The sequence below is a fragment of the Strongylocentrotus purpuratus genome, unplaced genomic scaffold, assembly GCF_000002235.5.
Source record: "Strongylocentrotus purpuratus isolate Spur 01 unplaced genomic scaffold, Spur_5.0 spur5_scaffold_1, whole genome shotgun sequence".
NCBI classification, from domain to species: domain Eukaryota; kingdom Metazoa; phylum Echinodermata; class Echinoidea; order Camarodonta; family Strongylocentrotidae; genus Strongylocentrotus; species Strongylocentrotus purpuratus.
The window spans coordinates 28,522,912-28,595,000 of NW_022145594.1; the positions used below are offsets into that span (position 1 = coordinate 28,522,912).

A 72,089-nucleotide genomic window follows, 5' to 3' on the forward strand; every position below is an offset into this window, starting at 1 on the left:
ATATTACCGATAACTAAAGCCTTTCTCTATATCTCACACTCCTTATCCCCCTTTCACACCCCCCCCCCCCTCTCTCTCTCTCTCTCTCTCTCTCTCTCTTCTTCCTCTTTCACCTCGCCTCTGTCTCCACCACCCCACACACACACACTCTCTCTCTCTCTCTCTCTCTCTCTCTCTCTTTCGTCCCTTCTCTCTTCCCACCCCTTCCCCTCATCCCGCCTACTGTCCCTAATATTCTTCCATCGTTCATGAAATCTTCCCATTATCATTTATTTAATCGTTTGTGCGTCACCGCCCCCGTCCTTTTCTCTCTCTCTTTCTGCTCTCATCCAGCCTCACCCCACATAAATGTTGCCTCGCAATGAAATATTCTTCTTTTACCGATAACTGAAGCCTATCTCTATGTCTCACACTCCTCATCCCCCTTTCACCCCCCCCCCTCTCTCTCTCTCTCTCTCCCTTCTTCCTCTTTCACTTCGCCTCTGTCCCCACCACCCCACATACACTCTCTCTCTCTTTCGTTCCTTCTCTCTTCCCACCCCTTCGCCTCATCCCGCCTACTGTCCGTAATATTCTTCCATCGTTCATGAAATCTTCCCATTATCTCTAACTTTAGCCTTCTTATCCGTTCAATGATCGAATTTCCAATTTACACACCGCGAAGATTTTCCCTCTAAATCTGTTTTGACGTGTCAGACGATGCAGCCCAACAAGGTCTGGAATCAAATTAGATGTTGTTGAAAGAAAGAAAGTGATGGAAGAAAGATAACAAGAAAGGAAGGAAGGAAGACAGAAAAAGAATAAAGAAAGAAATGGATTAATAAAAACAAAATATTAAAGAAACAAAGAAAGAAACAAATAAGCTAATAATGAAACTAAAACAATAATGATAGTAATAATAGTGATAATAAATTTATAATAATAACATTGATGATTATAATAATATGAATTATAACAATAGTTGGTGAGAAAAAAGAGAGTAGGCCTACATGTACGTGATAAACATTTATTTAAGCTTTTATTGCCTTACGGAGAAGTTCCCTGTAATTAGATCGAAAATCGTTTTAATAGGCATAATACTAAAGGGGCAGTCCATGGTGACATTAGTGTTAGATAGGCCTATAAGAAGAAAAAGAATTATATATAAAACAAAAAAAATCATTCATAATTATGTAAACGCATTCCGTTCTCATTTAGATGTAGAGAAACAATCTTTCATTAATCCTGATTATCAATTTCTAGGTACAATTTAACAAAATTTATGCATTCGATTGGAATGTTTAATATTGACTACTTAGAGCAATTGGGGCGTGAATTCATACGCTTGAACACAGAGTTCAATCCATTCCTGGCTTTGAACATATAATATAAATATTTTGTTCTGATTTAACATGCCGCAGAAGATATTTGGCTTCTGGTTAGTTTTCTTGTTATTAGACAAGATTACTATCATAGTATTGTCACCATTTCTATTTTTTTTCTCTCTCTCTCTCCTGTTAATTTGATTCTCTCCATAGCTTTTCTCTGTTCATAATAGTCCACGCAAAATAAGAAGAAGTCTTTTGACTCATATTTTGTAGCGTGGCACGATTACCGTGACATGGCTTTGCCGCAATGACTGAAAGATATTTTGATGGAAGGTTTTAAAATGTCTGTATTTTGAATAACATTCATTTACGTTTGAAGGTAGAAGGTGAATTTTTTTGGAATTCAAAACTGTTCTTGTTAAATCCGCCACAAAAATAACGATGATTTTAGTATGCGATTACAATAATCCAGAATTCAAATTAAAACAAATTATATTAAAAAATCTCACATTCTGTTTGTATGGTTTAGTAAACACCCAAGCCTTACAAATTATTATAATTTGTATTGAAATAACTTTTTGACCCGGGGCCAACAAATCTGTCTTAAATGGCCCATTTCTATTTTCAAACTCACTTTTCGCCACTTTTCATTCACTGTTAAACAAAAAAGGAATTCAAACCTACTTTTTATGAATATCTGTTTGTATAAGAACGCGAATCAAGTCATTTACAGCAAAGTCGGAATTTCAATCCGGCTAAAGCACGGTCAATACTATATAAATTGTAGAGGAGATATAAGTTCTCTCCCTTTGAAGTCCATCAGTATTTCCCGCACCTATCTTAATCTTCATTAAAATATTGAAATATCGCTTATCGTCTTCGAAAGCCCGCTGGGCAGTTTGCATTCACCCAATTTTCTTTGATCTTTGAAAAGAGAGTCCGCTGTTTATAACAAAGCCCTCTAGAGTGCACTTACCTATAGTGTATTAGTCTTATTGATCAGACATTACGCTAACGTTTGAAGAAAGTTAGAAGCGTGATGGATCGAGAGAGGGGAAATTAGAGTACTATGAGGATGAGAGAGTCAGAGAGAGAGAGAGAGAGAGAGAGGGGGAGGGAGAGAGAGAGAGAGGGAGAGGGAGAGAGAGAGGGAGAGGGAGAGGGGGTTGGAAGAATGGATGGATATAATGAATATATGGATAGATGGACAGAATGACATAGGGGAGGGTGATACATGCAAATAATTTATTTTAGATACATATACAGAGAGAGAGAGAGAGAGAGAGAGAGAGAGTATGTGTGTGTGTGTGTGTGTGTGTGTGAGAGAGAGGAAGAGAGACTCAGAAGCTGTGTGCCCGGGGGGGGGGGGGGGTTACGGTACGATGTTACATGATTAGCAAAGAAAAATGACAAGGCCATCTTATTTTGTTGTTCGTTAATTCTTCCCTTTCCTTTCTTTCTATCGGTTCTCTCTTTTCCATTCATTATTGAGGGGGGGGGCCCAAGTCTACTCACCTTAGCCACGCAATTGTATGCAAATCACCCCCCCCCCCCCCGCGAATAAAGAAGAAAGTAGGTAGTGTATTCTTGTCTTTGCTGTCAAAATATTTGCTAAGTACTAGAAACATACTTCGTCTCCAAGTCCAACTGTATTTTGTGAACATTTTCGAGAACATTTTTGTGTCTGATTTTGCAGACTATCATTATACCACCTCCTCGTTTTGCGAGTGCAAACTTCAAACAGTGGCACTTGCTAATGGTTTTTGGATCACCTCGAAAGCCACATACAATCTGTGCTGTAAACGTCGATATACTAATTACTAAACGATCGGAAGTGGATTAATTAGTGTACCGGAGGTTTATGCTACTTACACCGTATGTTATTTTAAACATGTTTAAAGTAGTTCAGTTTATATATTAGGGAATTTAGTATGCCATTATTTGAAGGATAAATCACTTTTACTTGACAGCTGCAAAACACGTTTGTGACCGTTGTGGAGTTTCTGCAGACGTTTTGCTGTACAGTTTGGATTCGGGGAAATTGCCTCTTGTGACTCATTTCTAGCGGATATATTTACGAACTTTCACGAGGATTTTGATAAGTGGTAAGTATTACACCATTTTCCGTAATCTATTCATTGCTACAAGTACATAATTACGTGATTAGCGGAGACAAAACCATTTTACCCAGCTAGTACAGTAATTCAAGCTGGTCGGATTCAATTTCACACTAATCACAGCGGGCTGCGTGTATATTGTACGCCAGTAGCGCTGGCATAGTCGGGGCTGTGTGTGAGTGTGCAAGTGGTGGGACGGGGCAGGCGAGGAGGGGCTCCTTTGTCCGATGGACAACAATGACCCGTGCCATACCATACTATGGCCATACAAACCAGGCACGTGTCATATCCGTGTACAATTCTGTGTAATGTGTTGTGGTGTATTATTATGGACAGTAAATCTGCATTTTTTAGCAGTTGACTAATATTATGATTCTACACATCTAGGTCTAGGGAATGTTGTTGTTTCGATTTTAATGTTAGCTTGTGCACATGTGCGATATTAGTTTGGTTTTTAACTCCTATCAGTGTTACTCTAACATTTCCAATTTATCAGACGGTGTGCAGTTGAGTCTGTGATTGGGATATATTTCGACTGACAGGATTGAGTGTGAATATATAGAATTAGAAGGCATGGGTCAAGCGCTTGACTGAAAATAATCGGACTGTGAAATCCCCCTTTTTCTTATTAAAACGCGTGTAAACAATAGGCTTATGACGAACAATTGGTATAACATTACGTTCATATCATAGTTCCAAGCAATGTTTTGATATAAAACACGCGGTAATTTGGTAAAAACATGAATGAACATCCAAGCCCATTTTTGAATTTTGAAAGACTATACTCCCCCCCCCCCCCCCTCCCTCCCCGCGCACTCCAGCTAGTTATACCAGGGAGGGGCATGCCCTGGTCATACAATACAAACGTGCTAAACATTGATTTCTAAAGAGTGAATTAAATCAATTAGCAGGATGTATAGACATGCGGCTAATAATGAATAGATTATGTCAACATGGCTGCCTGTAGTAAAGAGGAACTCTGGTCTTCCATCTGCAAACAATGCAGGAACAAGATAAATTGCTGCCACGAATTTGAATTGACCATGCGCTTTGTAAGCCCCTCGAGATTAAAGTACCCTGGACTCTACCCCAAACATAAATGGCCGGTTTCCGTTTGTTATCTGTACACTGCCCACAAACACTGAGCTTTGACCCACAGCCTTGGTCAACGTCATTAAAGAAGCCATATGCAGACCATTAGAGAGCATATTTTGTCCATTTGTGCGGCCATGTTTTATTAATAAATATGTTTTCATATCTCCCTAGCCAACGAATGAAACGGCAGAAGCTCCCCTAGTATAATGAGGCCCGTTAGCATATGCTCAATCCATTTGGTACTTTTCAGTCAATACATTGCCGCTTCCCTTGTTGACACAGATGGAATTGTCAAATATTGTCAAATATTTATCAGAGAAATCTAACAGCAGCTATAATAGCATCCGATTTCTCGGCGTAATCGACTGTGGGGGGGGGGGGGGGGGTGATGAGAATGGAGAGAGAACAAATTAACCGGGGAGTGGTTGTAAAGAAGATATATATATATAGAGAGAGAGAGAGAGAGAGAAGGGGAGAGAGAGAGAGAGAGTGGGGGATAAGCTACTGAAATTGTGCCCATGTGCAAACATTAATTACACATAAACAACAATGGTTATCAATGTAAACTTTGGGTGGGCCTATAAGAGTGCACTAAAGATCAATCGAACGTTACGATGTTTCCATGGTTTCTTCATTTATGGCGCAAACATAAATGAGTATCTGTTAGTCGGGGGGGGGGGGGGGGGGTTATATTCCCCGGGCGGGTAGTTTTATGTCTGCATTCCCCTGAAAACAAATCTAGAACCGAGCTTGAATTCTGACCGAATGTTATGCCTTCTCACGAAATCGATTCTTAGGATTCATATCACGAATCACTTTTTTGGAGTCAAATCTACAACAAAACAATGTACTCCAATCAGAGTGAACTCAATCCAGTGCTGGTAGTGGGTTCCATCAGTTATGTATTTCACCCCAATCGAATTGATGATTGATCCTTTATAATAACCCTTTATAATGACTCTTGTAAGTTTTTGTTTACATCTAGATAATTTGAGCGAGGGGAGGGGGTGGGGCGATGGCGTGGAGTACACTTATTTCACCTTCTGCTGGATACGCCACTGGAGTTTTGGTGGGGGCAGGTCAGAGGTCAGAGGGCCATGATCATGTATTCCCACATGCATTGGCCTTGAACCTGTTTGTGTTGGAGCACTTCTGCAGTTGTTCTGTAACTGTTTCATCGTCTGGCCCTAACTGTCTCGTGTCAAACAGATACTTGTTATCCTTCGCGTATTCCCGTATTGGCCCTGAACCTGTTGGTGTAGGAGGCAGTGACAAAAATTAATATTTATTTTTTCGGGGGCTACTTTTCAAGCTTGCCTGCATAAACAAATTTGAACAAATTTACGGGGGCTCTTTTCTGATTTTCGGGGGCTCTTTTGGGCATTTCGTGGGCAAATTGGCCCTGAGCCCCCGTGTATTTTGTTCACTGGGAGGAGGAGCACTTTTGCAGTTGTTCTGCAACTGTTTCATCGTCTAGTCCTAGCTGTCTCCTGTCAAACGGAAAGATTTGAATATTTTGTTATCTTTTGACTTTTAATGGCTTTCCAATATGGCGGGAAAGTAGGGCACCAAAGATCAGACGGTGTGAGTCCTGGATAAATTATTGTACACACCCTCACTCAAATCAAAGCAGGAAGATGTTAGCTCAAATTCCTGTCGTATTACTATTTAAACTGTTGCCCATATCTCGACAAATCCACAAAAGTCGTTATTTAGCCAAAGTTTGAGGAATAAACTCAACCGTACTCATAATGTAATATGGTGTAGGTCCTAACGTGAATAAGAGGGCGATGGCTGAATTCTCAATTTTCATCCACTAGGCTCTAGTCATGCACACAGAAGGGAATTGCGCTTCAGAAGACATTGTACCTACTTCCTTGCATACACGTACATCAAATTCAAGGCATTTGTTGATGTTTGTTTGGTCGACGAGAAAAAGGGAAATCCATTGAAAACGAAGAAGATTGTAAAAGCAGAGTCGATTAAAATCACCCATGTATGGCCGGAAATGTATATACATGTACCTCGGTGTAAATGATAGGCAGGAGAATAACATGTTGCGCAGGAGTGTGAAGTTAGAGTACAAAGGGCCGTAAGCGAAAGGTATGCCGAGATAATAAATATTCGGGATATTGTATTCAGTTTATCGTTCAGAAGAAGAAACAAAATTGCAATACGCCTAATTGTGATGAAATAAACGCCTTAGCGATACGAAATAACAACAGTCAGTCACAGTTGTGATTTCTTATTTTGGCAGTAGCTCACGCCTCACGGTGGCTGGTGCACTGAAGTATGAACTTGCCTTTGCAAACTTGACACTGAACGCATTTCAGAGGCTTTCAAATATTTGTATACGTCACAATGGACTTTTCTCGCCTATTGTCCCTAATAATACACCAGGACCTGCCAAAGCCAAGGGCGACGTACGGTACAAATTTGAGGTCACGCCCAATACAATGATATTGACTGACATGCGATATCACCAAATTTGTGTTAGAACCTACCCAATGCCACACCAACGAGACCGATAACAGACCGACGAAAGACCGACCAAACAATAATTGTTCCAATATTGGCCCCACAACGCCATCGGTATGGGTTCGATGTAATGACATGACTTGGGTATAAAACCGAATAAGATTCACAAATCTTAAATAGCTTGTCGGGTTTCTTTAATATTTCTGTTCAAGACTGGTCGATATGGTGTCGTTCTTGTCGGTGTGACGGTAATGTATTCGATTGGTTATACACACATCTCAACCGAAGTTATATCCACCCAAACCGATCCCCAACCGACTTGCTGTCGGTCTCGTGTGACTGGACCCAGTCACTGGAGCAATACTGTACTTTCCGTTTAAATCTGTTAAAGAGAAGGTTCAGTTCTGGGAAGAGGTAAAAATAATTTGTGAGCGTTATCATTCTTGTTATGCAAGTGTGGAAGAACATCAGATAAGACATCTTCCCTGAAAAGCATGGCTCTTCAAATGCCTTCATATTCTAAATATGTCATCTAACATCGTAAAACTCGGAGGTAGGATTTTTACGCCACGTGTTCGTGTAGTCCCATATACATCTTTCTATGTACAGTGTTTGTAACTTTACCAAGACTTGGCCAAATTTCTTATCATTTTGATGATTCCAGAACCTTGCAATACGCACTAGATGATCAACCTTTTCTGTTCGATTCCACACCGTTTCTTTCACAATGCAATCGCATGACCTGAACCAAGAAGTTACTAGCCAGAACTCAACTTCATCTTTAACTCTGCAGTGTCCGGGTGTCGTTCTTATCGGGGTGATTGGCGTTATAACTAATCTAATTGGTGACTCAGCCAAACGCTTTCGGTGATATCATGACTTGTAATACGACTTTACACCGACTCCTAGGTCTAGTCACGTTTCTGTGTCGTTAGTGTGACTGGTCCCAGGAGCTTGAGAATGACTGTATTCTCCGTTCAAATCCCAAATGCACTACTTATAGCTGCTTGCGCCATCTATATCGCAAACAATGCCTAATCGGTGACCATTGGTCCCCCATGATTCCCTATTGTAAATATTAATTGAGAGCTTATTTGATGAGATAAACACCTGTCAGTGACTATACAGGGAGGTCTAATCCCTCCTGGTCAAACTAGTGCAGATGGGCTTTAAATATCTTGTTGCATGATGCGTCTGTGAAGTGTTGTTCTTCTTGAAGTGACTTGGGCATGGATAAACTTAAACTCGATTGGTGACTCATGTGCTTTCAATGAAAGAAGGATACTAGTTGCAATACATGTATTATACATCTAGGCGTCCAAAACACAAGGTATGTGTATGCAAGGTGGCTTATTCGGGTGAACTGACTCTGATTTGAATATACATGTAGTTTGTGTAGAGGCAATTCCCGTGATGTTGTTCAAGTGTTATTGGATGGAAGTATAGTTCGAAGAAGTGTAATACTTTCAACTCACTTTTGTATCCTGGTAGATGTACAAATTAAATGTTAAAAGGGGAATTAATCTTGATATCCAGGTGCTAATTTGGCTTTAAACCAAAAACAAGAAAAAATGACAGACCGATAGGGATCTTTAAAAATTTGAGTGACATCCGACATAGGATCATAGTTACACTTACAATGGATTAAAAAAAAAAACATTTTGAATCGACCAAAGTTTTTATTTTATCAACTCGGTGATCTCCCATTACCCATGTTATCACAACTTTATACTGTCTTTATTGTTCTCCTAAATGCTTCTAAAATAAATGTCAATATAATCTAATAATTTATAATTTGTATCCGCCTCCCTCCTTCCTTTGTCTTGATATAAACCATTTCGTTTCCTTGCATCCCCTGTACTTATTAAGAGGTGAAGACGCTACAGTATACATTTAGCCTATGCTCTATAGCGAATGGTTTTTATTCTGAAAACTTTAGTGTGCAGAACCTGCACACAAGCAGGAAGAAGGAAGGAAAAACAAAGCCACATTCACTGGGTTTTTTTTTTTAAATAAAAATAGCTCTACATATATATAGCCCCTCATCATACACATAACTAATGTTTTTTAAATAATTTTTCACGACCAGAAAAGGTATTTTGTTGTACTGTTTGGAATTAGAATTAAAAATGAAACGTATAGGCTATCATACAAATAATGATTCCGGACTACCATATAATCGAGTTTCGAGCACACGAATATCAAATGTCTGTTATCGAGTACAAAATATCAATGAACAAAACTGATATTAAATATGAAATGTCAAATATGAAGAAACAACTTTTCTACGAATGTTGAACATGAATATGAATTAGTACATGCATATATAATGCAATATGCTTACGATTACTATGTGAGGCCTATGTATATAGTCTGTTGTTTATGATGTTTAGGTCGGGGGCTGGACGTACATTTGTAACTTCATCAAACTTGTAAACAATATAGCGGCCATAATGCAAGAGCGTCGTGCACAACGGACGTTATTTCAAATCTATGGTTTATGTGGGTTCTTGTGAAGGGCAAAACTACATGTATGTACTTCCAAATTCCAGGATATGATTTTTATAGACTCGTATATTGTGGTTTTGAAGTTCTATAAATAACTCCGTGATTTTTAGGGAAAATCCCGGTTTATCATTATTTCCACATTGAGCATTGATAAAGGCAAAATTACCGGTTAGGAAAAATTTGATGAAATATTGTTGGTATACAATGTATATTCTGCGCTACATGAAAATGTTTTTTCGGTAAAGTTTAAACTTTGTGTTGAAGCATTTCAATATTAAAGTGACTCGCTAACATTGCCTCAGATTCTGAAACAAAATACTGGATTTCGCTCGTGCTGCAATCATAAGAATAAACCTTTAGGTCAGTCAGGAATCTCATGACTTTTACAAGCCGATTGCGTGTCTAACTATCAAGATATTTATGATTGGAAATTGGAAATCGAAATTTCATTTTTCGTTTTCCTAACGATTTTCATAACACTACAGTCTATTGGGAAAGTGAGTATGGTAAAACCAGTCACTCAAAGATTTTTACTTTTTTGAGGCACTTCATGATCATCTTGAAGCGCAATTTTTTAGGGCTTCAATATTACACCATATCACAGACATAGATATAGGGCTATGCATCTCACATTTAACTTTGAAGGTACTATGTCCAATTTGCAGCCACATCAATTTCTATAGAACTTTGCATGAATTATGAATACAGGTATGTCACGTACATAATATCTGTGAAATTTACATTTTAGCAGTGTCCTATTATTCAATTATACAACGAAATTAGGAAACCTGTTTATTTTGTAGACTTCACTGTCTACACTATATTTAGTGACTAAAACTGACTTCATTTTTTGTCTTTGGTAATAACGTAGGTCTACGTGCAATGAGGCTCAAATTAAAAAAATGTATAATCTCTGTGGATTTTTTTTTGTCGGTGGTACAGTAGTAAAGTAGTACATCAAGTGTGTTGTTTCTTATAGTTTTCGTTGTTATTTTATTTCCCCCTGAATTGCCCCCCCCCCCCACCCTTCCAGAATCCTGTGGTTTCACCACTGGGACAAGTATTTTCTGGCCGGATATTTCTCTACTTTTGCCGTTGAAAGAGTGAAAAGAACGTAGCCATGTGCAGGCAACCACTCATGCCTCTTCTTGTTTCTAAAATATTTGGGACTGAACTCAGACTGATGTGTACCAAACACTAATTGAAATCCATTCCATTCTTTGCCTGGAAGTCAATGCTGAAAAGCAAAAACTGCTGTACCGGTAAATAATGTACCTTAAGAATTTCCGTCTGCAAACAGGTCCAGTGGCGGATCCAGGGGGGGGGGGCCCGGGGGGCCCGGCCCCCCCCCTTGAGAAAAAAAATCATGTAAAATCACGTGATTTTTACCTTTTTGGGGGGTGCAAATTGAAATTTTTTTGAGGATCAAAAAAAAAAAAAAATGTGCTCACTACCCCCCCCCCCCCCCCCCCCCCCCCCCCCCCCCCCCCCCCCCCCCCACTGAGCGAAATTTTTGGCCGGCGCGTTTTTCAAATTTTCGGGAGCCAAAAAAAAAAAAAGTTGGGCCCCCTCCCCTAAGAAATCCTGGATCCGCGCCTGAACAGGTCCATACCATAGAAGACAAGTATATGCCAGTACTTTGTATCCCGATACAAACGGATTTTCGGGGATCAGACAGGCGAGAAATCGATAGTCATTGCCAAGGCGATGCAAATGCATATTTGCTCGTAAAAATTAATGTCCCGTTTGCATGCTGCCTATAGCGAAACAAAGGATGAACTCGACCCCTTTAAAGATACAATTGAGTTAGTTTGTTTTGATTTTTGTTTTACCATGGACCCGACTGCAGCAAAGAAAGCATGTGTATGCTTGCACGTACAGTAATCAAATAGGGGACCGACTGCTTCAAGTTCTCTCCGAGGGACTTGGTAATTGGGGATAAATGCCTCATTAATACCTAAGGGCACTAGCGCATCGAGTTGGTTTCTAACTTGGGACCTCCTGGTTACGAGTCCACTGCTCTACTAGTGAGCTATCGCTCCTTTGTTCATGCAATAAGATTTTGAAACCGAAACAAATTGTCTGTAAAGTGGAAGCAATTTTGAAAGGTTGATTATGTAATACAGGGGAAATGGTGTATAGTCTGACCCGTAAGTCTGAATCATTGGACCGATTTGTGAAATGCACATGCACTCCACATAGAAATCTGTATATGGGACTGCACATACAATGTAATATCACTGTTTGGTCCACAAACCTCAGCTATTTCGTGTTTTAGTTTGCATAAACGTGGGCATTTGACGAGGAATCCTTTGCAGGGGCCATAAGTGTACTTAAAGAAAGCTATTCTTTCAAACTGATATGTACTGTATACAGATGGCATTAAAGGCAAGAACGGGCACAGGTTTGTTTCCACCTTTACGAAAATCCGATCTCCTCTTTAACGCGCGTATTATCGAAAACCGGCTGCCGCATATTACGTAACCTTAATTGAATCAGATTTTCGTCACCAACTGTTCGAAGGCTTACGGCTAATTAATCTTGTGGTTATAATTAACGATCGCTGTCAACTAGGCGTTATGTTGAATGCAGCGTTATACATTATACACCTTGCAATTAGAGGGTCGATCAAGGTGCTTGTGGGTTGTCCAGGGTGCTAGACATTTGACACTAACTATTCGAAGGCTTACGGCTACTTACTAATTAATCATGTGGTTATACTTATAATTAACAATCGCTGTCATCGAGGCGTTATGTTAAATGCAGCGTACTGCACTTTGCAATTAAAGGGGCGATCAAGGTGCTTATGGATCATCAAGGGTGCTAGAAATTTAGATTTCCTCGAAAGTGCGTCACCTGCAACGTATTTCTGTGTCAACTTTGAATTGAATTAGATTGAGTTGAATGGTGATTGAAAATACTGGACATGGCAGTCTCAAGACTTAATTAATTAGCGATGCTAAAACTGTTATTATAAACGCTTACGAGAATACATTCAAAGCCTAGAGGTGTCGTAGTCGGGTCGTTTGATACCTTTTCAACATGCTACAAGATGATTAGGTGCCATGCTAAAAGATGAAATAACATTTGGTATTCAGTTTATTTATAATACATCGTCTGACTTGAAAAAACTATTTGAACAGCCATGCCCAACCGCAACAATTTTAGACACATACCCCCTTTTGGGGGAGGGGGCGGGGAGGGGCATTTTCTGAGGGCGGAAGGTGGTAGATCTTTTTGGCGCATCCCAAGCACAAACCAATACAGTAACTGAATAAATACTATGAGTTTGAGCAGTGAGCACGTTCATTATATAATGTAGATGATAATAACTGGCACTGGTATTGCTTTGGTGACATCACTTACATGTAGGATAAATAAATGTAATTCACACAGCACCTTTTTTTGCTCTCGAGGGGAAAGGACACGCACCGTTTAACTTTAAGACTTTATTGAAGTCTGTGGGCGGTTACATCATGGTAATCAACGGCCACGGATGATTGCCTCAATGATCACCATGATGAAGCTTATACCCCGGGGACGAAATCCTATACGAACACGACGCTGCCAATCATCGTGCTATTACGCAAAGCCGTGACAAGAATATTTCACATAAATTGGACCAGCGCGTGAAACAAATCGCACTTTATGAATTATTGATGATTGGGTGCGAGGTGCGTGGCGGGGGTTGCTTAAACGATTAAAGATACTGTAAAAATGTGTTACTATTTTGTTATTATTAGAATTGTCTGAACTGTTTTTATATTGGTCAGGCCAAGTATCATTACAAAAATGTATTATATTGGGAGAATCGCAGTTTAGTCTTTGGACTGCGAGAATTAATTGTATTTCTTAAAATCTTTTAATCATGGAGTAAATCAATGCATGTACCTAGTTACCTACATGTACATGTATGCAATTATTTTAAAGTGAATGTTTTAGCACATTTATATCTCCCTCGGCTCCAAAAAGAACAGCAAAGGGAAATTGAGAAGAAGAAGAAGAAGAAGAAGAAGAAGAAGAAGAAGAAGAAGAGGAAGAGAAGAAGAAGAAGAAGAAGAAGAAGAAGAAGAAGAAGAAGAAGAAATGAAGGAGAAGAAGAAGAAGAAGAAGAAGAAGAAGAAGAAATGTAGGAGAAGAAGAAGAAGAAAAAGAAGAAGAAGAAAAAATGAAGGAGAAGAAGATGAAGAGAAGGAGGAGGAGGAGAAAGAGGAATCAGAATCAGAATTAGATTTGCAATAATTACAATTTTAAAAGGTACCCAAATTATCGTTCTCCCGTCTATCGAGTATCGAGTATCGGATAATTATGGAGGGCTGAACTTACTGCTTCAATTCAAATAATGCTTAAGTTAAAGAGAACAATATGTATCACCCCCAAATAAAAAAAATACATGAACGGAACCACTGATGTGCATGATCTGCTGCATGGTTCACAAATCAGATCGTTTTGAGCCAGGTTCTGTCGAAATGAATTCCCACCAACAAAACTCATGATATAAAGCGCTAAGCAGTAAGCACAATAAAAAGGAATTAGAAGTCAAATACATGCAACTGTCAATATTGAAAGGTTCGGTACGTCACGAACTGCTCAAGAGTTTTGCGATCACGCTCTTCAATCTTCCTGACCCATTTTGGCTCTTTCTCTCACTTTCATGCCATCTTTGTTCGTGTATGAGATGTCAATTAGTGCGGCTCTTTGTGGTAATTATTCAGCCATGGTCGGACTTTTGAATAGCTTGTTTGATGTCAGCATATAAGAGAAGAAAGTAGTGTTTTTTTTCTTGACCTACATACACATACCAATATGAATATGTAATGTTGATTGTGCCTGCAGATGTATGGCATGACCTAGAACAATGATGAGTTTTTTTAGATCAAAGAAAGATCATAATTATTATTATTATAGGTTAATTCAGATCGACTTCATGCCTCATTACCTGTGTTTTGATAAAGACCTATCATGTATCCCTATGATTATACTCAGATCAGGACATTTCTGTTTGTATGCATTTTTGAAATTTAGATTGCAAGTTTAAAGGGGGGGGCATAGACGTCGCCAGATCATTATGCATATCCGAACGGGGAGGGGGGGGGGGGGGGGGGGGGGGGAGAGAAGAAAATGAAAGCCAAGAAAACATAGGATACACGTACTTTACAAAGAGATGAATAATTTAAAACAAAAACAACAAATATGTAGATATAAAACCTTCAGCTTACCATAATCACAGATGGGATTAGAGAGAAAAAAAATCTCAAATTCCCAACGTGTGGTGGTGCACTAAACCGCATATAGTTTTCCTTAAAGCATAATCATACATGGGGGGGGGGGGGGGCAGATTGTACATTTATAGAGTGCATTAAGCCGCGAAACCCGCGATGGAAATCTAGAGCTTCTCTTGTTAGTTCATTTATTATTGAAAGGCCAATGATGATGGCCGTGATTACCTTTCACTCATACTGCCTGATGTTAATAGTGTGCAATTAGTTGAACATACAACGAGGCACTGCATGCATGACATGTTTGTTCATTATTTCCTCCCTTAGTTAGAGCATCATGGTTTAAAGGCGGCATGGTGATTCTTTAATTTTCATAATGACAAACGTGGTTAAAACAAAAGGGTAATTCCGTCCAAAATTAACCCCTTAATTTTATGTAGAGTCTTCCAAATAAATTACATAAAGGTTAATATAGAGCATTTATCTTGTTTAGATCATCAGGATTATGAAAATATTTTGTTCAGAAGATAAATTTGCTTTGCCAGGAGTGCATGACTTGCATGCGAAAAAGTTGTGATCGTGTTTTAACTTTTGAATCTCCACATGCATCCTTAAAAACTTTATGTTTGAAGGTTAACTCTCCCCTCAACAATAATTTAAAAATATAGGGTAAAACTAAAAAGGACCGTTTTTCGGTACAACTTTCAACTCTAATTAGCTTATGAAAATAACAATTATTATGGTTGGTTAATGATGATTGTTGTACCTGCGTGCTAAGACCACTGTGTACCACTTAGCCATTGCGCCTTTTCTTAAAGATAAAGTTGAGTTCTGGTAATGCGATTGCATTGTGAAAGAAAAGGTGTGGAATGGATCAGAAAAGTTGATCATATAGCATGTAAGTAATGGTGGGTAATGCAAGGTTCTGGAGTCATCAAAATCATCATAAATTTGGCAGAGTCTTGGTAAAGTAACAATCACTTACACAGAAAGATGTATATGGGACAACACACATGGTGTCGGGGCTAGTACTACCCTGATTTCCTTATCTTTTTATGCTTATTACTCAGCATGTATGCATTTTCTTCCAAAATTGTTTGGCACATAACATTTATTTGTAATCTTGAACATTCAGTGTAAGTTTCGTTAGATTCTGTGAGAATTCATTATCTTTTTTACCAGAACTCAAGTTTATCTTTAATAACAGTGATAATTAAAAGAAAACCCATAGAACTAGTAGAATTTGTTGCAATCAAGGCTGTATGGTCTCAGTTCTAAAATAGAAATTACGTGCAACGATGCTTTAAAGTTTTCAAATAAATTTGGACAAGTCTAAATACACTGTTTACATGCAATGAGACATGTGTGGGCAGTATTATTTCCGCTACCGTGACACAAAACTCTGTTTTTAACCACGGCAAACGAGAAGCTTGACATAAATCGGCATTTTTGTTTGTAAACGAGTCATTTTGTGTTTATAATGATCATGAGGATTGCAAGGATTAAGCGTCCATTAGAGTGGAAGAAGTAGGCGGCATTTGGATGGTTTATAGGAATGATAAAGCTTGACCTTTCTTTCGTGATTGATTATTATAAGCTGGAGTGACAGAGGATTTGTATCCGCGGTATAAAATAGGTATATAAAACATCGCACTTTTGTAATAACAGATTAGAATTCGTCAGGTTAGGATTTTTCAAAATTTGTTTGTTGTTCTTTACCTTTTAATAAGGACCCACCTTCCATCTATTTCTCCAACATCTCCCCTCCCTCTCCCTCCTCCCCTCCCTCTCCCTCCTCTCCCCTCCCTCTCCCTCCTCTCCCCCTCTCCCCCTCTCCCCCTCTCCCCCTCTCCCCCTCTCCTCCTCTCTCCCTCGCCCCTCCCCTCTCCCCCTCCCCTCCCCTCCCCCTCAATATATAAAAACACGCAACCATACCTTGCTTTTCATGAGACAGTCATGACTCCCGTAATAATATTGATCAAAACATTGTGATCGAAACATTACGTAACGGTTGTCCTGGCTCGGCTATCCGTTACATGCATTACGCAATACTTTTTGTGCCCCATTATTCTCTAATCTGTACGCGTTGTATAGGCTTATCAGCCCCTTATCAATCTCGCTCATTGATTTTTACCGGATAAGAGACAGAGCGTGTCGTTTCCCTTCGAATTTGAGTAAGGATAAACAAAAATGGCATGTCAATCGTAAGTTTTGAACAAGATAACTCACACGAAGGTTGCCACAGTCCCAAACATAGTTGTATACCATAACTTCAGTTAGATTGATTTCGAAATCATTCATTTAGTCAGTTTTTAATTTAAACCTTGTAAAAGGGATTCTTGTTCGGTGGCAGTTCCTTTCGCTTTTCGTGGTAGCAATGAATATATTAAATACCTGTTTAACCCATTATGCATGTTCAGATATACAGTCAAACCTGCTTTAGTGACCACCTGTCTACAAAGACCACATTTTTTGTTTCCCTCGAAAATGGTTCTTCTTGAAACATGTATCATAGGAATCTGTACATCAAATTGACCTGTCTGTAAAGACCACTTTTCTTGTCTCCCTTGGGTGGTCTTTATAGACAGGGTTCACTGTACTACAATCTTAGATAGGATCGGTAACGTTGGCGTGCAAGTGAAATAGTAGCATAGTACCTGTACAATTTATCGTGTGAAGAAACATGTACTGCTTTTCTCTTCATAACAAAATATTCATTTCCGACCTCATAAGCATACGGATGGCTAAATGTAATTTTATACATTGTCCTGTCTGAAAGATAAATCCTTCTATAAATAACTCTCGATTTGAGTGATACGAAATTACAAAAAAAGAAATTCCAAATCTTTCGTCGTCTATTATTAGTAGTCTCCGTTCCGTTGCCGGGGAATATTTTTCATGGTATTTATAGATTATATCTGCATTTTGTTGTTTCTATTCATACCGTAAGTGATCTCAAATCATCATATACAAATTGAAAGGAAGAATAATCTAAAGGTATGAATACAAGAAATGCGCATTAAATACGATTTTCGCAAACTTTTATTGAGAAAATAAATATTGTGTATGGTATATGATGGCCCTAGTTTTGTTTGTCGTGGATAATGCCTGTGAGCCAGTGATCGGTACCGTGTTTGATGTGTCGTGTGGTAGCAACATGACTAATGACTCGGACATGAACTATCAATTCATTGCATTGACATTTGGAGACACTATTACCTAGAGGTAGATCAGACTGTGGTCTCCCAACCGGAAGGTTCCGGGTTCGAAACCAAGTCGATGTGGTATAGTGCCCTTTGGTTAGACATCGGGCCAGCGTTTCTCGAAACCGTCATAACTACAAGTTCACCGACATCCCATTGAAACGCGTGTATTAAGTTTAACACGCGTTTCAATGGGATGTCGGTGAACTTGTAGTTATGACGGTTTCGAGAAACGCTGCCCAGTATCCAATACAGAGTCCCACGGAGAAGACTTAAAATTGTCGATCCCCTGGTTGCTTACTTACATTAATAAGGATAATTTCTGAGCTTCCATGTAAAAAAAAGCAAAAACAAAAAAACAATTGGATGTGATTATAGTATACTAAATGCCTTCACAGTCTTCATTAGCAAAATTTAATGTATAACGTTGATATCGGATTGGCGCCCCGGGTACAACGCCACCACAGTGCATCGGCACATGTGGTTGTTAGGAGGCCTCTGATGCTCTGCATGCGGAGTCGTGTCTCCGAGTTTGCTTGTAGATTCATTCGTATTTAGGACCAGATACTCAAAGACCTCTACGACCTTTATGGCCGAGCCTAGTACATAAGCACATTTTAGTAACGTTTAATAAATTTGTGGTACAATTATCTATTGTACAAAGAACGGAAGATAGACCTATTATATGCGACGTACATGTACATGCATTAATGTGAAAGGCCTCTCCAGAAAAGTGGCTGAAGCATGACATCCCAAGCACTTCAACGTGTCTGCCCTCGGCACTTTTAAAATGGTTTATCAACACTTCAGTTATGTAGAGCGTTCTTATCTACCCTCTCGAAATTTATCATGTTTAATGACATAGGGTAATGTGTTTGTTCTATTTGTCTTATCTGTCTAGTATGTCAGAACTATCAGTACTGCCCCTTTCGTCACCCCGGCTTTATCTCTCATCTTTCAGCGTTCCCATTTATTTTGTGCGTACCACGGAGTCGTAGTGCGGAACAAAATGTCTGAACTCGGAGACTATGTAGAGGGCACGGTACTTAGTACTGAACATTTGACACAGCCAATCTGAGCCAGAGACTTGGAGCGTTAGGCTCAGTTCAAGACTTTATGGAATCATATTCAAGCGTCAAATTAGAGTTTTTTCCTGCAAACTATCGGATGATTGCGCAAGGTTAGATTTTGAAACTATCGGGTCTGAATTGCGAGACTGTAGAATGAACAACTTACATTCGCCTCGTATCATTTTGACACAGTTCGAGTGGTCTCAGGCACAGACTTTATATTGATACTTGAATAATAAAAGGCTTGAGCCCATGGCTTCGTTGGAAGTGTTTTAAAACGTCAAATTACAGTCTTTGCCCGATAGACTACTATAACCTAAAGATACAACCTGTACTAGTTTGACGGATGTCTTGATCAATCATTGCATATGCTTTGCCCATATATAATTTCCTGTATAAGGTAAACTGATCTGATCAAATGGTTCATTTCAAACGCACTTTTCTCTAAAGGGGAAGTTCACCCTGATATATAGTTTGTTTTAAGGGAAGAAGAAAAATGAGAGAAACAGTTCAGTGAGAGTTCGAGCAGAAACTAATGCAAACGAAAAGAAAGTTATGAATTTTGAAGGTGAAATCAATTAAACACAAATTGGCAACTCTGTGACGTATCTTCCGAGCGTCCCTCCCATTCGCCCTGTACTTAAAAACTTTGAAAATAAAAGAAAATCCATCATTTTATATATATATATATATATATATATATATATATATATATTTAAAACAGGCAGTATACGTGTTTGGTCATCGGGGGGGGGGGGGGGCGGGGGAGGGGGGCAGCGCCGTATGAAATATTTGGGTGGTAGATGCGCCACTGTGGAGGCGGCCGGGCCAACATACTCTTCCACGTGATTCTAAACATAAGGACCAGCTTAGCCAGACCCCCCCCCCCACGTGACCGCGGTGACAGTATTCCTTTAACTATTAGAAACAAGGTAGGTGTACCATACTAAGAACTAGATCCGGCCATTTTCTTTTTAGGATATTATTTTGTAAGAGCATGGCCAGAGGGACAGGATGTTTTCAAACTGGGGAAGTATGAAGGTAAACGTTTCCAAGCAGGTGTGTAAATACCAAGGGATGACGTCGAAAAGAGGTGCTATTAGCTACCACCTCTCTATCCTTGCTCCCTGATGCGGAGAGTCACGGAATTTCGAGAAATTTAACGAGAGCAAGACATCACATCATACTTTAGATTTAGGATGTAACCATAGTTACAATGCCAATGACAGTCCTTCTTCCGAAAATAATTGTATAATGTTTAATGTAGTATTTATAACAGTTAATCAGTTCGTTTTTGAAAATAACAATTCGTCGCTGTTTTCACGAAGTGACGGTAGTGAAAAAAAAATTGCTTTCACTTTGCGTGACGATTTTACTAACTACCGTCACTTCGTGAAAACTAGGACGAATTGTTGTATTATATTGTCAGAAAAATACCTACTGTACTTTATCGAACAACTGTGTACTTACATGAATGCAGAAGAAATACCAAAATCAAATACAATCAAAATCAAATAGTCTTCCCTCATCCTGGGACAAATCCTTCACATTTCTATCAAACAAATAAAGAAGAATATTTTTTTTTTTCATTTTTGCAGACGTAAAATCACTTTTCTATTGTTTGCTTAGCAAACCCTCAAATTTGTGTGAAAAAAGCTTTTTGCCTTTTTATTCGTTTATTTTTCTGAAGTGTTGAATTCATTTATTTGTTTTGGAAAACCACAAACTTGTATCAGAAGTTATTTTCCTTTTCCCATTACTGTAAGTGTTACACTCATCGACATGTTTGCTTTATAATCGCCAAACTTCACTTGTCCGAAATAAAACAAAATGCTTTCTCATTTCAGTGAGTGTTAAATAAACGTAACAATTCATTTTCTTGGTCAGCTAGTAACGCGAAAGCGATAATTAAAGAGAAATGGATTGTGGAGTGGTGACAAAGGAAATCGAGGACTGTTTTTGATGGAAAATATGAAGATGCGGAAATTGCATCTAAAGCATCCCTCTCATCATGTTACCATGGTTACAAGTATCTCTTTAATATATACAAAAAATCACTGAAGTGAATCCTTGTGCGTCAAAAGTGTTGATACTTCTCAAGACAGTAAACTCGTTATTGTAGATGGAAATTGATTTTCGATATACATGTAAACATAAAAAGCATACACTCCCTAGGCGTTTTGGAGATTTGTTGCTTATTTAACAATTTCGATACAAAAATACAGGTTATACTAATGAAATGTGGTCATGAATGATGGTTATAGCCGTAAACTGTAATATTTCTCAGCTTAAACGCTTTAAAGGCCTGAATATGCCTGTATTATTTAGATGCATCGTATTTTTGCAGTAAAATAGAAACAAAAACACCAAATATAATAAACAAAAAAAGAGAGCAAAACAACGCTGTTGTGAAATTCCGACATATACTTTCATTGTGTATTGAATTATGATAGAGAAAGAGAGGAAGAGAGAGAGAGAGAGAGAGAGTTTATGTTGCGGGGGGGGGGGGGGGGGGGGTGGGTGAAGGGAGAAATTGGAATTTTGTATTTCTTTGTGTATATATTGGTGAAAAGGCTATAGATAGCTGGACAAATTGTCGCTGCGTGCAGTGCACATGCTGCATGTGATTTTCAGCAATCAAAATTTGAGCCGAATCCTTTTCAATTTGGTAATTCCAAAATCCTATACAGTAAACTTGCATTCTTATGTAGTAGATGAAAATGTACATTTCCTAGTTGCTTCAAGAGAGTTTCTTTCATGATGTTATTGCATGCATGATCATTACTCAACCTTATCTTTAGTGAATGGTCAAGGTAGATTGATATCATTTTTATGCAATCGGATATTTCCCTGGAAGTATACTGACGTCACAGGTCCTTGCACGCGTTCCTCCAAGAAAGTAATCAGTTCTTGAACTTCTTGTCCACCAAGATTTCCCTACGTCAGAACCGAAATACCCGGCCGGGGATGCAGGCCGGAGAGATTAATGATAAATGCTTAATGCGGAGAAATGGTATATGTCTCGAATTACAGCTTCAGGCGATGCCCAGTTGTATTTCTAAAGATAATTGAATGCCGTATTGACATGATTTCCTTAATTGCCGAGGGAGCTTAGAATCCCACTTGGACTTGGGAATACATATAAAACAAAGGTTCTATCTTTTAGCCTTGGTCAGAGATTGAATGAGAATGACACAATTGAAATCCTTTGATAATTATAGCCATTACAAACAGATATTGTTCGATTATTTTTGTTATTATCGTTTTGATATGTTTTCAGATGAACAGAGAATCCGACCGGGTTTCATGAATTTACGTCATGAAACTGTTGTTATTCTCGTGAGCCTTGTTCAATAATTGAAGTAATGATGGCTTTACAATTTGTTGTACTGGTTGTTGATCGACAAGAGGGCGGTGACAAATGGGCGGGATTCGGGAGAGATAGAGGGAGAGCGAGAGAGAGAGAGAGGGGGAGAGAGAGGAGAGAGAGAGGGGAGAAAGAGAGAGAGGAAATGGGCAAAGTAAAGGGGAAAAGACGGATAGGTGGGGAAGGGGATGGAGTAGAGGGGGAGGCCTGGTTGAACTGGTTCAGGAAAGAACGAGAACAGAAGGAGAAGAGAGAGCAACTGAGAAGACCAAGTATCCATTTTTTCGGAATGTAAAATCATTGAAGTTGTAAATATGAATCAGAAAAAAGCAATCCCGACCGGTTGAACTCGCCAGATGAATAATCGTTACCCTACAATATCGGACCTCTATAGTTTGATTAGGCTAATATCCCACCAAGCAACGCGTTGCAAATTCAAAAAAAGATGTAGAGGCATCGACAAAGAAAATAGCTTGAGATAGTAAAGAGAGGGTCCAAGAATATTTTACGAACTAGCCTACATCATACAGAGCATCCAATCAAACTGAAGTGTATTGTATTAATACTTGCAATGATAATTACGATAATAGAATATTTCTTCAAGGGCTTCTCACAACTTGTGCTTCACGTTACGGTCAGGTCAGACTCGTCACAGCCAGTACAAGGAGACGTGCAATAAATCGCGAATTGAATCTGAAAATAATGATGGAGTGATATTTTATTCATCGTCCTAACTTGGTATACGAAAGCCATCGTATACGAGGTCAATGGCATTACCAGACACGCATATGGACACTAGCAACAACAATAAATGGCCTTGTTGAAATATTTCGTTGAAACCATGATAACGCTGTCATATTATGATGGTGTGGTGAATAGAGCGATGCGATTAATAGTCCATAAAAGTGCATGGCTTTGAAATATTCATAACGTGGCGAGGTTGGTGACGATATCAAAATGACAGGTTCCTAAACTAAAATATGGGGAAGTACACTCTGTATGGTGTAAGGAGAGTGGGATGTGATGTTATATATCATGACTCGTGAAGTTTTGGAGTATAGTCGTTTAAAGGGAGTGTAGCATGACGCGACGACGTGTCTTTCCCGCGGCCTGATTCGGGGCCAATCGGGTATGATACGATTACGGACGACGCGACCGAAGTATTCACGTGCGTGCAACATTCGCGAAACCGAAGCGTGAAGAGAAATTCGGTCTGTTTCGCGAACGCTGACCATGTAGAGATTAAGTCGCTGACTACCGTTAATCAAGTCCACTCGTGTACGTGCAGTTGTCCAAAATGAGACGTAGAGGGAGTTCCCCTGTATTCGTCAGTTTACACCCCCTTTAACCGCTCCAAATTCTCAAACAAAAGGCAGACATGTAGAGAGTAGAGAGAGAGAAAGAAAGAAAGAGATATTTCTTTCGGGGGGGGGGGGGAGGCGCGGAATCACGGAATGCCAAATAATGTAAAGAGGCCGTGACCATCGTTTTCCCATTGATCGGCCTACTCTACAACACACATTTTAAAATATTTTATATTTCATATTTGTTTAATATTTCTTTTTACGTTGCATGCTATATATGCCTATATCCCATAATAATGTTTTCACATTCCAAACAACTGCCTAATAAAAGCCTCTTTAACGCACCCTACGTTTATTGAATTAAGTCATTTGATTCGGTTACCTTTCATCTCCTCAGATGATAATTCTACCCTCCCCGAACGGGAGCCCCATTTACCCCATCTCTTTACCCCCTTTCCAATCTCAATCGAACCCGGTTTATTTTTCTAGAAATACGCCTTTGGTGAAACGTCCCATTTATAATGCAAATGTATTGATCTGCCACCACTCGAAGCATATTCAGATGGTTGTATTTTCGTTCGAAAAAATGAAAAGAACCCGAGCAAATAGCCGGGGGCTTCAGGGGAATATGACCGAAAAAATGACGCCTTGATAACTGAAAGGGAAATTGAATCGCGATGAATTGCGCTTGCTGAGGTGAACGTTTGATTAAACAGAAACTTTGCTTATTGATATTTGTGGGGTTGGCATGTGATTTTCTTGATGAAAATACAAGAATCGTTATATCGTGTGCTAAGGCGGAAAGACTTATCTTTGATTGCGAGACATTTTGTTTTATTCATGTTTAGATGAAAGTTGAGTGAAGTAAAAGGTCGGTACTTTGTATTGAGTATATTGGGCCTTTGGGGCATATTTTAGAAGCAATTGATTTAGTGCAATGACGGTAAATAGTGAGATATAATTTGATTATTTAAAGGTTGGAAGTTAATTGCTATGTAATTTTAAATGAAATGAATGTTCCCCCATTTGATTAGCCAAAGTGCAATAATAAATCCGACATTTGATTTTGATTTGAGGGTTCACCATTAATGTAAAGCTCCATTTTATTATTATGAAGGCTCTTCATTTTGTTTCACTGGGCTCATGTTTTGTATTCAATTATGATTTAAATGTATATTATAATGTTCCTGTACCTTTGCACTATATATGCACTTTTGCACAGACCAAGCTCTGCATGTCCTCCTTACGTTACAGCTCGTATGATTTACCGAACCGTCTGGCCGCCCCCAATTAATTATATTCACATAATCCCCCCCCCCCTCAAAAACAGAAAAAAGTTTAATTTTTTTTTTTTAAAGGGTTCACTCTTACGATTTCCATCTTGATTCATATTTTCATCCTTTGAATATGAATTTGCGGTTCTGATACCTGTTAAATTGGAGTGGAGCTCGCAAGATACGTCACATAGTTGCCAATTTGTCTTTGATTGATCGCAACTTAAACAGTTCATAACGTTTTTATTTTTGATAGGAATTCCCCCCAACTTCCTCTCATTGTTCTGGATCTATTAAGCCAACTTAATATCAGGACGGACTTCCCCTTTAAGCTCTGTACCGTCTGGCACTTAATACACGCAGCTATCTTTGCATATATTCGACTTGATATTCGATATGTCAGCTAATCCCTTTCTTGTCTGCATCATTTTCTTCTCTCTTTCAGGTTTTTAGAAAACTACCTTTCGGGATTGCCCAGACGGTGGAATTTGATACTAACAGATTGTTCCGGCTGCCCTCGTCTCCGTGAAGGAGCTGGTACTTTCCCGTCAATCTTAAGGACTGTCATTGTTGTAAGGTTGGTGAAAGTTAATAAATTGCTAAATAACAGACCTCAAAGACTTTTGAGATATTAACTTCTATAAAAAAAAAGACCATATGATTAATAAATGCCCCTTTTTTTGGTCGTGCGCAAGCAACATGAAAGATTTGCAAAAATAAAATAAATTGAACCTCAAGAGGATTCTAATATCAAGTAGGTGTAAAGTTCAAACGGACGGAATAGACAAATATCTCTACAGTAAAATTGAGCTAAGGAGAGAAAGTGAGAGAGAGAGAGAGAGAGAGAGAGAGAGAGATGGGGGGGGGGGAGCAAAGGGGAAGGGTGGGGAGATCGCCAATAGGTCTCAGGAAAAGCAATTACTTTTAGCTTTAGCTTTCATGGTATTTATTTTGTTTATTGCACAAGCGCGCATACTGTAGTATGCATGTATATGCCTAACATCATCGAGAAACACAGCACGTATGCCAGGCACTATTATGTTCTCAGCCCCCATCTATGCTATCGATCTTGTCTGGAAGCCCAGTAGTTCTTTCACCTTTTATGAAGGGGCCGTTACTAAAGGGGTGGGGGTTGGAGGATCTTTGACACGCTTACTATTATTATGCTTATCTAATTACTCTCGGCAAAGTGTTTTTTCTTCTTTTGCATGTGACGGTTTTCCCTACACGGTGTCCATTTTAGTCGTTATCTATATATTTGATTGAATTTGTTTCCTTTTTGTTTTTGTACAACATAATCAAGGTTGATTTTTTTTTAGTGGAAGGTTAATGGTAAGAGTTCATGAAAACTTGTCCCCCCATCCAAAATGGTTTAGCGATGACCTTGCATCCATACACATCCCTTGTCGGTCGTATGACACTCCTGCGGCATATGCTCCGTGTTGATATCCTAAACCTATATATACCGATTTCTTAAATTTAGCCCTGGACCGAACTCCATACCTAGCCCCAACTCTAGATCGAACCTAGAACATAATTGCAACCGTAACCCTAACTATAACTTTGATGGAATAAATCCCGGACTACTCCGGAGCGATTGTCTCACGAGCAAAATGTCGGGTCGCCGTTTTGTCTCGACGAAGTGTTCCCTGAATGGTTATCTCCTCAAAGACAATACTCGTGCAAGGTAATTGCCATTCGAAGAAAATTGTTCTCAACTTTTCCGCACATGACATGAATGCGAATCTTATTGCTCGGACAAATTATGTATCTCTATACCACTGACTACTCGCGGCTATCATCCCTGTCGGACAACTACACAGTTATAATATCAGCATCTTTCCAAGATAATTACCAATTTAAAGTTCCGAGGGTGGCGACGATCCATTTTATAAGACCCTTGATTTGATACCCAACTTAGTGGCTTATGAAATGAAATAAAATGAAATTAATTGAATCTTATGAAATAAAATAGGATTCAATTTGATCTTATAATACGAAATGAAATGGAATGGAATGAAATGGAATGGAATGAAATGAATTGAAATGAAATGAAATGAAATGAAATGAAATGAAATGAAATGGAATGGAATGAAATGGAATGGAATGGAATGAAATGAAATGAAATGAAATGAAATGAAATGAAATACGATGAAGTGAAATCAAATTGAAATGAAATCAAATTTGAGTTAATTTCATAATTGAAATTCCCCCTAAACAGCGAAGAAAATCAAAGAGAAAGAAAATGAGATGACTAAGAGGGAAAAAAGAACGGAAAAGGCTTCAAAAAGAAAGCGATAAGGCCTCCGCATGCCCCCCCCCCCCTCCGATCGCAGTTGGTACCCCCCCCCCTCCCTTAAGGAGATGCAAGTGCCCCCCCCCCCCCACCCCAATAACAATGGCTTGGTAGTCTATTTATGAACGGGACGATTTTGTGATGAAAAATTGCCACTGAGATGTAGGGGCGGTTGCTGTGATCATTTGATTAATTAAATTAATTTCCGCTGGGATCACGGCCAAGAATGAGTGATGAGGATAGAAATCGGAACAGTTGATCACATAATCACCTCTACTCGGGGAACAGACTATCGTATTGGGAGGAGGAGCAAGAGGCACCCACCTGACTGACTTCGGAATAAAGGAACAGTAGCCAGCCACTTTGTACTATGTGCTATATCAGTGACTGTATAGTGCGTCCCAGAAAAAACGAAACCGAGAAGTATCGATGTTCTATCATAACTTCAAGTTTATCATAAGATAAACTTGAGTTCTGGTAAAAAAAGAAAAAGAATTCTCACAGATCTAACGAAACTTACACTGAATGTTCAAGATTACAAATAAGTCATGTGCCAAACCATTTTGGAAGAAAATGTACATTGGATGAGTAATGAGCATAGAAAGATAAGGAAATCAGGGTAGTGCTAGCCCCGACACCATGTGTGTTGCCCCATATACACCTTTCTGTGTAAGTAATTGTTACTTTACCAAGACTCTGCCAAATTTATGATGATTTTGATGACTCCAGAACCTTGCATTACACACCATTACTTACATGCTATATGATCAACTTTTCTGATCCATTCCACACCTTTTCTTTCACAATGCAATCGCATTACCAGAACTCAAGTTTATCGTTAAGTTATGATAAAACATCGATACTTCTTGGTTTCGTTTTTTCTGGGACACATTGTATATTGTATATAGTGCGTAGTCGAGTTTGTCCTGTTGAATCGGATAGTCCTCGATAAATCGAGTGTTTATTCAATCTGTATGAAAAATAAAAGATGAAGAAATCCTTAGCATCATTGCCTTGCGATTGCTAATCACCAATACATCGTTCTGTTAAACCATTAAATATTGACTTTGTGAAACAGGTATATCCTTAGTTTGCCACTTTGCATCAAAATCCTCTTTTTGTATTTACCAATTGTAAACATACCTAGCCCTCATGTAAATGTACTTCTTATAATTCACTTTAAATGTTAAATGAATATTTGCAATAAAGATTGAATATCCATTCTAATCTCAACTTGAGTAATGCCTGTTTATTAATTTGTTCCAAAAAACCTGTCCTTATATATTTCGACTACAATCAAAGAAATACAATCATGACCTCTTCAGTCCAAATATTCTCACACTGTAACATCTATCAATGTAAAATTGATACAAAACCAACATCTGTTTCATTTACCCACTTTCTAAATTGAAGTGTTTCTTACAACAAAAACCAGAATAAAAACTTCTCAAATGTTACTGTTAATGCCACCAAATAAATCCATTATTTGATGTATTATTTATACAAGCACATCAACACACATATTTAGACAAATATGGTATTAACCTAACTGACCGAAAATACTCTCGCCAAACCTGGCCATACAAGTTGCGTACATTCCACGCTCGTTAGTTACATTTCATTTAACTCTACATTTCTACATTATATATTTGCTTAATTGCCTCTGAACCAATTGATAATTAATACGTACATCTTTGGCAGGATCTACTCGAAACCGTGGAACACAAATTACTCCTCTCGGAGACATTTGTGACAAAACTGTTACATCAAAAATGGTGGACAAACACGTCCGTTCTCTGACTTGATGATGTGGCTCTGAACTTAGCCGTGACTTACTTTTGCCACGTACCGGTCCCAGATATTCTAAGGTGTCCTTAAAGAAACACATGTGATCTTCTCAAAGGAAAATAAGAAAACTTCTTAATACATGAAAAATCGTCTAAATTCTTACTAGACAAATCACAAATGAAAAAATGACATTTTCACTGAAACAGTGGTTCTCCTTCTCGAGTCACTGCACAAGCCCGGTCCTAAGTGGATCGCAGAAAGAGGACAGTTTTTTGCCCCCTAATAGGCCATGGTCCGGATACGCCATTTGAAAAAAATAGATATATTTATCTCCCCGTTGGAAGATTTAATCACAGCGAGGAGGATTTAAAAATAGGTAGAACATAATTTCGGAGATCATTTGCTGATCCATCTTGGATGAAAACGAGCTTGTAAAGCTTTCCAATTTTGCATGAATTATTTGTTTATGAATTTATTTGGCGACACTCGGGTGGTAGGGTATTTACAATCACGCATACACTCTAAATATAATTATTGCAAATATGTTGTCATTCAACCCTTGGATGGAAAAAATCTATTCCATCATAAATAACGTAGAAAATGAAAGTTTATGAAATTTTCAGTACAGAGCGAATTGGAGAGGACCTCGCAAGATACGTCACTCCCAGTGTTGCCAATTTGTGTTTGATTGATCGCTACTTCAAAAAAGCATACATTTCTTATTTTAACTTTCACTGACTTGGTCATCTCATTTTTCTGCTTCCATTAAAATAAGCTTAATATCAGAGGAAACTTCCCCTTCAACTGAATTTAGGGGGAAGCATGATAGAGACGCAGTCGCATTTGTCTTTTTTCATTATATTTGTATTACATTATATGTTGGTGGTAAAAAATGAATTTTTACAAGAAACCTCACAAGTTTTAGGGAAGGATCTTTGATAAGTTTAACCGACAACATATTGTAAGCAATTGAGAAGCTTTTTATTTTTATTGACTGCAAGGTTTTACAGCCATTTATTACAAACATTTTTTATCATGATATTATTAATAGTCGAATTGACTAAAAACAAACATATTCATTTTATTCTTCTGTCGATGATGTTTAGAGATTATTATGTTGATTTGTTCAAGATTTTGATTTAAGATTTTTTTTTAATGTTGAAAGCTCTTTTTTCTTCTCTGAATAGCCAACTGAGTTCTCTTATTTCCCCTAACTTAGATGATATATTCTTGATGTATATCACCACTGTTTGTGTATAGCCGTTAACAAGTCTAAACAACAAGATACTATCCTTTTTTAAGTGTGTGAAAAAATTGATTCGTCCCGAGCTATGTTACTTGAGAATGTGACACATTAAATTTTACATCTAAAAGTATTCCAACAAAGACCCTAATTCAATTAGTCTACCTTTCATTCTTCAGTTACGAAACACACATACCAAAAGCCCCCATCAAATATCCCCCATCACATGTACAAGGGGCATACATTACTTTGTTAAATGTTAACTGTGCTCCACCTTAACTATTCATGTCAGTGATAGTTAGACATGATTTACGATCCACTGAAGATGCTTTCTTAGAAGATGACCTTTTGATCTCACACATTATTCTTCTAGAAATTAATGTTTCCCTCCTGGCCTCCTTTCATAATTTTTCTTCTGAGAAAGTGAACATCTTCTCTTTTGATCTAATGAAATATTCTTCTTTTGACCTATAATGTAATATCAATTTTGTTTTATAATCCTTTTGATCTAATGCTATTTTTCAAAAATATGTCCCTCCTCTAAGCATTTTTTTGTTGTTGAGAAAATGAGCATCTTCTCATTTGATCTTTTTGATCTAATAAAATGTTCTTCTTTTGACCTAATGTAATATCATTATTTGTATTTTGTTATCCTTCTGATCTAATGCAATATTCTATAAAATAATATGTCCCTCCTCTAAGCATTTTTCTTTTTCTGAGAAAGTGAGCATCTTCTCAATTGATCCTTTTGATCTAATGAAACATTCTTCTTTTGACCTATAATATAATATCATTTTTTTTTTGTAATCCTTTTGATCTAATGCTATATTTGATAAATATGTCCCTCCTCTAAGCATTTTTCTTTTTCTGAGAAAGTGAACATCTTCTCATTCGATCCTTTTGATCTAATGAAACATTCTTCTTTTGACCTATAATGTAATATCATTTTTTTGTTGTAATCCTTATGATATAATGCAATATGCTATGAATATGTCCCTTCGCTAAGCATTTTTCTTTTTCTGAGGAAGTGAACATCTTCTCATTTGATCTAATGAAATATTCTTCTTTTGACCTAATGTAGTATCAATTTTTTTTAAATCCTTTTGATCTAATGCAATATTCTATTGATAAGCCCCTCTTCTGAACATTTTTCTTTTTCTGAGAAAGTGAACATTTTCTCATTTGATCTAATGAGATATTCTTCTTTTGATCTATTGCAATATTCTATAAAATATCCCTCCTCGGAACATTGTCTTGTTCTTAGAAAGTGATAATCTTCTCATTTGATCTTTTCCCGTACTTCCTTTAATTATTAATGACTCGAAAGACATTCGAGGCATTCACCAAATCATGTTCTGTAATTAAATTTCACGGAAATCGATTCATGCGGGGAACACAGGTAATCAATACCCTAGACATCTTTTTACACTAGGCGTGAAAATGCTGCCGGAAAATAAAATGATAAAACGACGAACATTAAATAAAGTGGTCAAATCAAATGTTAGTCTTCATCACACTTCTGTTTCTCAAAACACTCAGCTAAAGGTGAGTACATACAATTAGTAATCAATTGATTAGTTCATTCGTTCATTTATTTATTGAAATAGTTTTGTGTGTCTTTTCAAACAGTTAACACATGAATTATTCATACCCTTCCCGAGAGTTTTTTTATTTTATTTTGTTTGTAAACAAAATTGATTTGTTGCGATTCATGTTTCTTGAGAATTTGACATTAAAGTTTACATTTACATGTATAAGTATTTTAAAAAAAGCCCGCATTCAACCAGTCCATCTTTCATTCTTTAGTTATGAAGAAAAAAACTTTGAATTTACAACGGGGTAGCCTTTATACTATATATATTTCCGTCGTTTGCTGTTTTTTTTTTTTGGAACTCTTGTCCATGTATTTATTTATGAATTTATTGAGCTAGTTAGTTATTTGTTTATTCATATTCATTTATTTATATGTTGACATATTTATCTTTATTATTGTGATTTTTTATTAAACACTCACCATTCATGTCAAGTTTACATGTGAAATAATGATTTTTTTTTAGCGTGTTTTCCGTTTCGTGTGTGAAGTGGACTTCACTTGATTCTCATTTTCATTCAGGCCATGTTCGTGTTCATGATCATGTGACTAACTGGGTAGGTGGCGCCTTAATGTAAGCCTAGTCTAGAAATACAAACCCACCAATACACGTTCTTGAGTTTTTCTAGCTCTAAGGGAACAGTCATAGGGTAATGTCAATTTGTACTCTTTAACTGTATTACTAACTTCTGCCTTGGACGTAACAGACCTAGTCTTTACCTTAACATAATAGTAAATATGTTAGCATTTATATTTGCTCTCTCCTTTTCGACATTCTCGACCCTGACAAAGTTTTTGAACTATGAGACTATGCATACTAAACGGTCTGCACCCGGTAGGCCATGCACGTACTGTCGCTACTCTTGCCGAGACTGACAGAGTTAGGCTCGGCTCAAATCTTTAGTTTGTGGAAGTTTGTTAAAGCCTGTGTCTGCAGTACATGTATACGAACGGAGATGGTGCATATTAAAGGTAATACAAAGTTTTGGGAAATTTTGAAAATTGGGTGGATGGTGATTCTTTACGATTTTGATATATTTGGATGCCGCTGTGGATGTATCATAAGCACTCGAAAAATTAGCCCCTAAAACACTTCTGCTTTCGAGAAAACTTGAATATAAAAATTTACCGGTGCTCCCGGTAAATGTTGATAAATTTCAAAAAGTGCCTATGGCCAAACGATGGTAGCTGCGACCATGAAAATTTCAGAATATGTAGTTGTGATATATAATTTCCAAACGGTATTAGCCAATCGGTCGATTTTAGTCAAGAAACATTAATTTATAGCTTAATTAATATATCCACCTTGAGAGGGAGTTATACAACATAAAGAGTTTATTATTTACAATTTCATAATTTTAGACACGAAATCAACCGCGACAACGATCACTAAATAATGTAGGATTGCATATGCTTCCAATATATTCATTTGAACCAAATTCATGACCCCACACCAAAACTTTGTAATACCTTTAAGAAACGCGGCATAGATATCGGACTGTATGAGCTAGACCACAGCAACAGCATCGTTCAAAATCATGTTAGAATCCAGCGTAGGTTTTTTAATGAAGCCCCAATTAAGCTTTAAAATGTTTATGCTTTATCTTTGGAGTCAAGTTCCTGATGAATGAATTGAGTGACGGGCACTCCAGGAGCATCTTCACAGGATACCAATTTGTCTCGATAATTCGAGTGCAATTTTAATTTCAGGTTATTCTTACGGAATTATGTGTTCTACATGTACATTCGTTGTAATTTTAGTCATGATTAGTCATGGAAGAAAAAAAATGCACCGTGTCACAAGTAATACCCGAAATGACAATGGATAAGCTCTATGACCCATGCTATGCCTGTGGAAATCATTTTTTTCTCGAGATAAGAAATCAAGCAACATTGCGTTTCACCATTCTCCTGTTTCTAGAAAATTGACATTTGCAACAGCTTAAGGTTGTGGATAATACTTTCATTTTACATGTTTGTCTAGTCCAATTTACACATAATGTGTGCCGTGCTGAAGACTTGAAGGCAGACTGTGCTAATGTCTTATTATTTTGAAGTTCCAAAACCTTACAATCTACACCAATACTTCTATGCTATGTATGAAATAAGGATCAACATTTGTATTCAATCGCTTCCACATAATTTCGTTCACAACGCAATTGCGTGACTAGGGCCCTGTTTCATAAACAAATCAATAAGTAACAAGTTACAATAATTGTTATAAGCTACTGAAATAGTGGCATTTGATTGGCTGAGAGCAAATTAATGTCATAGAAATTTAACATGACTTATTGAAAACAAGTTTTTTTTTATGAAACAGGGCCCCGAGTTCAACTTTATCTATAATACGGTCTGCGAGTCAGACTACTAGAGGCCACTTCCTCTTGCCGACGGGTCAATGAAACTGGTGTAAGGTTACCCCAACTCCGTAAGAAGTCCACATCGGGGTAAGATTACCCCCTCTTACGACCACCTCGACACCCTTGACACCTTACTAGTGCGAATCCCGGAAAATGTTTTATTACAGTCGCCTCAAATTGGGTCCGGGTAATTGGGAAACATGTCCTCCTGTGTAAGAAACACTCACATTTAATATGTACATAATGCAGTTATGTTGAGTATGTGATTCGGGGAAAGAGCCCCTTGGGTGTCGGCTTGCTTTAATGCTCTCTAGGAACTAACGTGCTCTCTAGGAATTAGCATGCGTCTATTGTGTACGGCTATAGCTATGGCGATGGCTTTGCTGCGTACAGGGTCGAGAGTTAGAATTGCGAACATTAGGCTTACGAGCGTCGTAGCAAGTAAATCGTCAGTAGTAGTGTTGGATAAAATGGGGTCTGGGTGATGAAAAAAACTGTCCTATCTGGACTGTCTCTGTAATTGAACACAAATTCACCCATGAGTTTACCAAAGAGCTTCATATGTCAACAATATCAACAATTAAAGAGTGAAGTAAAGTTGGAGGGAGGTGTAGACTCAGTAGTTTATAACCACAAACCTCTTTAACGCCATATCCTAGCGGAGTTGTGGTATAGAGTCATACTTATCAGTGTTTCACATTAAGTCAAGTGTCTCCTTTTAGCGATGTTTTTTGTTTTAAATATCTTTTTATCTAGAATGCTAGGGATTGTACACGAACAGAAAGAACAACAACAAAAACATCACTGACAATTTCGATTTCGAGTTCATTTTATACAATGCTGTAGATTGTGCCGTTTATGAATGTGAACGATTTAATTGTGCATAATCGTTTCAGTCAAGTTTTCCGTGTAAACATGTATTCGGACTTCTTTGTTAAATTTTAATTTTTAGAATTATATAGAAATGCAAAATGAGAAAAACTGTTGTCAATTTAAAGAAGAACAAGTGACTTTTTTTGATAAATTTAAACCTTGATAATACTGTGAAATGCTTTGTCTTAAGGCTACTTACATGCCTGTATATTATCACGAATAAGCCTTCTAAAGTCTAGCGTGTTTAGTCATCATGTTGCAGGAAACCATATGGTCTCATGATGATTTCCGCTTTCTTACTCTACTTGAACGCTGTATGAGCTCACATTTCGATTGGATTAAACTATATTAAGTAGAGTTCGTTGCTTCGAGCATTGTTTGTCTGGCTCCCCTGAAATGAAGTTACTTTTCTTCATTTTGAAGCTTCAAGGGCATTAACTGAAATGTTAACATAGAGTTAACGCTCATTCGGCTTTAAACAGACAATTTGCAGAGTTAGATTTAATCTCATTTTGCGCTTGCTATTCTAAGTTCGAACCTCCCTAGTGTTTAAAGATTGCAAACTCTTTTCAGATTATTTTGTGTGTGTATTGATTCTCCTTTTTCAATTGACTTTTTTATTATTTTGTTTTTGTTTTAACACGATCGCAACGAAATTCAATAAATCAACGTCAGGATAGATTTTTAGCACTCTTTGAAATATATTAGGCCTACTTTTATAAGTGATGTTCGGACTACGTACAGTAATACCTCATTAACATGTTCGCACATTTCAGTATGTGACGCTCATAATGGCTATTGGCATTGCAGCCCCTGGTGAAATGTTGATCGAAACTCCTTGTATCGTGCTTGTTGTCATTGTTGCTGATGCCGTCGTTATATTTATCATGGTTTTTCGCCAATGTGTTCGTTCACTTTTTTGTTAATGATTCCTTTCATTTTCAAGGCAACTTCGTCTACTTCTGTCCCTTTCTCATTATTCAGTTGCTTAAAACATACATGGTTTACTCTGTATGCGTTCAATGTTCTTTGAAGTAGATCCCCAAGTCCCTATCTCATTCTGGTATAGCGATCCCCGCGAAACCACCACCACCACCACCGCAACCACCGGCACCGTCATCGTGGCCGCGGAGTATTCTCCAATATGAAAATGGTTTTGCTAATCAGGAACTTGATCCTTTTTAGGTTCGAGATGTGACAGCGAATGACATTGGAAGCTGAGAGTTTTGTTTCAGGAGTATTTTGTTTGAATGTCTTTAACTGTCTCTCTGTCTATTTTAATCTCTGCCTCCCTCTTATCTCTCTCTCTCTCTCTCTTTCTCCCCCGCCACCTCTCTCTCTCTCTCCCTCGCTCCTTTTCTTTCTCTGTCAGTCTCTATCTCTCCCTCTCTTTTCTCCCTCCCTCTATCTCTCTTTCTTTTGCTCTCCCCCTTTCCCCGCCCCCTCCCCTCTCTCGCTCTTTCTCGTCCTCCCTTTTTCTCTCTGTCTTTCTCTCTGACTCTCCTCTCTGTCTCTCAATATCTCTGACTTTGTCTCCTCATTAACCCGCATTACCTTTTCAGCGCTCCACTAAACTACCCCAACCATAATACTCTCTCTCTCTCTCTCTCTCACACACCCTCTCTCTCTCTCTCTTTTAAATGTCCTCTTCTTTCTTCTTCAAATAGCGCTCCCCTTTTCTCTCTTATGCCCGATGGACACAAGGCGTTATTTCGACTGCGTCATTCCCTGCGCTAACCAAGTCTTTAAAGGTAATTGGCGCATATGCCATTAATTTATCAAATTATTAGTACTATCCATTTACCATTCACTCATTGCGAGTCTAACTCTTAGTTACCATTTTCAGAGGACGCGTCAAAGATTGCGCCATTCACTGACGTAGTTCTACGTCATTCGAAATTACGCCGCGCGTGCAATAGGGATTACAAACAAACATGGCACACGTCCCCCATCTCAAGCTTGTTTACTTCATGCATTTCAAGGTTTTCCCAGTATACCCGTACCTTTCTTTATGACTCTTTTTCCAGACGTGATGTTATTATCATTAATCGGCTATTCTATACTAATCATTTATTCAAACACCGGCCATCTGTTTTGGTCGAGCTATAACCGGTGCACTACAAAGACGCGCAGGCATCTTATTTATTCGAAATCATCTTGCAGAATTAATTTGTGGAGAGAAAACCGGACACGGGAATAAAATCCATATTGGTTTCAACGTCTTTGTATCGCTTTGTTTTTAGGGGCACTAGAAATACCCTAGACTCCAACTTCATGGCTTTGCTCGGGAAAAGTATTATAACCGTAATAATGCCACCGTCAAACGTGTAGTGCAATATCGTTTTAGATGGCCTGAATAAAAGTGGTTCTTGAAAGCCCTCTCCCCCTTTTTATCTTCGGGCGGAGGTGGACCTTTATGGCAGTACTAGCTGTTTGCGCCCGTTAAACGGGCGCTCTTTGCTGTGGCAGCCATTTTGCGTTCGTCAGCGGCATCAAACTTTTCAGCCTTTAGCTTCCGTAATCAATGAAATAAGCTAATAAATATCAAATTAAGACTTGACTGATTTAAATTTAAAATATTATATTTTAATTAAAAATAAGCTAATAAATATCAAATAAAGACTTGACTGATTTAAATTTAAAATATTTTATTTTAATTAAAAATATTGATTGATAGACTATTCATAAATTTCTGTGTTTGCGTGGCGAGCTTCTTTTCGGTCATTTTCTTCGCGTACGCAAGAAATACAGCTCCGTTATTCATGAATGAGGTATCAAGTTGACCGGGATCATTGTCCGAATACCTGTAAGAAACGTCAATGAAATATATCAACCGGTTCAATTTAAAAAAATAAAAATTCACTTCAGCTCAGAAAATACAGCATCTGCTGCAATTACGGCCGGTTTTAAGCCCCAGAGTTCTGGGGAAGAAAAGGGCTAGAGATAGCTATGATTACTGATTAATTTTTTTGCATTAAACATCACATCCTATTTCTACTACATCACATCCTATTTCTACTAATATTCTAAAGCCTTCAAACTTCATGCATACCTTAAATTTCTGTGACCGCGCAGCGCAGACTCTAGTAATAAATAAAAATGATTATCGAAATTTAGCATACAACTATACATGGACAGAATAATCACAATCTAAGCTCAGGTTTCATACCTCTATAGATCTAGTCACGAAACTATATTGAAATATAGGGGCAATAAGAGCAATTTCAAAATGTTGTCGAGAATAGCTCAGCTCAGCTCACCTCACCTCACACACAGTCACAGTTCCGACAGTGCTCGACAACAGTGGCGCACTGCACTGCCCGTGCCTCATGGCAGCTAGCTTGCAACTGAACTGTCAGTTACGATGAATTTCTTGTGAAAACTTTACTTTGAAGAATGATTTTCAAAATTCAGTAAACATGAACAGGATAATACCAAAGTAACCCTGCTTGCATACCTCTATTCACGTAAACTATATATAAATCACGGCAATCATCATAGAATCAAAGACGAAGCGACTGAGCTGTGCGTGTGACGGTGAGCGTAGAATCATCGCATACATTATACACGTACGTTCGTACACGCAGCAGATCCGGCTGGCCTAGTACAAAGCATATCATATAAAAAGACGCATAACACGGGTAAGCCCAACCCGTGAGAGCGTGCATTTCTTACATCCCCTCACCCGGGTGAGTCATCTGTTAATGTGTATTTCTCTTACATGCTACAAAGCGTATCCTATAGCAAGAGGCCTAAACTCGGGGTAAGCCACAACCGTTACTACGTGATGTGCTACATCCATTGACAGAGTAGATTCTCGTCCGCTGTGTGTCTCTTTGTTGATTGCACAGAGGGCGGATGCACGCCTTGCCGACTCGCTCTCGCGGGTTCGTCGCCTCCTTGCAATCCGCGACGCCCGCCGTGCCCTCGTCCGCCCATCCTCCCCGGGACCCCGAAACCGCCTTTATCGACGTCGACGGCGACCGCGACCGAAGATCGAACGGGGACGTGGCCAAATGGGTAGATTAAAACGTCGTCCGTCCGCGGGACCGCCCGGCGGCGACCCGGGGCGGGCGGGAGGGGAGATTTGGGCGCTGTAAAATGGACCCCAGATACCCCCCTCGACGCCTTAGAGTATTATTATATAGACTATATTAGTTGCGTGGTATTCGCCCTACCCCTACCAAATATTCTTTGCTCGAGGTCATTACCCATTTGAGCTATACAGTAATCAGTATGCATCCTATCTCGGATTAGACGATTTAAAATAAAATTAAGCTGACTCAAATCGTATTTTGGTTACACTTGCTTTCTTTTATGATTCGCACTGTTAACACGTAACATTTCCTTATGTCCCGATTTGAGAAATTATGCTTCTTCGCTGATAAACTGGACCTTTATACAAGCAACGTACTTTTAAGCGATCTCATCTTTCTTTTTATGCGGGTGCTTTTCCGTTTGCCCTATGTATTTTTTAAATATTTATGTTACCATACATTATTTATCTGTCTTCATCTTTCTTCTCTCCCCTCTCCTTCGCCCCGGTGGTACCTAGGTTGATTGTAGTTCGTGTGACTTCCCATCTATCTACATCTACCTTCCCTCTCCTTCAGTTCCTCGCTCTTTCCTTCACATACTTCCATCTTCTCGCCCTTCCTTCAATATTTCTTCCGCTCCATTTCCCTTCCTTCCCTATCACCTCCTATCATGTCAATTACTTCCACTGTTGTCCAGCGCACTTTGCAAAACAATTTGTTGTGGTGAAAAAACCTCGACTTTTGCGCTGACATTTTCTTGAAGACCTCCACTCGACTTAAAGAGAAGATTGAGTTCTGGGAAGAGGTGAAAAATAATTTGTGAGCGTTATCAGTGTTATTATGCCAGTGTGGAAGAACATCAGATTAAAAATGTTCCCTGAATAGCATTGCTCGTCAGATGCCTTAATATTCTTAATATGGCATGTAACAGCATCAAAATCAGGACGGATTTTTATGCCACATAATTTTAGTCCCATATACATTTTTCTGTGTACAGTGCTTGTAACTTACCGACACTGGGCCATATTTCTTATCATGTTGATGATTCCAGAACCTTGCAGTACATACCAATGCTTATATGCTACATGATCAACCTTTTGTGATTGATTCCACACTGTTTCTTTCACAATGCAATCGCATAACCAGAACTCGACTTTATCTTTAAAAGTATTAGTCGATGAAAAAAAAAAAACGTCATGATATTGCCTCGCTTAGCTTGATGAAGCAAGACTCAGATAAATGACTGTCAATTGGGGGCCCTCGTAAATCTCCCTGTTTTAGTCGTGATATAGCGTCGAAAGACTCGAAAATAGGGCGAGACACATCACAGTAAATGGGGCACGAAACCGCGTCTGATCAGGGTAATGGCGAAACGGAGACAAGCACATCACTTTCAGTCCCCCGGTACATAACCTGCGCCCTGAAAAGACACGGGCCCATTCACACTCAGAGGATACGAACGTCCTAAGCCAACTGATCAGTGCCCTTTGCGCATGCACGAAGCGTCATTTCGATAAACGTTGTTCCCTCTGCTAATCAAGTCTTTGAGGACATTCGTTAATGCGCCAATAAGTAAACGCAGTGTTCGCACTATTCATTTTCCATTCACTGCGCTTACGATGCCAATCTCACACGATGCGTCAAAGACCTCACAATTTGACGCAAACATACGTCAATAAAATGACGCATCGTATTCAACAGGAGTGAGAAGAGAGCCATGCTCTAAATTAGAGGGCAAACTCGTTCCAAGAATGCCACTAGAAAGCACTCCGCGGGGCCAACTGAAGGAGGTATTTCGGCGGCGCCACCGGGTTACCCTTTGAGGGCCGCTGATGAACAATCATTCCGTAAAAAAGAATCCTTATATAATGGAGGGAGGGCACATGCAGTCTTTACGCCCTCTAAGACAACGCTCTTATTTCAAATGTGAACGGAGCCATTAGGAGTTCAGTTGTCTCTTCATATTTTGTCCGCATGTTTGGAGCCCAGAACCATGTGATACTGATAGATGGGCGCTGCGATTTCCTCAACACTGTAGAAGAAGAAGAAGACGAAGTGATCTCTCAAGTTTCAACTTTTGAGTGGATTGATTCGCAAAAGAGTGTTCGCAGGAAATGTGATGAACCCGAACATGAGTAGTGAGCAAAGAGAGTAGCATTCGTGTGAAGAGCAAGGGATACCTCTCAACTCTTCAAGCTCGTGAAGGTGTGTTGTCCAATTTGCTTCGCCCTAAAGATGGTCGCTCTGATATGATTTGTATATTAGCTTAGTTCAGTTTGTCTGTTTTTGTGTGTCTTACATGACTGCTAAGAAAGCATGTGATGCTTGTCAGTAACCAACCAGGGAACCGACGGCATTTAAGTCCTCTCCAAGGTACTTGGTAATGAGGTTAATGCCTTACCAAAGGGCACTACTAGCACATCGACTCGGTTTGGAATACTGGACCTCCCAGTAACGAGACAACTGCTCTACCACTGAGCCATCGTGCATGTTTGTTCCCCTTTCCCCAGGCCCCTGAAATATTACAATATGGTTTGTACATTATTTATTATGTACTATTGAGTAATTGGTATGGATACAAACATGAACTGGAAATGAAGTGCATATATTGAAGTTGATCTATCATCATGCTTTCAAACAAATGCATCCATCATGTGCGCTATTTTTATTCTATTTTATTCCATTTCCTTTTTCTTTTCTCCTTCTTTTTCCAGTAAATTTTCAACATACCCAAAGAGCACTCAGCTGGTTTAGTGAATATCCCTTCCAGGCATCGTTAAGGAAAAGGACCGAGACAGGTTTCGCATTTCTAAGGTAAATTAATAGTAGTTCGTCGCTTTATATATAAATACGAGGTGAAATTTCATTAATGTTAAGAGACCCGGAGCGAAAATGTGTAAATAACGAAGTAAGGTTGGGTAGGAGATAAAAGAGATACGGATCAGAAGACTCGAGATTCGTATGTTGGTAATGACGTATTGGATGAATTTGAGTATGAAAATGTATTCCCGTTCTCTTCGAAGATTACCATCGATCCTATTTCTCTTATTTCGAAGATTTTAAACATCATTAAAGATTTATGACGTGGCTTAATTGATATTGGATCTGTTTGTTGATTTTAAAGTGATAATCACCTGCAGTTTTTCGCACTTCAGATTAGAATCATTCTTAAGAGAGAAACACATTTTCCGATTTCTCTCTCCCTATATATTTACCTGAAAGGAATTGGGTATCTTTGTCTCAGATTCTAAACAAAATCCTGGATTTAGCTCATGCTGCAACGATAATTATAAACCTTTAGGTCTGATTATCAAGATATTTATGATTGTAATTCGAAATTTTACAACACTACGGTCTACTGGAAAAGATGAGTATGGTAAAACCGGTCACCCAAGATATTTACTTTTTTGAAGCACTTCATGATGATTTTGAAGCGCAATATTTGTAGGGCTTCAATATTACATCATATCACAGACGCTGATAACATGGAGGGCCATGCATACCAGATTTGGCATTGTTAAACAATGTCTTTAATTCCTTGCGAGTTGGAATAAATTTCTCAATGGTATAAATAACCCTAGAATTAAGGGTCGAACCATCTTCCAATACGGATTGTTTCAGCAGTCAGTGAAATGTATGATTTTCCAAGAATCGAGTCATTCGGAAGATTTATATCATTAGGAAAGATGGGTATTCATAAACCCACCATACCTTGCACATCTTCTATATTTATTTTTTTTTGGAAATAATAATGATAATATAAAGTGCTTTTCAGGACCGAAGGCCCTCTTAAAGCACTTTACAGATATTATTACCCAGGTCATCGGATTCAGGCTTACCCGCACACAATGTAAGAACAACTGTGCTGGGATTTTCATTCATTATATTCTTAGACGTGATGTAGATTATATAGATGGCCAATAAAAACAGAAGATAAATGTTTATGATGATGCAAAACGATTTTCGTGCCTGTTCCTGCGAACATACAAATTAGATGGGAGTAAGCAAATCACCGCTGCTTAATTCAACTTCAAACCAGGCACAATTGGTTTCCATCCGGCGGGCGCGCAGCATCTAACATTTAACAAAACGATTGAAGAGTCTCTTAAAGACGTCGTTGGTCGTTCGCTATCAGTGGTGATTTCCAAAAGTCTAAATCTTCTTTCATCGTGTTCATGTAGTTGAACGTGTAGATGATACCTCCGGCACACCGCCGAACCGATTCCAAACCAACCGATTTATTATCTCTTCAGAGTTGTGTCATTCTTTGTTCGGTCTGTTGTCGATCTGGGGGCATTTCACAAATACTAAGACCCCGTTCTCATTCACTTCGTTGGAGCGGTCTAACTAAGAGCCGTTCCTCAGGAGCAGTTCTTAGGTGAGTGAGAATGGTCAAAGTGGTCCAGGAAGTGGACTTCTGGACCGCTCCAGAAGACCACCTCGGGAGGTGGTCTTGAGGAACGGGTCTTATTAAGAGCGGTTTGGACCGCTCTAACGTGCAATGTGGACGGAAGCGTACTTTGGCCGGAAGTGAGCTAGTGACGTTCCGTGCAAAACATGTAGTACGGTACATACGGTTTGTATTCCGCGCGCGAAAAAAATGACCTGCTGACCTGAGCTCCCATAGCAACAAGACCACTTTGATTTGTGGAGCGGTTTGGGCCATAAAAAACTGCTCGGAGTGTGAACGCTCGCAAACCGTTCCTCAAGACCCGTTCCTCTGGAGCGGTCTAACTAAGACCACTTTCAAAGTGAGTGAGAACGGGGTCTAAGACCGTTTCACCAATACTGTTGAATTTGAACTATGACAAACCATTCATCCACTGGTAGCTCTTAGCAGTGGTCTGTCAAGGGATGTGCACATCACGATCACAAATATACAGAATAGACACTCTTTGATAGTACATTGTTGACGGAAAATACAAATTATGTTCTACTTAAGACTCTGACTTATACTGCCAAAAGACTTCAACCAGATGAAAAATTATCTCAAAAATACTCAATAAATTATGATCTTTACATCCTTTTTTTGTTACTTCAACAATGTACCATCAACGCATGTAAATTCGTGTAGATTGTTGACCACGATTTGCACGTCCCTTTAGGACAAATGCAAGGAATTGTGAGAGCAACCGTTGGCATGAACTGCCTGTCATAGTTAGACAGCTTAGCCTCCGACTTAAGTCGATTTTAGTCTTTGTGAAACTGAAACACCCCCGATTTCTGTCTCGCCGGTGTGACGGAGGTATAATAATTGAGGCAAAAACCGAGCGGTTATTGAGATGGGCAATTTTCCTCGCTCATTCTCTTCCCCCATCTTCCTAATTGCAAGAACCGTGGTTCAAACGCGGAGCGTGGATTTCTCGTCCTGAGTTTCATTAGCGTTTATCCCAAGATCAAGTATCAACTGAGAAGGATGGAGAAGAGAAAAGTAATAAAAGTCGCCTCAGTATTTTCAGAGATATTTTGTTTTATTTCATTATGGGGTTCTTGGTGATTCGTTAGGTTATGATGGCTTTGAGTTTGTTGATACTCCTGCGTCGTGTTTACAATATACAAGGATGGTGAAGAGAGAGAGAGAGGGGGGGGGGGGGGGAGATAGATAAAGAGAGAGTGAGAGAGGGGAGAGGGGAGGGGGAGGGCGTAATACAGTCGCCAGTTAATGTTTCTTCACGGATTTTCATCTGAAAATGGGATTCTGAAGGTTATATTGTCTTAGCGCTATTTGATACTCCTGACTCGCTTATTAAACTGAGGACGAAGAGAGAGAGAGAGAGAGAGAAAGAGATGATTTATATAAACAACGAATATATACATTTATACACATATATATATATATATATATTGAGAGAGAGAGAGAGAGAGATCTGAGATTACCGTGATGACATTTCTCGCAAAAGTCCTGCCCAAACTGGGTGAAACCAATTCGTTCTAAATCAAACTGATTCTTTAATTCATTTCCAAAGAATCTGATTTGTTACGAATCGAAGGCAATAAATTGGGATCTAGCGGGATGAGTATACACCGAAATGAGATTCCTAAACCTGATACTATAATCATGGACCTAGGTCCATGCTATAATTTATCATTTTTGAGATGTTACGAAACATTGTCATTACACACCTGTTGCATAAAGATAGCATACATAATATCGTGATATTACAATGCATTTTTTTCTCGTAAATACTGCGATCCTCACCAGTCATGTTCAAATTTCAATTAAGCCACACTGAATGTATATTTTTTGTCGGCATAGATGGGAATGTATACAAGAGGCCATTTTGGTAATGTAATCAAATTGAATACAAACATCTTTATTTAGTGCCTCGTTATAAATTATCTCATTCACCTGTTAGGAATAATTGTATTCCAATAGTCGGAATGTGAATTGCATAGATTAATTGTTGCTAGGTAGGACAAACTTATGGCTTGTCCACCCTAACAACACGAACATGGTCTACGGAGTACTGTGGGCCACACTCAAGTGGTAGCCATACTGTAAATACAGAGTATGCTTGAACATTGTATTACCAAACGTTTTAATTGTCAATTCTCACTTTGTGAATGTCCAAACTTCATCTTTGATAAGACAAAGGGTTCCCATTTCTTTTTTCTTCTTCTTTTTCTTCCTTTTAGGTAATGGTTTCTTCCGAAAAGGGCACCGCAATATATAAATTAACCTCATTTTGATAATCAAACGTCCTTTTAGGTAAGAGTATGCTTCAACATTTTATTACCTCAAGTTTTTTGTGAATGTCCATACTTCATCTTTGATAAGAAATAGGGTTCTTCTTCTCCTTCTTCTTCTTCTTCTTCTTCTTCTTCTTTTTGGGGGTAATGGTGTCTTCTGCGTATATCTTAACCTCGTTTTAATAATCATACGCCTTCACTGACGTAAAGTGTCTTATTAACTGATACGGAGGAAGATAACACCATTGGGGAAATTTGTTTTTGCAGAAGTCAATTTTAGAGTCTGCGAAACACAATTTTCAAGTTATCTTGGTAGCTTATGAACAGATCTGGCTTTGATAGAAACCTAAGCAGGATAAACCCGATAAGAACACAAAATCTATTTCTTCTTTCTTTCTTTCGTCTTTCTTTCCTGCTATATCCTTAACCCCTTTCCCAATACGACATAATAATCGCCTCGGCGTCCCAAATTTAATATGAGTGTTACGTTGCTGAGTGTGGGGGGAGGGCATGGCGATTATTCCAAAATCAAACGACCTAAGGCTTTCTCGTTATTCTTTCGAAAAGGCAGAATGGAGCTGCAAACCATCCTAACATAATTTGTTAGTTTTGCGGTATTGGTCCATTGAATTTTGTTCAAAAGGGGAGTGGGTGAGGGGGGGGGGAGGGGTTGGTTGTCATGAATAGGGCACGGTGAGACATGACGATTATTCAAAATGTAATTAACCTCATACTTTGTATCTCTTCAGAACATGCTGGATGAAGCTGCAAACCGTCGCATATTTTGTTGTTTGGCGACATTGTGAGCAATTCCCTAAATTCTGGTTTTGAGGATATCATAAAACTTGTATTTTTTTACTGAATGTGATATTCACTCAAACTTTAGTAGTAATATCCAAAGTGGAATGTTGAATAGCGCTCATGTCTGGCACATTACAATCATTACCCCAGCCTTATCAGGGTTTCCATTGTAGCTCACGAGCATTTGAAGGAAACAATCATACCAGGTACATATTTGCCTCACCTGGGTGTAGTGTGGCAAACTTTATAGATTAATGTCTTACCAAAGGACATTGGTGCTGCCGCAGAGATTCAAACCTCGTATCTGCATGTGGTTAACGGTCCGGATACTTATCCGCTGGACCGCAACACACCACAGTTAATTGAGTCAGATTGAGTCAGGCTTTCCTCATTTTCCACAATTATTGCCATAATCACATTTTCTAATAAGTCGTCGATAATTTCTTTCACAATGCTATTTTTTCCCTCAAAACCAATCACCGAGCATGGTGGAAAACCGCTATCATATTAACTTCAGGTATCCACCCCTTCGACTCATCTCGCTTTTACTAGGTTAGGCCAATTACATAGATCCAGTTCAACTTGAAATTGTACATTTCTATTCGAGTTACATTTATTCTAAAGAATGTCGAAAGACCACTTAATTTCCGCATTACCCCCTAATTGATATAACCGATAAATCATGGTTTGTGTGGCGTTCGAAACACCGTGTATAGATGAAGGAAGTATTCTTTTCATTTCCTCTCCAAATTAAGGAAAATGATCGGGAATTCCCTCGTGTCCATTACACTTACAGGTGACTTATCGTAAGCGATACCCTGACACCGCATGCAGTCACACCGCCAAACAGACTCCAGGCCGACCGATTCTCAGCCATTACAGGTAATGCAATATTTTGGTTCGGTTTGTCGTCGGTGTGGTGTCGGTCTCCCTGATGTAACTGGGGCATAGTTGCGTTTAACGCCAACAGGCAAGGTGGCGGCTATTAATAATCGTAATGGAAATATGGTGTGATAGGCTATGAGTGTCAGCGGATATTGTTACGCTAAAATGCGCCGTGATTATAAACAATGATTTACATTTCGTGATTATTATATAAAATGATAAGTGCTGTATTCTAAAAACCTATCATGCTAACAGTCATTGATAAAATATTTACAATTTTACCTATTCTCTATTTTGTATTATTGTCATGGTATATTTTCTAGTTTTATCATTGGAAACTTTAGAAAGAAAGAACAGCGGCCTTGAAGGCATTTTCGTATAAATTATTTCAGCCTATATTATAGCCAGTATGAGGTCTGTTTCTGTCCGAAATAGCGTTGACTCGAACCCCGTACCTTGTGATCCACAGTCAATCGACCTATCCACTCGACCACAATACCGAGACAAAAATTTCCCCTGGCCCCGGAGCGTTGTCTCTCCGGACAGCGACTCCGCCACCCGTTCACTGCTGTCTAGTGACACACAGATAAGGACTGATTACATGCATGATCTCTGTATCGCTGATCAGCGAGGGTGTTAGTAAGAACCGTTCTATTCTTGACAAACCGATAGTCGAGGATGTCGGGTCTTTCACGAGGGTACTGTCCCACGGTGAATAATTACACCCGTTAATATACGACGGGTATTATTTCTTTTATAAAATCCTGTCGAAGGTCCTTATCATATGATAAATGAATCTCTTCCCAAAGTTTATAGATCAAAACTTGACTTTCATATTAGGGACCGTCATAAGTGCCCTTTCCTGGTCATTAGAAAGTGCTCATGGTCCAGTTACACGGTACATGCCTGGTCACATGTCCGCTCCCAACCAATCATTCGATTAGAATCATCGTCAACATTGTTATATTTGCATTTTGGTTAAGCTTTAGGGTTAGGACTAGGTAAAGTGTTTAGTCCAGGGTTTAGCGATTTAGTTTAGAAGTTGATCGCAGAACATTTGTCACCTGGGCAAGTATTTTATGTACAAGCCACGATGCATCCCTGCTCAAGGCAGTGACCTTACCCACGAGGTAGCGTGTGGACAATGACACAGTTCGAATGAACGTGAAGCAAATAATTCACCTCTCTTATTTCCGCCCCGTAAATATTCATACGTCTCGAGGGCAATACTATATTTTAAGTAATCTTTAAAGGAAGGACTTATCGAAAATGTCACATTCATTGTCAATTCTTTCATTGCATCTCCAGCATAAATATGTTAATCACATTCTTTTGATGTTAGCCTATACTTGTCATTAGATCTCAGATATATACGATTATAGATGCAGTGAAGATTATTAACGAATTCCTGGCGTTCGACATTGACATGACATATTTGGTAGTGTCAAGCCTCAAGGGCGTAAAGTCACTTTCTGCTGCTCTTCGCAGTCGCGGCGTAGGGCGAACTTGGGTTCAGCCATTGAAAAACTATGGTGTCGGGGGTGGGGCACCGGTAATATTTGGTTTAAATGAAATGCGAAGAAATATGGCAATTGCCTTAGGGAAGGGTATTGAGCGGTGTCGTTCTGCTTTCTTTTCACGTCTTGCACCTCTCCGCTTCCGTTCTCTCTTTCTGCCTCATTTTTCTTCACATATTTCTCGCCATATGAATACGTACCCCCGATGCTGCTAAAGTGCTATCCCCTAGTTACCCCGCCGCCAGTCGGTATCGCAGTAGGTCCGTGGTACCATCCAAAGTGGCGTCTATGAGTATACTATATATGTGCACTTTTATGATAAGTAGCAATGGGACAAAGACTGAACAATCTAAAACCTAGGTCATATCGATATATTTCTAGAGGGAGATAGCATGTATGCGTATATTCTTTTCCTGAATATTAGGAGGTTACTCAACCTTCTAGTGTACCTAGTAGAGATGTTCCATGAAAGGTATTGTGAAACTAGCAGACCAGGGCCCCGTCGCATGAAACTTACCATTGATGGTAACTTTGCCATCAATGGCAACTACTATGGTAACAGGGCTCAACAGCCAATCAAAATCAAGGTTTTAATGGGAGTTACTATTGCTGGCAAAGTTACCATGAATGGTAAGTTTTGTGCAACGGGGCCCAGGAGAGGGAATTCCAGTTCATAAGTAGGCCTATGTTGTATAATTATTTTTTTGTTAAATAAGAGAGAGAGAGAGAGAGAGGGGGGGGGGGTGAAGAGTGACCAAAGTGGAATTAAAAACCTGGCAATGTGATTAAATTCGAATCGAACCCTGACAACCAACCAAGACTGTTAAAAAAGGAGAAGAAACGATTGAGAGAGAGAGAAAGAGAAGGATAGAAATAGAAAGAGAATTAGAAAGAAAAAGAAAGAGAAGAAAGAGAGAGAGAGGGGGAAAGAGAGAGAGATGGAGAAGACAGCGGTACATACCTCTGTCGAGGGTATCCTTGAACTTGTTATACATAATTGAAAACTGATGATAGGTTGAAGGTACTATTAAAGGCGCAACGCACAGACATTACATCAATGACTTCATATCTTACCTAGATAGTACATGGACACTAGCCACTTGCGTAGTTATATGAGCATGGGTTTGTTTGGGTTGTGTTTTTGATGCCTCTTAATGAAATCTAGTACTGAACGTTGACAATAAGTCTCTCCCATATTAACCTATTTTATAATTATTCATGTGTTCCATTATCGACTGTCGTATAACCACCCCTGTTTCCTTGACACTGGTTTCAATCAAAAATAGATCAGTTTTTTTTTTCCAACGCATTTTCACCGGGAGGGCTAAGACACTGAAGGCTTAGTGATACGACTCCTTGCCTCTCAGCATCTCTCTCTCTCTCTCTCTTTCTGTATCCAGCATCCTCTCATTCTTTCCTACTCTCTCCTTACTCTCTCCTGCGTCTCTTTTTCTACCCATGTCCTTCTCCCCTTCTCTTTCTTTTCCCTTCTCCTCCTCTCCTATTTCTTCCTCTCTCTTCCATCTCCCAAATCTTTCGTCACTCCCACTCTCCTCAATCTCGCCTTTCCTTCCTTCTGAAATGGTCATCTCCACTTTCTATTCCTCTCTCTCTCTCTCTTCTCCTAACCCTTTCCATCCTATATCATGACTGTCTACATTCGCTCTGGCTTCTACTCTCCGTCTAATATATACCCCTGCTCTGCCCCCTTCCGTCTGATCCTCTCCCCTCACTCGTCTACGACAATCTTAAAGCTCACTATCTATCTCCCTTGCTCTCCCACATCGTTACCTCTGCCTTTCTACCCCCCCCCCTACCCCCACACCTCACACCCCTCTCCCCCTCTCTGTGTTTCCGGTTCCTGGTCATATTTGCCATGACGATCATGTTAACCTCCCTCATACATCTTTCTTTATTCCTCCTCTCTTACCCCTCTCCTACCCCACCTCTAGCCCTCCCACACCCCTCCCCCTCTTCCTCTCTCTGTTGTTTTTGGTTCCTGGTCCTTGTTTACCATGGCGATCATGTTTACTGGTGTTGATGCGTTTCTGTTTTAGCCATGGGCTACAAATTGATTTGATGTTGAGGGAGATGAGTGGGTGAGAGAGGGCACCGATAAGTGGAGGCGACGCAAATTGCATGGTGTAATGGGTTTTTCTCGACACTGGCGACTGTGAACTTATGGGAGATTTCGTTTTTGTTTTGTTCACATCTACGTTTTCAAAATAGTACTGTATATATTGTTGGGTCGGGGCAATCTACTCATATTGGCCCTTCCACAACTCAGAATTATTTTGATAAATAAAGAACAATCAAGATGATTTGGTTACCTTTGATCCGTTTATTGCTCTCAACTCGAGCCACATCTTGGAAATCATCTCAATCAACATCTCATTTGCATATTCGTAACATATCTCCCCCCATAAAAGAAAGTTTCTATCAGTAGTTAGAACTTTCTTCTGAACAATGTAAGATGTAAAGGCGAGAAATTAACCACACAACAGGTATAACAAGCTAGCATATGAACATCATTTTTCTAATATCAAAGACAGACCGATTAGTCCTTTCATTTCAACATTCAATAACAAAACACAAACTGCAGAAAAATGAAAACAACTTCGATAGATAACATTATACATGTATGTTCTCTTCCTGAATCCTGGAAGTAAGTACCAGGACATTAATCAGACACCTTGCCTGTGTTTTGTAAAGAACCACAAACTGTGGTGGACGAAACACGTCTCTACACATCACACATAATGAATATATGAATACATGAATATATGAGCGTAATAAGCACGCGCGACAAATGAAACACTGAATATTCAGCACAGGCGCCGATATCCTAAATGCACACAACTACAATAACAGGTGATTGCATATTCATATAATGAACGCGCACAACGTAGTCACATGACGCGTTGCTATGACGACACCTCATTACTATGTCGGAATGCACGCAGAGTCTCATTAAATATGTCGGTCAACAAAAACAATATTTTATAATGATCCACATAACTGTGCACAGCTCGATTTGAAATATTTCTGACATTAAATGCAAGAATAAGGGTACATACATGTACATATTTTGTGTACACATTACATGAGTAACATAATCTTTTGAGTTACTGCTGCAAGTTATAAATTGAAACTTGTTTAAATACAAACAAATAAGCAAGACTTATCAAGTTAAATCACAAACACATACATATGCAATACTGGCAGTCAATGATCTTTGAAATCTGTGTAACAACATTATGCAAGTTGTGATGTTACACTTTTGTTATGGTTTCAATTGGTTTTACACCTGTAATTTTATAACAGTTGCCTTTTATTCAAATTATTATCATAATTATTTTGTTGTTGTATAAAATGGAAAATGCATCAAGCTTTGCATAGCATAGCTAACAGTGCTGCGTATAAACAATAATTGTTCTCTTTTGATCAAAAGAAAACTATTCTCAATAACATACAATCAAGAAAAGACATAAATCATTATTCATGTACATGTAGGCACAGGTAAGGAAACAATGACAAATAGTGCACATTTTCCACAAAATATAGTCCACTGTCCATACTGACGTCTCCCTGTAAATAGGTGAAATGATCATACATTATCATTCAAATCACTGTTCAAAATTATTGAACTGTCTGATCCATCAGTTCACAGCATGTAAGTACATGTACAAATACAAAGCAATAAAAATTGTGTAGCTTCCTTGTGACGAATAAAGACAAAAATATTAAAGTTCTAGTTTCTTCACAATTTGTTGAATGTTCAGGTAGACTTGCTTAAGCTCTAGAAAGTTTGGCTGCGATTATATTGTCCTTTCCGTCGATATGAGCCACTTTCAGTCCATAAGGCTGGAGAAACACGCTCCGACGAAACAGTCTCTGGTTTTCGTTTCTGAAGCGCTCAAGAAAAGTCAATGGATTATGATCTGTAAATACAGTCACCTCTGAAGAGTTGCTCAGGTACCTGTCGAAGCGCTGAACTGGCAAGACGAGACCAAAGCACTCCTTCTCTATAGTAGAACATCTTCGCTGGTGGGGATTGAGCTTCTTGGAAAAGTAGCTGATGGGTTTCAGGAGACCCATGTCATCAATCTGTAGGAGAACAGCACCAACCCCTACATCACTGGCGTCAGCGGCAAGCTGAAAAGGATTCTGGAAGTTTGGAGCATCCAGCACTGGTTTTGACATCAGCACACCACATTTTGTGGAATAACACTGCGACACTTTTTCAGCTTCTCCTGCTGGTAGAGCAACATCACACAACTTCTTCAAGTCCTCTGCTGCTTTCTGAGCCTCAATCAAGGCAAGCTGACTGAAGATAGTCGTAGCAGGACTCTGGTCATCTTGGCCCTCCTCCAACGTTCTGGAAAAAGTGTCACCCAAATTGACGTCACCATCCTTGTCATCTTCTTCCTTTTTCATAGCTTGGGCTCTAGTAACTACACACGAAGGGAAAAAACCAGGAAGTTCACTTTCCAATTTCACTGCCTCAAAATTCACCACAGGAGTGTCACTCACAACTGGCGATGGCGACACTTTACTTCCGGCTAAATCATTGCCAAGCAACATCGAAATTCCCCTCATTGGCAACTTAGTAACAATGCCAACAGTCACTGGTCCAGAAACGAATCCACTGCTAAGCTTGATAGTATACAATGGAACCGGTTTCAAACCATCATTCACATCCTGAATCAAAACTTTCTTGCCAGTGAAATTCTTTGTGCCCAAGGACGACTCATCAGCAATAAGCAACGTTTTCATAGAACCAGTGTCCCTTAATATCGTGATAGGACACTCCTTATCATCAACACTGAACCTAACCGTGCCATAAGAAACAAAATCTAGAAATCCTTCATCAATCTCCTCATCATGTCCAACATCTCTTACTTGATCACTTCTGTTTGTTTCATTGTGATCGTTCATTACATGTTTTTGCATGTCGACTGCTGCTATGCGCACAAAGCCACTAGGCTGTGTAATTTCTTGTTCAAGATTTTTTTCTTTTACTTTTAGTCTTGGACATTGCGTCTTAAGGTGGCCCTCTTTCTTACAGTAGGCACAGCGAAGTCTGCCTTCAGTTCCAAAACCACTACTCTGATTAGTGCCGGTGTTACCTGACTTCCTCTGAGTCGTAGGTGACCTAGATTGAGTCCTACGCCTAGTAAGTGGTGAACTACTCCCTTTATGTGTCAATTCGTATCCATCTGCCAACATGGCAGCCTTTCTCACATCACTAACTACATTATCATTGACATATGTCCTAACCTCTTGAGACATACATCTTTTAAGCTCATCAATGAGCATAACCTCTCTAAGAGAATCATATGTGGCATCTATTTTCAAAGATCTGATCCACTGATCGAAGGAAACTTCTTTTTTCCAAGCAAACTCTACACAAGTCTCTCCAGTTTCTCTCCTGAGATTGCGAAACCTCTGACGGTAGGCTTCTGGAATCAACTCAAATGAATGAAGAATAGCATCCTTCATTGTCCAATAATCAAATGCCTGCTCATAACTCAGTGCAGACACAACCGACTGAGCTTTACCAGAAATTACTTGTTGGATGAGCAATGCCCATTCATCTTCTGGCCACTCCATCCTCTTGGCAACCCTCTCAAACATAAGAAAGAATGAATCTAACTCATTTTCATCATATCTAGGAACAAGCTTAACCCTAGCAGAGAACCCAGCTTCTATCGACCTCTTGTCTCTCTCACCAGACTGACTACCATGAGAAGTCATTTCATGATGACGCATCATTTCAAATTCCAACCTCTTTCGTTCCATTTCTCTCTCATGCTCAGCAGCCTTTATTCTATCTCTTCTCTCCTCTAGCTCAATCTGAGCTAAATCAAGGTCAACCTTGTCAGTGGTAGCTTTATCTTGGTTATGAGTACCACCATTATCATTAGTTGTAGGCGCGTCCGCTCGGGCCGCGGCCGTCGCAGCGCTCAGTCCTGCATGGGCTGTAATAAGCCAGTTTCGTAATGTAACCAAATTTAATGCATACGTCTTTGTGAAGTGCCTCAATACAAATTATTTCATTCACCTGATAAGAATAATAGTATTTCAATAGTCAGAATGCAACTGCATATATTAAGTGTTGCTAGGTAGGTCAAGCCATAATGTTTGTCCAACCTGGCAACAACTTAATATATGCAGTTGCATTCTGACTATTGAAATACTATTATTCTTATCAGGTGAATGAAATAATTTGTATTGAGGCACTTCACAAAGACGTATGCATTAAATTTGGTTACATTACGAAACTGGCTTATTGCATCAACTATTTCTGCCTTGCTTTTGTGACCAGTTAGATTTACCGATAGCTTTGTTCCTACAGCTGTTAAATCAACCTTTCGTAGCTGACGTAACCGGCCAATGGTCAAGTCCTGACTCAAAAACTTTTCAATATCAAAGTCAGCCATTGTATAGATCTAGTCTGTGCAAGTTACACAAGTCTCACAAAGTAGGTCAATTGTCCTGACGACTGGAAGGAAAATCCAAGAAAAATGTTGAATGGGAATCAACACGTACAGAGTATAGTCCAACAACAGATGAAACAACAAAAATTGACCAACCGACTAAGCAAAACAAAATTGATTAAGCATCAAACTATCACCAATTCTGTGAAATTGATATACATGTAGCCATGCAGCAGAGGGTTATATTGAGACTCCACCTCCACAACTCAAGTCAATTTTTTTTTGTTTTTTTTTGTTAGATTTCATCAACTCTTTCACTTACACGTATAGATCTAGTCTAAATATCACACAAACACACGTGAAAATGGAATAATTTCCAGAAAGTCCAGTACCCACAGTCCCACACTACATCAGATGTGTAGCAAACTAGATTGCATGCAAACAACTAATCTAGGCCATTACCCTAGAAGTAGAAACGAAGCCAAGGCAAAGTAAAAAGTCAATCCGACTAACTCCTTCAACGACTGCCATGCAAGAACAAGCAAAACCAGGACCAGAATACCAGACAACCGCAGCAGATGTGCAGTGAATTTCATACCAATGAGACTACATCTAAGGGGCATATACCCCAGACAAGACCCGAGCAAGTACAAAACAAAATCAAACTGTGTAGGCTTAACCCTATTATGGACGCTACACTAGCTACCATGACTACAGCACAGACATTCCACAGTCATTAAATGTGTGCGAAGACCACACCAAAACCCATGAATGGGACAGAAGGTAAACTCCAAACAATACGCATTTCGGATCGGAAAAGTAACAAAACAGCATATGTTACTATATCTAGCTCTTGAGACAAGCCCCCAATCTGTTGGGTCGGGGCAATCTACTCATATTGGCCCTTCCACAACTCAGAATTATTTTGATAAATAAAGAACAATCAAGATGATTTGGTTACCTTTGATCCGTTTATTGCTCTCAACTCGAGCCACATCTTGGAAATCATCTCAATCAACATCTCATTTGCATATTCGTAACAATATACATAACTCAACATTTATTTCTTCATTATTCATAGTTATAACGTTTTCAGTACAATGAGATACATTCAAACACAAATATTTTTCAATAATAAAAGATAAATTACAAAATAAAAAACGCAGGAGACCGCCATCAAGAGCGGTAAGCTTGAAATCGATGGCGGCCTCGGAAGAATTCGCGACAATTATATAATTGTACACGCGATGTTGATCAAGTGTGTGCAGTGAAAGGGAAGAGGGCACAAGAAGTCTTATTAATTCAAAACGGAGGGGGTAACATTATTTTATCAGCATCTTGTAACATCTGAAGTTCGGTTTGATACATCGGGCACCGGGCAGGGGGGGGGGGGGGGGGTCATTGAAGGTGGTACGAGGAAAGCAAGTCTTTCAATATATTCAAAACATTGAGAAATTACTTTGATTAGCACCTTATGTTTGAAACATGGTAGGTGAAGGAATGAGAGTTAAGGAGTACGAGAGCATCCTATCATTCAAAATGAAGAGGCATCACATTGTTTGCCATCCTAAAACGTCGTCAGGTATTTAAGAAAAATCGGGGGGGGGGGAGGGGTTGAACAAAATTAGAGTTGAGGGGGTTTGGGATAACCCATTCATTCAAAACAGAGAGAGATACTTGGTACTTGGTTGGGTAATCCCTTTGGCAGCTCACTCAGGAAGCTATAATGGGATGAATTGTTCATACACAACGTCGGTAGTTATGTTTGAAACATCCAGGGGCGGGGGGGGGGGGTTCCGAAAAAAAACCTTATTCGCCGTTCAAAAAGGAGAGGCATTACGCAGATTAGCACTCTACGGCGGTATATTTGAAACCTCGAGGGAGGAGGACGGATACGTTAATACGTAAGAAGCATACTGAATTGTGAATTCAGTGTATAATTTAATCTTCTAAGATTGGTTTTGGTTAAAGGAATAATAACAGGGTTCGAGACATATATATATTTTTTTTGGGGGGGGGGGATGGTTGATGGGCTACGGTCAATACATACACATACATTTCATACTAAAATATGAATTCAATAATAATAATAATAATAGTTAGCTCTTATATGGCGCATTTAATTACCGAAGGTAATACCAATGCGCTTTACAAATGTAGAAGACAATAGAAATAAAGACATATATAGAAATAATTACATATAATTATAATCAAAACTTACAAGTAGGCATACGTTATACATTAGAAAAATCGAAAGTAGCTTCTATTAAAGGTGATACATGTAATATTTGAAAATGATTATAATTATACAGTAGTAAGATTAAAACTTAAAATCAAAATTGCTCGTTACGATGGGTAAAGCAAAGTTACTCCTGGATATTATTATCATCAGACATTCGCACAACCGACGGATGGCGAATATTTTTTCCACATTTATGGATGCTGATCTATATTGACGCGTGACCGCTATTCTTTTGGGACAGCCTTTTTACAGGACAGTGCACTTGACCTGTATAGCGTTCCCAATGGAGGTCCTAAACGCTTTCCAATTAAATGCATCCAATGAGCATACCCTGTTGTTTTCGTCTTTCGCACTACAGTCGTTCGTTAATCGTCGGTTATATTGATTCGATAGTCCAGTCTTACCACCGAACTTATTCCAAATCCATCGATAATCGACAAAACCTGTGCCATTTTACGCAAAATATACGCAATTGCCTCAGTCTAGTGGTTTCGTCACCGGACTGTGAAAGACATGGTTCGCGCTTCGAGTCCCGCTCCGGCACGAACGTCCTTTGGCGACACAATAATCTTCACTGGCCGATCTCCACCCAGGTAAAGTAAATGTGTATCTAGTAGCAATTTACTCCGCTTTGGCAAACATAAATCTTTGTTTGACGCGCTCCACGGACGTAAGGAACCTTAGAGGAAGGTATTCGTTGCATGCTTTCAGCGTCTTAGGGCAGCTGGGCTAAAGCCAGGGTAATAATATTGTGTTTGTTTTATCTGAACTCTAAGAAAGCATTTGCATGCTTGTTAGTCAGCAACCTGGAGACCGACGACTTTAAGTCTTCTCCGAGGAACTTCGTATAAGGGGGTTAATGCCTTACCAAAGGGCACTAGCGCATCGACTTGGCTTCGAACCCGGGACCTCCCGGTAACGAGACCACTGCTCTACCACTGAGCCATCTCCTATTTTGGCCTACTTTCTGCTTTGCTCATCCCCTATAGGGTGGACATGTGTGGTAAAACGCTACTGATTATTACCTTTGTAAATTATTATTCCAAGAAATGTAATTGTTTTGCCGCCTCTACGGTTGTCTGGTGTCGGTCTCGTTGGTGTAACCGGGTTGGGCACAACCGAGACGATGGTGGTTTAATATAACTTGTAGGAAATAAGACGTGATTGTTCATGCTTACGACTGGCTTGACTTTCATTTAGTCTATTAATAGTCTTTAATTGCACTTGAACCCAGAATAATCTAGATTCTTGCATGTGAAGCTGAATGTGTTGACGGCGTTTTGAGCCCAGCAGCCCTATGAGTGAAGGAACCATATCCTCATAAAAAGATCGCAACTATTTTCGAAAATATCAACTCGAAGGAAATTGCAATATCCTATTGTACATCCCATAGAATTCATATTCGGATAACGCAACACGTCACGTCATTTTCATAATCGCATATTTCAATAGGTGACGCAAAGGGATATTGAAATTGCCTCGGGTGATTTGTTAAGTAGTTCAATCGTGTTTCATCATGTTAATACAAAATCTGTGATGAATAGTCCATTATTATATACACTGTAAAGGATATTGTGAAGTGGTTTTTGGTATGAAAGGCATGAAAAGTGACTAATAAGTAAAGAAAAGCAAATAAATCGAGAATATTTCTCGAACCATGTGTATTACCGTTTACGCGCCGTCTCGTGAAAGGGCAATCCAATTATTGTAAAAAAAAAATTCGTTTGAATGAGAGGAGAAAAATAAGATGAACAGAATGGCGAAATTTTTAGATAGATCGGACCTTTAATAAGAAAGTTATGAATGTTTGATACAGCTATGCGAATCTCGTATTGGCAATTTTGCTTATGGATTGGAACCCGTATTGCCAATTTTGCTTATGGATTGTGACGTAGTTACGGATGACTCTGTGGTTTGTCGTTTACAAAAATATCACAAAATTTATATTTTTCTCCGAAGAACGTCGTCCCTTGGGGGCACTACTCAAAAATGTTATTATGGAGAGTGTATATTACAGGTCCTCTTAAAAGCAAATACCCACCTAAGTCATACATATTGAAAAAAGGACATTTCTGCCGTTGTGTGTGTCGGAACGAATGAGAAAGTTGTTCGACACTACATCAAAGTGACATTACCGATTCAGCCAAGAATTTAGCATTCGATAGAAGCTAGGTCTTGCCTCCTTTAATGAAGTAAAGGGGGCAAGTGGGTTGTTTACCTCAAGTATCTCATTTAACTTTTCCTCTAATTGATAGTGGTATTACAAATCGCAGTACTCGTGGATATAAGTAGCCCTCTACACAGAAATAATTGTTGAAGATAAAATAAGTCGTAAATCTGAATTACGTCATGATGCCAAAATTTGGCGCCGTGTCGATAACTTCTATTCCTCTCTTGGGAAATAATATGAAGAAAAATGACAGTGATCGATGAACATGTTACGGATTTAGACATAAATAGAAATAGACAGAGAGACGGCAGAGAGGGGGTTAAAATGAGGCAGAGAGGGAGAGAGAGAGAGAGAGAGAGAGATCGGTAAAATATAGAAAGAACGAAATGAAAGAAGGACAGACACAGACGTCGTACAGAAAACTTGACCGCCAACCTCCAACAAAATAAATAATAAGTGACAATAACATCCTTAACATTGAATACATATTCCACATAAAATCAAAAGGAATGATTATAGATAAACTTGAGTTCTGGAAAAAAAAGAAAATGAATTCTCACAGAATCTAACGAAACTTACACTGAATGTTCAAGATTACAAATAAATGTCATGTGCCAAACAATTTTGGAAGAAAATGTATACTGGCTGAGTAATGAGCATAGAAAGATAAGGAAATCAGGGTAGTACTAGCCCCGACACCATGTGTGTTGTCCCATATACATCTATCTGTGTAAGTGATTGTTACTTTACCAAGACTCTGCCAAATTTATGATGATTTTGATGACTCTAGAACCTTGCATTACACACCATTACTTACATGCTATATGATCAACTTCTCTGATCCATTCCACACCTTTTCTTTCACAATGCAATCACGTTACCAGAACTCAAGTTTATCTTTAAACAAATAGAGGAATATGTATGAGTAAACGCCATGTCTAATATTTTGAATTTGCAGAGGAGAAAATGAAGAAGAATAAGAGAAAGAAGGTGAAGGAGGAGGACGAGGAGGAAAAGGAGGAAAAGAAAATGAAGGAGAAGAAGAGAAGAAGAAGAAGGAGGAGAAGGAGAAGGAGAAGAAGAAGAGAAAAGGATACCTCCTATAGTTCTGTGTGGTCTCTCTTGTAAAGAAATGTATGTTTGGGCAACTTTAATGTCTTAACATGAAGCCTCTGGATGTAATTCACTGAGGATCAATGTCAAAGTTCATCAATGTCAAAGTTCATCCATTCAGTCGGCGATTATCGAACCAGATAGAAAGACTGTGAAAAGCTCCGGCAATCACACATCAGTTGCAAATTTCAATCTGTTTAATTCATTTGTAGGTTACACACAACCACTGTTTTCTTCTTCCCTGACTCCATTTATTAATCTCTTTACAATTACACACCCCTTACAATGACAAACCGACATCCGTATTCTATAACTCTTATTGTTGTGGTACATGTATTAGATTGTTATGGAATGTATCATCGAACTATTGTACCACAGAGTGAGTCACGTACATACTTCGAATCCCAAGCTTTTTGCTCGACTCTGTTCGGGAAAAAAATATTTTCTTAGATTCATGTGCTAGGTTTCTTCGAACTTTATTTTACCACGAAATGAGTCAAAAGGTACATACTTTTAACCCCGAAGCTTTTTAGCACGGCACTATATTCACGAAAAAACACGTTTTCTTTCCTCAGGTTCCCTTTTTAGACCAGGGATGATTGACTGCATCTGTCGTTCAGCACATTACCATTGGTAGAAAAATAGGTTGAACGATCTGCACATGTCAAAACAATTCCAATTGGCAGGATAATAAGCGTCCAGCACCACCTGGAAAAGGGTTTGAGCTTTGTTTATATTAATGTCTCTCTGTTTTGATTTGTTTTGTTTTTGTTTTCGTTTAGTTCGGGTCATCGGATAAGAGAAAAAGAGAAAGAGAAAAGAAAATAACGGGATAAAAAATACAGAGCTTGAGAAAGAGAGAGAGAGAGAGAGAGAGGGGAGAGAAAGAGACACCCACGCGACGCTATATAATACATTATTTTGTGAATCAAAATACCGAACAATATACATCAATCTTCCCAAATTGCAGAATGACGTCACCAATTTATTTATACCAAATGTGCAATACTTTGTTTTCATTTTAAAATCAAAATCGACCGCAGAAGATTTTCAAGTATTGGAAAAACTGATTGTTAAAAGCCGGACACCGCTAGTTTCTATAGCGGTTAACAACGGCGGTTCGCATAGAAGTCTGGAGGGGGAGGGGAAGGGGGAGGGGAGGGAAAGGGATGGAGTCGGGTGACAAACTGCTGAATCTCCCATATTTTGTTCTTATGTGATTTAGAAACGATGACTTCCTGGTTGTTTAAGGTGGGGGGGGGGGGGTTCAATCAGATATTTGTTTTCTGACTCGTGAACCCCTCCCCTTCCAATCAAAGTAACCTGGGTTTCAAAGAGGAAATTCAACTCTTAATCACTCAAGGTAAATGCTATCGAATGTAAGAAAAAAGAAAGACAAGAAAACATCAAATAATACTCCCTCTGTTCAAATATTCCAGAAAGTCAATGTAAATTTGAATACTTGCTGGAATTGACGAACATGGATATGCCCGTTTGGGACTATTACAGGATATCATTTCTTTTCCTTGTAGGGACATGATTCGGGAAAAAATCGATTAGGTTTGCATCCTGTCACACCTAAGAGATGATTAATAAGATACACTTGATACTATAATTATATTTATTCAAACCAAGGAGGACTAATTAAAAGTACTGTGGGATAAATTTAATAAACATAAGTCCCGCGAAGCACTCTAATTTTTGGCTCGATTTCGGAAGTGTCCCAGAAATCATTACCTTTAGAAATTTCCTTGGGGCATGTTCTTCCCATGAAAATGAGCCCTAAACTTTATTCTGGGGTTCTAATTTTTGGATTTATATAGCGCCTTTTCCAAAAGATACACGGGGCTGTCCCTTAGTTTAAGATCAAATTAAGAATTGTAGAGGTATAAACTTTTCAGATGTTTCTTGATTGCTGTTCTGATATTTTTTTTGTTTCTCTTGTTTTTCTTGGCTTTTTGTTGTTGAGACCTCACTGCCTTAGCATGATAATAGCTGGGAACAGAATGGTAACGTTGAGGATGTTCGTGTTTTTTTGGTGCATAACAATGGATTAGGTGTTAAGATGCATGTCACGTACAAATAAATTGATGGATTAGATGATATCCCTGACATTTCATCGGGGATTACCCCCAACATATGGATCTTACGATCACGAACGGCGTCGCATTGCAATTCTATCTACTTCCATTATAATTTGACATTTTCAGTAGGTGCAACACCCATATTTATGCATTGAATTTCAAATCCACTTTGATATGTAAGACACCTTTCCCTGAAGTTAGTAGTGTGTTCCAGATTGAGACTGTCTGCAGCATTTCCTTTTTGGCTTCATTTGTTGTTGTTTTTGTTTCAAGATATTTCTGAAAGTTTCTGAAAGTGCGTGATATATTGTATATTGTATCGTATTGGTTTATTGAGACAAAAATCATCGAGCATGCAGCGGATAGCTGAAAATGTTCAATTCATAGAGTTAAAAGTACATGGTATATAACATTACATTGACAACACATTATCAAATATGGAGAATTTAACGAATATTGTGTATATTTAAATACCATTTACCAGCTTCATTGATAATATTAAATTGCCAATTGTTTTGAATAAAATATAAATTTGATAATTTAATACTTACAGGTTAATTGCAACAGTGACACGCGGGTGAATGAAATTTAGATGTTTATACAGATAAAGTCCGATAAAAGATAACAGATTAAAGCTAAGTTTCAATATTGGTTAAACAGGGGTGATGTTCCCGAACTCAACGAAATTGGCAAATGAATCTTACCTCAACGTTTTCGTTGCTCTCTTGCCTCATGGCTTAGATTAGTCCACCGTGCATCTTTTTCACGAAATGGTCAGAAGTACAAGTTCAGCGACATCTAGTTGCAACGGATGTGTTAAATTTATCGAAAGTTTCGTGAAACACGGCCCAGGTTTTGTAATTATTGCGCCATGTATCGACTTCTTCATTTCCTTCAAATAACTGCAATATCGAATTTTATTTTCAAAGAAATAATATGACAGTTTGATTTCATTTGTATGACATAGTTTTATTGATTGATTACATAACGAAGGTATGTTGTTGAAAGTAGAAGCGGTAATTTTTACTTACTTAAAAAAAATAGTTGCTTATTTAACTTGGGGATAACTATTCGTTGGTGTTTAAAGTACGCATTTATGAAATCCGGCCCAAGAAAAGAATAATGATGATACATTTTTCTTATAAAGATAAATATAGAAATGTTATGTCCTGCATTTATTTTTCTTTTATTGAGATGGAAGTTGTGGCTGAAGAAAAAAAAATCACATTATTTTCATGCCAATTTCATAGTTAGAGCAATCTCAACTCTCTAGTTAAAAAAAAAACATGAAACGTGATGTCCTAACTATTTGAATTTCATTTAGTTATATTCTCGATCTAATCTACAAACAATAGATAGATCCTTCTTTATTTTTTCATATTTTTTTAGCGAGTCTGGGTTGCATTCCTCTATGACCCTCCGGGAGTGATACCGGAGACGCTACGCCCACTCCGGCTTCCCACGTAAATCTGAAGCTTATTGAATTAACTGCAACAAAATGTTTCATTTTTCATGTTTAATTCACCTTTAAAGAAATGTGTTTGCCTAGGGCTGTATTAGGGATGCATGGATATCCACTGGCAAGACGTTTGGGGGTGGAGAGGGTTGGACTAAGGTAATCCTGATAAAAATTGAAATTTAGTTATGAAAAAACAACTATGAGGCCCATTTTATGTATTTGAACATTGTCATAGAATCTAGGACTTTGCTGTAGAACTGATATAATGACGCTTTCAAAGTAAGTTTAGAGTAAATGTATATACATTGAGGATTAGGGAAGCAATTATTTTTGAGTGGAGGCGCGATAACTCAGTCGGAAGAGCAGTGGTCTCGTAATCCGGTGACCCGGGTTCGAAACCAAGTCGATGTACCAGTGCCCTTTGGTAAGGCATTATTCTTCATTACCAGGTCCCTCGGAGAGGACCTAAAGCCGTCGGCCGTCTGGTTGCTTACTAACAATCATTTATGCTTTCTGAGCAGTCACGTAAAATAACCACCACTTACCACATTTATGAAAGTATCACATCGAATGTGTTCCTTCTGTGTTGAGACTTGTCAATCTAATGCACTCATCAGCACCTTTTCATACTATTCTCTCTTCACATTTTTCCTCCACATTGTGGTCGGCAAAACACGTTGAAAGCTATGAAATATGACTTTATTCAAGATAACAACGAACAAAACTTAACAACGTCATATTCCCTGTATTTGTTTGTGTAAATGGGGCTGGCTTTTTTCTTTTCTTCTGCAAACGTGAACAAAAAGCGGGGGAAATCAATATCCACCATTTTGTCACCAGACCGTCTAAGAATATGACAGCCGGCCATCATGCATGTCTTCAAATTTCTTCCCTTTCTGATCTAATCATTTTGGCTATCACTCAAATCAAGAAGATATTGTTTTTTGATATGAATCTGGGCCCTGTTTCATGAAACTTGATCTCAATAACGAGTTACAAGCTACTGTTATAAGCTACTAAAATCAAGGCATTTGATTGGCTGAGCGCAAATTTATCATAGGAATTAAGCATTTGTTATAGATAAAAAGTTTTATGAAACAGGCCCCTGATCCGGAACCTGACCTGATAGAATAGCTGAAAGGAAACCATATCAAGACGTTTCAAACCGAAAATTTGTTTCGACGTAATGTTAGTCCATATGTTTTATTTAAGGGCCTATTGGAAATAAATTTTGGGAGAATTGTCATAACTGAAGCCTATTATGTTGAAAGGGAATGGTATAATGGATTTTTTATGGGATGGAGCTGTACTCTTCGATCGCTTTCTCATTCATCATACTGTACGTTGTTTCAAATAATAAAAAAAGCCCAAAAGTTTGCTTTATGTATAATAGACCGTTTTACTAACATATTCAAATGTTAGGCATACTGTTTAAACAAAGGATATTGTTCATGACAACATGGTATCTTGTCCGAGGCTTGTCCGACATAGCAACACATAATTTATCCTGACTGAATTCCAAGTTTTGCAGTTCATTTATTGATAACATTAACAGGCGATAGGAGGGGGGCATCTGTATTTCATCGGGAAATGGAGTGCGAACACAAAAGGCTGCGGGTTTATATTGAGGAAGGGTGCAGGGGTGGCCCAAGGCCCCATTTCACAAAACTTGTCATCAGTGACCAATGACAGTTTTTGTTATAAGCTACTGAAATCCTTGATTCTGATAGGTTGTCAGCAGATTTGTCCCTGATATTTGTAATTTGTCATTGCAAAAAGGCTTTGTGAAACGGGTCCCAGGTGTCTTCCTTTCTCGTCCTTTTCCCCTTCCGCATTTCACTTTCGCTCTATTCTCGTTCTTTCTTTTTTGTTTCGTTTTTATTTTCCACCACTCGATTGGGGGGTGGGGGGCGTGCCATCGACATTAAAGATGTACTTATTGGACTGGTTGATCCCTTATTCGGGACTACGTGTTTGTTGTGGTTTTTCTCTTTAGGGAGGGGGGGGGGGTGCTTAACTGTTTAGTTATCACCTTCCGCATTTCACTTTCGCTCTATTCTCGTTCTTTCTTTTTTGTTTCGTTTTTATGTTCCACCACTCCATTAGGGGGGGGGGGCGTGCCATCGACACTAAAGATTATTCGGGACTAGGTGTTTGTTGTATTTTTTCTCTTTAGGGGGGGGGGGGGTGCTTGATTGTTTAGTTTGTATGTATTTTATACCAAGTCCATGTGAAAGAAATTACTAATCATTCAATATCAATTCAGTGACATGGGTGATTTTTGTTTTCTTTCTCGAGGAGTGCCGATACATTTCTAGCATGTCTTCAGACTGAGGCAGAACTCCTATCCTACGTTGACAGAAGGCATATATTTCCATGTCAGAAATAACGAACACGACAAATAAACATGAATAATTTATAGTAGCAATATCATCGGCCGTGTCTGTGTGCACCATATGGCAAGAAACAAGAGGATAGACCCTTCATATTTCTTGCAAACTCATACATGAAATATTCACGCTGGAATACGAGTTCGCTGCCCTCCGCGGGCTGCGTCCCATGCGTATGCATACCAAGCAGTTACAGAGAGTGAGTTCGGGTAAAGCTCCTCGGAGTTATTAAAGAGAAGGTTGAGTTCTGGGGAGAGGTGAAAAAAATGTGAACGGTACCATTGTTATTGTGCCAGTGTGGAAGAACATCAGAGAAAAAAATGTTCCCTGAAAAGCATGGCTCTTCAAATGCCTTAATATTTTAAATGTGGCATGTAACATCATAAAAATCGGGACGGACTTGTATGCCACATGTTCGTGTAGTCCCATATACACCTTTCTGCGTTCAGTGCTTGTAACTTTACCAAGACTAGGCCAAATTTCTTTAAATTTTGACGATTCTAAAACCTTGCAGTACACACCCATACTTATATGCTAGATGATCAACCTTTCCTGATCGATTCCTCAACGTTTCTTTCACAATGCAATCGGATGACCAGGACACAACTTTATCTTTAAAATAACTATACTTTCCTGGCTTGTAGCTTAAATGTTTAAATTCTTGATGTTTCGGTCCCTTGTGAATTCTCGAATTGTAAAAATACGGTAAATGCATGTGAACATGGTTAATGAAAATACAGCGTATTATTTGCGTGCGATCGGTGAAGCGTGGAGGAGAGATGGATCATTTGCCGCCATATGTGAAAATGTGCAAATATCTTCACAGCAGCAGCATACATTTTAACATTAATGCATTTTCCACAGTTGTGTTTGTTCAGTCGGATCAGGTTTCCTACTTAGTTTGTTCCTCTCATGCGTTTTGTTTCCATCACAGGATAATGACATCTGAAACTCATTATAAGTGTGCTTCGTTTCTGGTATTGAAATTCATGGCATGTTTTATCGACACTTAACTTGATAATTTAGCTTCGAATACTTGGAGTTAAAACATAATGTTAAAACGGATATTAACCTAACTCAAAAGAAAACACAAACAAAACATTTTTTAAAAACGTAACTTAAACAAATTTAGTCTCCAATGGACTGCGGTGCCAAAAATAATTGATTCTGACAAAATAGTTTTCCATTACGCGTCGTTGAGACATTATGTGGTCATTGTGACATAACTGGTTGTAACATGACGTCCCTTTCCCTTTTCCCCGACACAAATCGAATTCCGAGTGTATGTTCTAGGGATTAACTACGGGTTTCCAAGTCATATTGACTCTCTCTCTTCATGTTTGCCCCCGTAGTGTGACCCGGTAGCGCGACCAGGGAATATTGGGGTCGGTAAACATTAATCCGTGCTTAGCACTCGAGCTCATCCGCTAATGGCCTGGTCATGCTTATGGCCCCCACTGGTTGCTATCTTCGGAGAAAACTCGACTTCGATCGCAAATAAGTTCCAAGATTTCGGTAGGCAGGTACTCGACGGACGGCTACGGCCACGGAAACAGGGACTCCACCCCGACCCTCTGTGCAAAGTTTTAACTACAAGATGTGTTGCTAAATATACATGTAGAACCAACATTAAAGATTTACTTTTAAAGGCCCCCTGTACTACTTGTAGCTACTTGCTCCCTCTATATAGAAAACCATGCCTAGTCGGTGACCATTGGTCCCCCATGATCCTCTTTTCCTTATGTTAACTGAGAGCTGAGTTGATGAGATAGCCACCTGTCAGTGACCTTCCTGGGTGGTATAACCCCTCCTAGCCAATTAAGTACAGACAGCCTTTAAGAAAAATTGTCGAGTTCTGGGGAAAAGATAAAAGATGTGTTTGGAACTTGTCCATTCTTTTTATGTTAGTGTGAAAGAATATAATTTTAAAAAAAATGTCCCCTAGATAGGTGGGCTCTTCATGGTCCTACTCAAAACATTCCAAGAATTATCTGAAGTGTTTGGACAAAACAGTCGTACCACATGTCTGTGTAGTCCCATATAGACATTTTTGTGTGCCTTACTTTCCCTCAAGATCGTGTCACTTTCATTTTAGATTTGATGATTCCAAAGCACCAGCGTAATGATAATGTACACCAATTCCTGTGCACTACTTAAAAAACCTTTCCAAGTTGCCTCCAGACCTACTGACTAATGCATTATTGTATTAAGAATAGACGGATAGTAGTTCTTATGATTTGATCAAGGTGCATGACCGTCCACATCTTTGCGTTTAAATAATGATTTGTAGGTTTCAATAAATGAGTATAATACAAGTAGGCTACTTTATGCCGGAAATCGACTCATTTTTTTTAGATTGAGATTGGAAATCATTAAGGAGTATAGTGAACGACGAGGATGACGTCATCGCAGTTGCATTGTGGGAGTAGCCCTGAGCCAGAACAAACCAGTGAAGTTGATAAGGGTCGATTCAGTTCGGCTTGCCTTTAATCATTTCGTCCGTAATATAATCGCACTTGTCTGTAGCACACATTAATTTGGCGGAAGATAACTCTTTGGGGGAAAGTCGTTGGAGATGTATTATATTTCAGCCGGATATAATAAGAGAATTGAGTGCAGGATCTGCTGTAAGCAAACCTTCCGAAATGTATTATGTGTGGGGCATGCTTTTTTAATCATCTTGATACGAATGTTAAAATAGAATGACTTCTTTGTGAATTATGGGACATACCTTGTACTTAATGGTGGAACTTTGGAAGAAGAAAAAGAAGATGCCTAAGGTGAAAAAAGAAAATACATTGGATGGTAGTGGATTACATTTAAAACGGCATACGGTACATCAAATGCTTCTGGCTTTTCTTTTGAAAGATATTATTTATCGTCAGATCGTCCTGCTTTATTTTATTGTAGGTGCTTTTAACGGCTTATTGATGAAAAACAGAAAACACCCTTTGGTGAAAGATTGACGAAAATAAACAGATGTCTAAATTGGAAAAGGAAAATATCTTGCACGGTGCTGGATTGATTAATAAAACGGGATCCGGTGAATATGTAGTGCTTTCGACGAAACCTTTGAAAGAGATTCCTTGTGGGATATTGTGACTTTAATCCCCGTCAGGGTATCACATGAATGTTCGATGAATTGTAGAAGACACCCTTTATTGTATGGTGCTGACGACGAAGAAGATGACTTCAAAACCCGAAGAAGAAAATGTCTTGAATTGAGTCGGATTAAATTCTAGGCGAACCTTTCGAAAGAGATTCTTTATCATGGTTTTGGGGCATACACATCTTGAGATGTTGAACATTGTATGCATTTTCTTTTCTTTTTCTTTTTTTTGTATACCTTTCGTGCAATTTTCCTTAACAGATACAACGTAAACTAGACATTGAATTCGTCAGAGCGACGAACTAGGTGATCTGCCGCTTTGATCGAGACATGACACCAGCAGAAACTCAAAGGGATATTTGGTCTTTGAAAAATAATTCGGCCTTGACTCATATAAGACGTTTAAGTGACTTTCAAGAACTTTAGAGATATACATCCCCAACAGAAACTATTAAACCTGAAACAAACAACAATGGATGATGGCGCATCCATGTATCGATACTTAAATCAAGTATTAAAAGAACCGGCGTTCGTCCGTTGCGCAAGTCTGTAGGATACGCATTCAAAACCGGTATGCGTTATGCAATAATTTAGAAATTGTATGTTTCTTGATAGATTATAGAAGATACCCTTTAGTAAGTTGTGGACCTAGAAGAACTAGATTGAAATATTTGAAAAGAGGGTATGGTAGATTTTGTCAGATTGCATTTTAAGAGGGCATCGGAACCATGAAATGCCAGGGGCTTATCTTTTGAAAGTACATGTATTCTTTATGTGACATATTCATTACATCTTTAGGTGTAAGACTTCATGGTTATTCATAGAAGATCGCATTGGTTGCGGGCGGAAAGGTAATGGATATCAAACCCGAAGAAGAGAATATATTGCTGAACCGAGTCGGATGAAGTTTTTAGAAGATATCTGTAACATAGAAAGATTTCTCGATGACTTACAGGGGAGCACCTTTCAGTGTGAAAGGTTCAGTATAGAAAGATTTCTCGATGAATTATAGGGGACACCTTTCGGTGAAAGGTTGAGTTTTATAGAGAGATTGAAATTGAAGTTGGGAGAAGAATATGTGGAGTCGGATTGAATTTTACAACGTCATTCGGTAGACGATCTGCTATTAGCATACCTTTTGCAAGGTATGTTTTATAGAACATGTCATCTCACGTATCTATAACACTAAATGACTTCTTATGAGTTGCAGAGGATGCATGGCTGCCCTGTAGTGAACGACTTAATGGTGGAGGAAAAGAACTAGATGTCAAGTTTTATTTACAACAAAAACATATCTTGCTGGGAGTCTGATTAAATTGTAAGACTGCATCCGGAATAGATGAAATACTGTCTTTTGGCTAACCCTTTGCAAGATAGACACGCGCGCTGGCCTGTAGTCATGTAACTCATGTTACGTGTCTTAATCATGAAATGACTCCGTGGTGAAATGTTAAAGACACTTTTGACCGAGGAGGGAGGAAAGTAAATATCAAAATTGGAAAGGGAAAATATCTTACATTAAATGGGATTAAATTTCAAAACTCAATCCGGTCCCTGACATGCTCTTCGCGTGTCTTATTGATAGATATTATTTGGGAAGATGACTTTTGAAAGATCTTCTACGGCAAGATGTCCTCTGAAAGATCTTCTTCGGCAAGATGTCCTTTGAAAGATCTCCTTCGGCAAGATGTCCTCTGTATGATCTTCTTCGGCAAGATGTCTTTTAAAAGATCTTCTTCGCCAAGATGCCCTTTGAAAGATATCCTTCGGCAAGATGTCCTTTGAATGATCTTCTTCGGCAAGATGTCTTTTGAAAGATCTTCTTCGGCAAGATGTCTTTTGAAAGATCTCATTCGTTAAGATGTCTTTTGAAAGACCTTTTTCTCCTTCTGCAAGATGTCTTTTAAAAGATCTCCTTCGACAAGATGTCTTTTGAAAGATCTTCTTCGGCAAGATGTCTTTTGAAAGATTTTCTTCGGCAAGATGTCTTTTTGAAATATCTCCTTTTGCAAGATGTCTTTTTGAAATATCTCCTTTTGCAAGATGTCTTGTGAAAGGT

The 72,089-nt window shown here is 38.8% G+C and overlaps 1 long non-coding RNA gene across 1 annotated transcript; it reads left to right on the plus strand.

Annotated features, from left to right (window-relative positions):
- Positions 1-3,029: 3,029 nt before the first annotated feature.
- On the plus strand, positions 3,030-42,289 carry LOC115921024. Its single transcript, XR_004062699.1, has 3 exons — positions 3,030-3,412; positions 25,388-25,519; positions 41,845-42,289. It is a non-coding gene; the product is annotated as an uncharacterized LOC115921024 (long non-coding RNA).
- The last annotated feature ends 29,800 nt before the right edge of the window (positions 42,290-72,089 follow it).